At 33.6% G+C, this 68,058-nt stretch overlaps 2 protein-coding genes and 2 pseudogenes across 2 annotated transcripts; 2 read left to right on the top strand and 2 right to left on the bottom strand.

The window, feature by feature from the left end:
* The first annotated feature begins 13,316 nt into the window (after positions 1 to 13,316).
* Positions 13,317 to 14,237, top strand: LOC120193330 (annotated as a pseudogene).
* Positions 14,238 to 14,817: 580 nt separating this feature from the next.
* Positions 14,818 to 15,902, top strand: LOC120193548 (AP2/ERF and B3 domain-containing transcription factor At1g50680-like). The gene has a single exon (XM_039196035.1). The coding sequence runs from the start codon at positions 14,818 to 14,820 to the stop codon at positions 15,868 to 15,870; it is 1,053 nt and encodes a 350-aa protein (XP_039051966.1). The 3' UTR covers positions 15,871 to 15,902.
* A 180-nt stretch (positions 15,903 to 16,082) lies between these two features.
* On the bottom strand, positions 16,083 to 25,271 carry LOC120193834 (annotated as a pseudogene).
* Positions 25,272 to 27,904: 2,633 nt separating this feature from the next.
* Positions 27,905 to 32,104, bottom strand: LOC120193493 (sugar transporter ERD6-like 7). The gene is given in 18 exon segments (XM_039195979.1): positions 27,905 to 28,072; positions 28,155 to 28,269; positions 28,348 to 28,407; positions 28,497 to 28,550; positions 28,695 to 28,754; positions 28,847 to 28,953; positions 29,073 to 29,157; positions 29,247 to 29,327; positions 29,408 to 29,500; positions 29,698 to 29,762; positions 29,892 to 29,967; positions 30,072 to 30,137; positions 30,230 to 30,324; positions 30,384 to 30,441; positions 31,309 to 31,398; positions 31,508 to 31,570; positions 31,668 to 31,872; positions 32,019 to 32,104. Coding segments are annotated over 17 exon segments (1,458 nt in total). The 5' UTR covers positions 31,833 to 31,872; positions 32,019 to 32,104; the 3' UTR covers positions 27,905 to 27,947.
* Positions 32,105 to 68,058: the final 35,954 nt, after the last annotated feature.

Genomic DNA, 68,058 nt, shown 5'->3' on the forward strand with positions numbered 1-68,058 from the left:
TTGTGCTATTTTGTCCTTCAAATTTATGTTATTTTATTCTTGCAAATATTTGCATTTTAATGATTTCATTTAGGTTTGTAATGTTTACTTATTATGCTAGTATTTATGTATGAAAATATTTTATTATTACATGGTTATTTGTATTATGTAAATAATGTTTTAGTTTCATTAATGTAAATATTTTATTTTATATTTCCAATTACATTTATTTTCATTATATTTTTATGTATGAAATATTCGATTATATTTTCAAGAACACGTATGCGTAGAATGGGCGTGGAAAATACCACTTGATCGAAGTGATACAATCCGATACGACATTCGAACAAACGTGAACTTGAAATAAAATTGATTTGTTTTTTGCTAATTAATTCCTTTTATTTTAAGTTGAACAATGCGATGTATGTTACTAAATAGCGATGTACTTTACGCGAAGATCGATTTTCATTTTATGTTCGATTCACGTTTTAAATATTATTGAGGAGGGAATATTCTTTAACTGATAAGAAATATTCGAGTTAGCTTTCCCGACGGAGGATTGCTAATTTTGATAATTCTTTTCGAGTTAAAGAATTTTCTCTAATTATTTAATTCGAAGCAAATTAATCAATGTTCGATAAATATATCACATTTTAACTTTATATTCGATTTGTAATTTCCACCATTTACGACGATATGTAAGTGACACAGTACCAATTTTGGGCGCTGTGGGGTGTTTACCCTTCCTCACACGTAACCGACTCCCGAATCCGTTTAAATGAATCTTTGGTAACACAGACCGAATCTTGTCTTTTAAAAAAAAAGAATGATTTTTCTTAAAATTGTTTTAAAAGACGTTTTTAGGTATTCGACCTACCTAACCCAAATGTCGATGGTGACTCTTTTCAATTTTATTCAAATCAATCCAAATTTCCCAATTTTTCCAAATTAAAGTCATAATTGTTTTTTAAAAAAAATAATATTTAATTGTTAAAAAAATGGTTATGACAGCTATGATATGTTCAGTTGTTATCACTTATTAGGCATTCATTTGAAAATCGCAACGCGAATATGAATATCGCAACGCGGAAATGACTATCGCAATGCGAAATGAAAATCGCAACGAGATAATCGCAATGCGAAATGAAAATCGCAACGACAAAATCGCAACGCAAAATGAAAATCGCAACGCGAATTTAGTTTCGCGTTGCGATTTTGTCGTTGCGATTTTCATTTCGCATTGCGATTCTCTCGTTGCGATTTTCATTTCGCATTGCGATAGTCATTTTTGCCTTCAACATAATACAGATTGAAATCAACAAAATCAATCATTATATTTCAATCAATTAAACAAGCACAAATAAGAATTATGTTCACATCAATTAAACAAATCAAGTTTTACAAATCATCTTTTACAAATCAATTAAACAATCAAAAAATAAGCAATAATTCTTATTTCCTCATCTACTATTGAATCAATTTTTGCAGCCATACATCATTTTCACGTAGCTCACTTCTGAGATTAACCTGCAGAAACCAAACATTTGCTCAAACAACACTTTCTACACATCTAAAACCTACAAACAACAAATTATTGAATTCTAGGTACTTAACCAAACATTTTCAAACCAAAAGCCTATAAACTTACCAATTGTTTATGGACATTTTTATAACGCGAATGCAGGTAGGCAGCGTCTCGTATATATCGATCTAGCCATATAATGCCGAAACCACAAGCCTACTGCAGCTCTATCTCTATCGGTGGGAGGTAGATACTTTATACTTCCTGTGATCAAACGCTCCAACGCCAAGCATACGAGAGGACCACAATCCCCTCTGACTCCTTCCGTTTGTTGTGGTGCGGTCTCGTCTCTGCTAACTGTAATATTGAGCTTCTTTGGCTTCTTGTTTCCAGAACGAGTCCAATAATTTATCGCATCCAAGAATTTAGCCAAATGAGAGCTCCATCCCTTAAAAATATCTCTTAAATCAACCAATGATATGTAATTTATCATGCTGACATATACTATTGCCTTAAGGGATGGGAGCTGAAGCTCGACGAGAAGCCAATGTTTACGTTCCAAAACAGGGATAAACACCTGCAATCATAAGTAATAATTCATTCATTTGTGCACTTATTTATGAATACCTTTAAACTCAATCTAAAATAAATACTAACCTTATCGACCTCCCACCATGCAGGATAAAGTTTAGCTTGTCCATTGCCCAACGCAAATGATTCATCTCGTTGATTCTTCAAGTGAACGGCGTTAAAAGACGTCGGCATAATTGTATATCGTATATTTCTTTTATTTTTCTTAAGTTTCCTAATTATTAGAAGACGTGACACCCACGCATCGATATGCTGTTTTACAGAAAAAGACATCTATTAGTGACTTACATAAATTTTTTTTAAAAATAATCAAATTGAAATATAAGAAAAATATAAGACTTACCCCTCCATCGAAATAGCCATTGTCTTCGACCCCTAATAATACGCCCCACCAAGACCGATCAAGCAACAAATAGATATCATCCTTGAGCTTGCATATGTCAGTGAAACACCCCTGGCTCCGCTCATGTAGATAAAAATCAACTGCGGTCTTAGCCCAAAGGGTGTTATCCAGAATTGTGTCCGGTAATTGTCTCCTCTCCACTTCAGATGCCGGAATGGTACTGGCCGGTAACTCATACGAGAGCCAACTCTCATCCATCATGTTCGACACGTCAGAGGGTTTCTCAAGAATCTTACATATGACGCCATGTGAATCGGGCTCTTGAATGGTGGGAGGGACCTCTTCAACGATGACAGTGGCCTCTTGAACGGTGGGAGGGGACTCTTGAGGAATGATAGGGGCCTCTTCAACGATAGGAGTGGACTCTTGAGGGATGACAGGAGAGTCGGGCTTCTTCTTGCGGTGTCTTCGCATTATTGGAGTGTACGGAGACTTAATAGCACGTGCACGCCATCTGATGCGTGAACTCCGTCGTGCAAGAAAAACCCGACGTAAAGCATCCACCTTATCGGGCCGCTAAATAATTAAATACAAAAATCAGTAAATAAACAGACATGATATTTATCATCAAGTTAAATATGGAAAATCTTAAACTTACCTCGTTGCGTAGAGTATGAACCTCATTCTGCAACGATACTACCATCTTACGTAGAGCGGCAACCTCACCACGTAAAGTAGACACCTCCACACGCCATGCACCATCGTTATCGCGTAGAGTACCGATCTCCTCACGCAAGGTATTGACCTCATCACGTAACTCCCTTGACTCATCCCGTGGAGGTGGAGGTGAAGAACAGGGAGATAGAAGTCGTGGCATCTTTGTCGGTCGCCTATCATGAGGTGATGGTGGAGAAGAGGCTCGATGATGTGACGAGATAGGTGATGGCTCTCATTGTAGAGGTGTATAGTCGGGTCGATCAGGTGATGGCTCTGGGTGAGGTGATAGCTCTCGAAGTGGAGGAATTGGAGGTTGCTCATCATTCGTGCCATCAAAAAAATACTGACTAGCTTGCCACCAATCAGTGGCAAGCTCAGCCTCCATGGGTGTCAGTCTCTGTAATGGAGTGTTGGCCTCCTAAAAATATAAAAACTCAAACAAAGTTAAACGTGTACTATTAATAACATGTTTATATATGATAGTATTTGTGTTAACTTACATTATTTATTGTCGCATATGGTATTAAGTCTTCCCAATCCAACAGACGTTTCCTCTTCCAGGAAATAGCCCTAGGAATATCATTTGAAGTTTTTAATGCATATGTCCGCATGCAGGGGAAAGCCTCGAATATCCAAATCTACAAACAATATAATAACAAACATTAGTAATTGTTAAATAATTAATTATAATTTTGAAAACATTATATAGAAATTCTTACCTTAAAGGCCCAAACAAATCCTGACAAAGTATATTTCGACCCATCGCCACGTAAACTTTTGCAGTCATCAAAGGCAGACGACAACTTAGTCCAGGTAGCTTTCCATATATACGAACCCCACGGAAACAGATTCCATGCATTTAGGTCCTCTACCAATAATATTAGCTCCTGAGGAATAGGTTGTCTGGCCTCTCTGCCTAAAAAGCCGGCATACAAAAGTACTAGAAGGCATACTCGGACAACATCGACGTCATTCATCCGAGTAAAACCATCTTTCTTATTAAACAATTTCTTCAGGTCGTCGACGTGTAAGTTCGGCTTCTCTATTGACTCATCAGGAAAAACCCGGGATAACCATGATGGGCGGGTGATATGACGAGTGTACCGGCCTGCATCATCGTGTCCGAATCGTAGACCAGTGATTAAGCAGAACTCCTTCCGCCCAAAACAAGTATACGTCGGTGGAAAATGAAACCATATCTCTTCCTCACCACGTTGTATGCTGTCGGGTAGATCTCTAGTCATGGTCTGAAGCCACAAATGGGTCAAATTAGCATCTCCACCCGGATGCTGTACTCTCAGCCATGGCCCGAAGTAGGTTTCCTCAAACAATTTTCTTTGTGTAGGTGAAAGCTTCGAAGCAATTGTAGTGGCTAGGCTAACTTTATTCCTTAATGTCAATGAAGCAGAAAAAAGTTTCTACAAAAACAATAAACATACCAAGTTAGATATACCAAAAACTACACTGTGAAGATATACCAAAAATAATAAACATAAAGAGTAGTAGTTTATTCTTGAACTAAAATTTGCAACACTGTTTTGTCTTTTGGTTGAAATGAAAATCGCAACGAGAGAATGACTATCGCAACGCGGAAATGACTATCGCAACGAGAGAATCGCAACGCGAAATGAAAATCGCAACGAGAGAATTGCAACGCGAAATGTGATTTTCATTTCGCGTTGCGATTTTCATTTCGCGTTGCGATTCTCTCGTTGCGATTTTCATTTCTCTCGTTGCAATAGTCATTCTCGTGTTGCGATTTTAAGTTTAGAAACTATTCTTCTTCTGCAAATTGAAACTTTAATGGATTGCATTACTTCAACCAAAAGACAAAACAAAGACAAATACTAACTTCACAGGGTTAAAGACTAAACAGTTTAGCAGTATTGGCAGCAATCGAATGAATTTAATAAGAAATCTAAGTGAAATGGTTAATCTATTATTGAAATTACCAGTAAACTTATCATCAATTTCAATATGAAAAACCTAAAATAATGCAAACAAAATAAAAATAATTAAAAAAACTAACCCTCGGAGGTTGATTTTCCATTTCTGAATGATTGTGAGGGATTTCTGACCGTGAATGGTTGTGAGGGATTTCGCCGGAGATGGGGACGAAAATCTTCGGAGATGGGGACAGATTTTTGCCGTAGAGAGTGAGAGATAGAGATGAGACTAAGTTGTGATTTTAGGTTTTAGGTTATGAGTTGCGATTACGGGATATACTGTGGACGGTTCAGTGTTCCGATAATTAATATTCGTGTTTGGAATTTGAAAATAAAATACGCGTCGCGATTCTAATGGCGCTTTAAAAATCGCGTTGCGATTTACGGATATGCGTTGCGATTTTACGTATTGTCGTTGCGATTTACGGATACGCATTGCGATTTACGTATTCTCATTGCGATTTACAGATACGCGTTGTGATTTACGTATTCTCGTTGCGATTTACGGATACGCGTTGCGATTTTACGTATTGTCGTTGCGATTTACGGATACGCGTTGCGATTTTACGGATACTCGTTGCGATAGTCAGAATCGCGTTGCGATTTATATGTTCGCGTTGCGATTTTCATATTCGTGTTGCGATTCTGAAAAATCGCAATGGGAATTTGTACTATCGCATTGCGATTCTTCATAATCACGTTGCGATTCTGGGAACTGATTTGCAATTCTGGAGATCGCGTTGCAATTTTTATTTCGCATTGCAATTTTGTTGGTCATTTTGGCAAATCCAAAAAAAAGTTGGTTAAAATCATATATTATAAGGCATTTTTGGTCACTGAGACGATTTTCTCTTATAATTAAACCATGACTAAAATGAAAAAAATCAAAAATCAAATACAAGTGGAAAAATGATGATTGTTGGAGGAGCATGAGCCTAATTAATACAAAATATTTTGTTGGACACTATCATTGGTGCCAACTTCCCAAATTTTTTTATTCTCTCTAAATTTCTCAATTTCCCTCTAAATTCTCAATTTCTCTATATTATCAAAATTTCTCAATTTCCATCTAAATTCCCAAATAAAATCAAATTTGTTCACACAAAAAAATCTTTCTTTTAAAAAGGTTTCTCCCACCACTCACTTTGAATAATATATATATATATATATATATATATATATATATATATATATATATATATATATATATATATATATATATATATATATATATATATATAATATATATATATATATATATTATAATTTATAAACTATATACTTTTATAGTTTATACATATAGTTCACATAAACATAATTTATATATAGCTTATAATAATTATATAGTTTATAATATAAATATAGTTTATATATAAATTTATATTTTATATATATATTATTTTTTTAAATTTTTAAATGAATGCAATTTACTATATTTTTCATTATTTCTTCACATTTTGCATTTATTTCGATTTAATCTTTTTGTGTTTTTTAATTTATTTTAATTTTACGTCTTTTACTTTTATATATATTCAATTTAGTCCCTTACCTATGTGTGTTGTTTAATTTATATTTTAAGATTTTATTTGTAATTTTACATTTCTTCAATTTTGTCATTAATTTTATTTGTTTTTACAAAATTGATCCATGAATATTTATTTTTCTCTTATTTTACTCGAAATCATATACAATTACAACTTCCAATTCAACAATCACGAAATATGACAAAATAATTAATCTAAAAAAATAAAACGATCCGACCTGAACTCAATCCGTATCCGATAAACATCCGACCTGAATTTTATCTGTCAATGATGTGATCCGATCTGAACGAGATCCGATTGAAGTCAACCCGAACCTGAATTAACCTGGTCTTTATCTGCTTCGGACCTGAATTATTTTTACCTGAACTGACATTGATCCGAACTGAAAATGACCCGACCTGAAACCTATCTGGATTTGGTGTCAAATCAACCTGAAAATAACCCAAACTGATTTGACCTGACATGAACCCGATCTGGATCTGATGTCAAATCAACCTGAATTGACATGTACCCGATTTTACTCGACCTGCCAAAATTCGACTGAAACCTGACCGATTATCTGATTCTACTGCCCTAATTCTAATTGACTGCTTAGTGCATGCTATAGAGACAGGGTAGCCAAATATTCAAAAATTGGTTTCATACATGGTTTTCAGAACCGGACCGGTTAGCGAACCGGTCATACTACTGGTTCACTGGTTCAACCGGTCAAACCGGTCCGACCGGTCGGAAGAACCGGACGATGTCATAATTATTTAAAAAATTAAATAAAAATTCCAACAATATTTAATAAAAAATAATTTTTTATATCACAAGTCATATTCAAAGCAAGTCATAACATATATAAGTTAAAAACCATAAAATCAAGTGAAACAAAATGATTCAAATTAACTACAACATAATATTTAAGGTAAAACATATTAAATAATAAATATAATTATATAACTATAATTAAAAAATAAATTTGGGGTTAAAAAAATCATAACAAAATGATATTGTTTGGTTTAATTTAAAAAAAAAAACAATACCACATGACTAAGAAACATAGAAGAGCATCCCAAAAGTCTAAAGAGTAAAAATATGAGAACAAAACAATCTCACATTGCTAAGAAACATAGAAGCGCATCACAACTAACTTCTATAAATAATAGAGGTAATTTGACATTCAAAATCATGGAGCCTTTTGGTGAGCATTGAGTGAACTATTCTTTCACTTCAATCAAGCTCGAATTTTAGGCTTCAATCGAGCTTCTAAATTTTTTTTTGAGTTCAAGCCTTTTTGAGTTCAAGTTTCAATATTATATTTCGAGTTTGAGTTGAACTAGATAATTTTTAGCTTGTGAGTTTGAGTTGAGTTGAGCTTACTTTTAAAGTTTTCAAGTTCGAGTCGAGTTCAGCAATACTCGAGTTCGACTTGGCTCGTTTAACAAACGACATTGTTTGGTTTATTTTTTAAAAAAAAAACAAAAATCCCGATTTTTTCGGTTTTCAGCCGGTCTGATTTGAACGGTTCAGCGGTTCTGGCCGGTTCACTAATAGCGGTTCAACCGATTTATATTGAACTGGATTAAGCAACGGTTCCCTGATTAAACAGGTTGAACCGGCCGATCCGGTCCGATTTTCAAAACAGAGATTTCATAAAATATTAAATTTATCCAAAAATAAATTGTCAAAGTTAGGTCAATAATTTAAACCCTATACTATATACGTACGCAAAGTGGACCATGACCTAGATTCACGAACCCATTCAGTTGGATCAGTGAATCAGATATACGAACTGACTCGGAATTCTGAATTTATTAACCGATTTTATGAACAAGACTCGTGAGCTATGAATCCATAAATTGAACCTTATGTCGAATCAATGAACAGAATGCATTTCTAATAAAATATTCATTTATTAGAAGTAATAAACAATTAAATATAAATTATAAAATATTTTTATTTTTAAATTAAACAATTAAAGATTTATTTAAAACGAATTAGTTATTAATTAGATTAATTAATATTTATATAATTATTTTCTGAGAAGCATCTGTCACACTCTACAAGTATTGTTGAGCATTACTAAAGATAAACATAATTTAACATCATTAATTTAATTTGTAAAAAATAAAATACTAAAGAATTCAACGTATAATTATAAACAAATTAAAAATTTAAAATAAAATATTAATTACATTATCTTCCATAATTTTTTAATAATAAAAACTATAATTTACCTTTAAATTTTATTTTAAATAATTTACATTTAAATTTTTAATTAATTTATAATTATACTTTGAGTACTTTAGAATTTTAAATTTTATTAAATTAAATTAATGGTGTTGATCGTTAGCGGTGCTCGTCAAACGTTGTAGAGTTTTCTTTATTTTCTTTTTATATTTGAATAACTAAATATAAATTAGAAAAATTATACAAAACTTGACGAGTGCCGCTAATGATAAGCACCGTTAAGCACCATTAATTTAATTTATAAAAATTTAAAATTCTAAAAAACTCAACGTATAATTATAAATAAGTTAAAAAATTAAAGATAAATTATTTAAAGTAAAATATTAATTACATTGTCTTCCATAATTTTTTAATAAATAAAAAACTATAATTTAACTTTAAATTTTATTTTAAATAATTTACCTTTAAATTTTTAGTTAATTTATAATTATACTTGAGTACTTTAGAATTTTAAATTTTGTTAAATTAAATTAATGGTACTGATCGTTAGTGGTGCTCAGTGGTGCTCGTTAAACGTCGTAGAATTTTCATTATTTTATGTCTATATTTGTATAACTAAATATAAATTAGAAAAACTCTACAACGCTCGATGAGTACCGCTAACGATGAGCACCGCTAAGCACCATTAATTTAATTTATAAATATTTAAAATTCTAAAGTACTCAATATATAATTATAAATTATTTCAAAATTTAAAGTTAAACTATTTAAAATGAAATATTAATTACAATATTTTTCCATAATCTTTTTTAACAATTTTTTAAAGGTAGGTTATAATTTTTTATTGTTAGAAAATATTACAGAGAATAATATAATTAATATTTTATTTTAAATAATTTACCTTTAATTTTTAATTAATTTGTAATTATATGTCGAGTCATTTAGAATTTTATATTTTTATAAATTAAATTAAAGGTGCTTAATGATACTCATCTTTAATTATATTTAGCGATGCTCGTCCAACGTGACAAACTCATCCTATAAATTAATAATATTGTATAATTAAATAGTAACGAGGATTGAGTGGGATTCATAATGTTAGTTGAATTGATAGGTTGTTAAACGTGGTTAGTGGAAAGTAATAATACGTTGATTTAGTGGGATAAGACGTTAAATCTCTTAAACAACGTTAAATGTTTGAATTTTGGCTATTGTGAATATAGTAAATTGGGTTGGTAAGGTCACATTTGTCTCTGTAGTACTTGATCCGAATTAATCGATTGAATATAAATGAATTATAAAAAAAATGTGGTTAGTGAAATGGGTTTTAATTTAGTGGTGTTTTTAAGTGACTTTAATTTGAAGTTGACGATCTAATAAGATTATCACACATCTTTTTTTTTTTTTTATCCATGGGAAGGTTCTAGATCAAGTTATAAACAAAAATATTTTTATTGAATACGTATAATTATAAGCAATATATTAAATACTTATTACAAAAATAATCGCTGATAAAATATATTCAAGCTAATAATTAAAAAATATGTAGATTGGATTTTTTTTAAATATAAGATTATATATATATTTAATATTTTAATTTAATAATAAAACAATCAAAATAATGTATATAAATCAAATTCAAATATCGAAAACTTGATTCTAATAGGTCATGACTGCCTGCAGGATACCAAATTAAGCGCTTGATATCCAACAATAATTCGGCTGCCTCCATAGTAAGCAAATCAAACTGGCATACTTGGATCCATGTTCCAGCAGAGACAAAAGAAGCATTTCCACCTCTCAACACCTGCAAGTGTCCCATGTCCACCATTGTCACATTTTTCTAAATTAATCATTGATATGTGATTTATTAATTTAATAATCTCGATCGAGATTTATGAAAGTTTATTATAAGACGATCTTTCTAATTTCATTTATTTTATATGTTAATATCAAATTGAACCTTTTATTTTATTTAAAAAATTTAATGTCTTATTTTATTAGATCAATCTAGTTGTCTGTACCATTATCATATTTAATTTAATTTAAGATAGGCATGAGCCTGTTTAAGCCACCGAACCGACGAAGTCTGCTCCATGAAGCTTTTGGTCGGTGTTAAATGGTAAGAGGCTGCCACATGTTGCTTGTAATATTTACACCGCATCGGAACAAAATCCCACGTCTTTATCATCACCCCTTTGATAAAATCAATTTCGCAAATGCCATATATCAGGAATACCATGCAAATAATTCCACCATAATATATAACTATGAAAGTTACGGGTCATATGACTTTTGATACGTGTCATAACATTTTTTTATAAATACTTGCATTTAAAATAATTATAACTTTATATTAAAAATTTTAATTTTTTTATTTAATTTGAAATTTGAAAATGATTTAGAGTTGTCATTGATCTTTGGGTTAGGTAGGTCGAATACCTAAACAAATTGTTTTTCAAATAATTTAAAAAGTTATTTTAAAGAAAAAAATTTAATCTACGTTTTACCAGAAAATCATTTTTAAGGATTTCGGAGTCGAAATACCCCCACGTCGTCCAAAATTAGTACCTCTTTATTAGTTGTCTAAAATAGTGGAATTTTATATATTTGAGTTCTAAATTTAAATTACGATCCTTTAATTTTTATGAATTTTGAAAAGATTGAATCTTTTTCTAAAACTTTTGACTCGATAAAAAATGATTTAATTTACTCAGTTTTATTTAAAAAAAAAAGATGTTTTCTTACTACGTGAATTAACATAAATTGAAACCCATTTATGTTAGACATAATTTCGTTAGCACACAATGCAAGATAAGATTGCCTTTAAATTTTTCAGAAAACGAGAAAACAAATTCATGACATATGAACGCAACAGTAGTAAATAACATATAAAAGTTGAATAAAATATCAAAAAAATATAATAAAACTAAACAAAAATAAATAAATAAAATAATAAAGAAAGGTAAATAAATAAATACATGAAATAAACAAAAATGAGCATTTATTTATTCAACTATGTAAAAATATATCTAAATAAAAAATATATTTATTTTAAAAAATAATTTATTTAAAATAAATAATATATATCTAATTAACTTAATAAGCCACAAATAATAATATTAAAATATTTTATTGGAATAACCCTTAGAAGAGCACGTTAAAATTTTGGAGGTGTTCACTATGTTAATCGTATAATTGACAAAGATTGCCGGATAATTTATAATATTATTAATAGTACTGAAATTTCTATTAAGTATAGTGATTAATACAATTTTTTTATCTTTTTTTTATTAATATATAGATACATATAATTTTTTTTATAAAAAGTACATATATAACTATATTATATATTTAATATTGTATATTTATAAATATTTAAAATATTACTTAAAATAATAAATATATATTACATATTCCATTTATGTAAAAAGAAACAAAATAAATGCACATATAACAATATAGGGACCAAATCGAAACAACATAAAAATGCAAGGGGCAATCAAAGCATTTAACCTTAACATTTCATTAAATTACCAACATAAATGATGATTAAAATGAATATTAAACAAAGTTAAGACTTGAATCATAAATACAATAAATTTAAACATATAATGAAAGGACTAATATAGAACAAATCTTAACTTAGAAAACCCAAATCAAGCATTAAACCATAACCATTTAATAACACGTGGTGACCAAAATGTAAGAAGAATAATGAAGATTTATTAATTTATTCAACTATGTAAAAATATATCTAAATAAAAAATATATTTACTTTTTTTTTAAATAATTTACTTAAAATGAATAATATATATCTAATTAACTTAATAAGCAACAAATAACAATGTTAAAATATTTTATTCGAATAACCCTCGGAAGGGCACCCCAGATTTTTAGAGGTCTTTCGTAGATTAATCGAATAATTGACAAAGAATATCGAATAATTTGTAATATTAATAATAATGAAATTTCTATTAAAATATAAGTACTTAATACAATATTTTTATCCTTTTTTGTATTAATATATACATACATATAATTTTTATAAAAAATACATATATAACTATATTATATATTTAATACTATATATTTATAAATATTTAAAATATTACTTAAAATAATAAATATATATTACATATTCCATTTATGTAAAAAGAAACAAAATAAATGCACACATAACAATATAGGGACCAAATCAAAACAGCACAAAAATAAAGGGGGCAATCGAAGTGTTTAACCTTAATATTTCATTAAATTACTAACATAAATGATGATTAAAATGAATATTATACAAAGTTAAGAGGACTTGAAGCATAAATACAATAAATTTAAACATATACTTAACGGAAGGACTAATATAGAACAAATCTTAAATTAGTAATCCCAAATCAAGCACCATTACCCCATTCCAGTGGCTCCACCATTTTCCTGACAACCAAACATCAAACACCTATAATGAAGATTGGGTTTCTTCCTCCTCTTCTTCACGAACATCAATGGCGCCACCAATACCCCATTCCAGTGGTCCTTCGGCTTCGGTTCGTCCCCGGAGACATCTAACGGTAACTCGAAAAATCAAGGAATATATGGAGAATCAAAGAATGAACCACATTGCTGTTAAGCGCAATAGAAGAAAGCAAATGAATCAGTATCTCTCTGTTCTTCGATCTCTGATGCCTCAGTCTTATGTTCAAAGGGTATTGTGCAATCATTATATTCGCAATCACAATAAGTACGATGCATCCCAGAAAACCTATATAAATGCTAACAAAGGATTGCCTTTTTGTGTGTGTGTGATCAGGGTGATCAAGCATCGATTGTGGGAGGAGCTATCAATTTTGTGAAAGAGCTCGAGCAAGGGCTTCAATGGCCAAGTACGGAAAAAGAGGTAAAACAAGACAGACCAAATTTTGCAAGAGCTCTTCACATTCCCACAGTTCTCAACAAGTTCATCATAGACTCATGTAGTCGATAATTCGATCTCCGTGAAAGAATCGACAGTAGAGATTCAACCCGCCGTTGCTGACATTGAAGTTAACGTGATTGGGAAGAATGCAAACCTCAAAATAAGATGGAAGAGGCTACCCCTCAGCTCTTGAAACTGGTGTCAGTGTTGAATGCTATGAGTCTCACTATCCTTCATCTCAATCTCACATCGGATGACCGAACTGTCCTCTGTTCTCTCAGTCTCAGGGTAATTTAACGCGTCTCACAATACAAAATAATGTTACAAGTTAACTCGATATGAATCTCATTTGCGACTGTATTTTGATTTTTGATCTTCGAGACATGATTTTGTATGTTTTATTTTATTTTTTATAATGAAACTATAAATGCAGGTGGAAGATGATTGTAAGGTGACTACAGTGGATGGAATTGCTTCAGCAGTGAATCAGTTACTATGTAGGATTCAATGAACTGAAATCAATGGAGGATTTGAATTTAATTCCTTTGCTGTTTGTAGCAGAATCATTCTTAAGAAAATATATATGGCTTATTTTGCTTGCCAAAAAACAAATTACAGAGCTAAAAAGCTTCTAATGAAAAAGTTATATTTTCATTATATAACCAGATTTTTCTTGCCTTTACTGGACGTATTTCTTGCTTTCCAAGTTCCCTATTTAGTATAAGTATTCACTAGGGCTTAGTTTTCCCATAACACAAAACTTGTTTGGTTTTTGAGAGACAGCCGTCTTCTTTGTTCTGTTTCTTTTGTTTAATTACTAAGGTGCCAGCTCTCTTTAATTTTCTATTACACGTTTCTGTTATTGAATCATAAAATTTTCTGCAGTTATTGTTTCTGATTCCTTTTGACTGATAGACGGAAAAAGTTAGAGGTTTGAACCGCATAGCATTACGTGTGTATGCATTAGATTGGATGTAATGGTTATTTCTTGCCTTGCAAGGCACCGTTTTCATTATTTAAGGGTATTTAATTTCCGTTATTTCTTTTGTTTATATACTGTTTTTTTTCTTTCATTTATTTTCTTAGAGATTATGGAAGAAGAAATACTGAGTGTGATTTCAAGTGGCGAAGCGAAAGTGAATTCGGATATTTTGGATTCGATTAGCACCTCAAATCGAGCAAACAAACGCCAAAGGTGTGGTGGTGTCAAAGGCAATTCGTCACAATTCAAAGGCGTTATGAGACAGAAGAACGGACAATGGGGTGCTCAGTTATACGCCAATCATACCCGAATATGGCTTGGAACTTTCAGATCAGAAATAGATGCAGCCATGGCCTATGATAGCGCAGCAATCAAGTTCCGTACCGGAGACACTCACCGTAACTTTCCCTGGACCGGAATCAAGATCGAGGAACCGACGTTTCTGAGCCATTACAGTTCTGAAGCTGTCCTTAGCATGATAAGGGACGGTTCTTACCAACACAAGTTCATGGAATACATCAAGGCTCGCTCTAGAATTAATGCAAAACCAGGCGTTGGTATCAACTCAATGGGGACTTACAGCAATCAGGGGCTAATTTGCAAAAAATTGTTCGAAAAAGAGCTAACGCTGAGTGATGTCGGTAAGCTTAGTAGGCTCGTTGTCCCCAAAAAATACGCAGTCAAGTACTTTCCCCCGGTTGGCGGGAACAGCGATGTCGTTGGTGATCGAAAAACAAATGATGTAGAGCTGGTTTTCTACGACAAGTTCATGAGGCTATGGAAGTTTCGTTACTGCTACTGGGGCAGCAGCGGAAGCTTCGTTTTCACCTGGGGTTGGAGCCGGTTTCTGAAGGAGAAAGAGTTGAAATCCAAGGATGTGATCTCCTTCTACGTATGCAAGAGTCGAAAGGAGAATGAAGTCCGGAGATTCTGCATGATCGACGTGAACAAATCCGGGAACCGTAGAGCGGTTTTGGTCGAAGAGAACAATGTTGGTATTGGAAGAGAAGTCGATTTGCAGCTCCAGTTGGGACAGTTAGATGGTGAAAAACAAGAACAAGGATCAATGGCAGCAGACAAAGTTAAACAAGAAGTTAAAAGTGAGGGATTCAAACTATTTGGTTTCCATATTAACCGAAGCTCAAATCCATGGTTTTTTTAACTATCAGGACTGTAGCTGAAATCAACATTGCAGCTGAGCCAGCTGTGATGACTTTAACTTGATTTGTTCTCTTAGATTATTAGCAGTTTTCTATTTTTTTTTCTGGATAACAAAAAAATATCACTTAAAAAAACAGAATAACAAATCAGAATGTTACAACTTCCAAATACTAATTTTGTTCAGTGGCCTCAACATCCAATTTGAACCTCACATTCACTACAAATTGTCTCCCTTGCTATATGAAAAACAAATTCTACAGTTTCAAAATGCATTTTCTGAAATTGCAATTCTTTCAACAACGACAAAAAAAAAACAGATAGTGTACCAAACCAGTTTAGTTTCTGGACCTATTTGCTGCAGCAAGTTCAATGGTGATGATGAAAGTTGATCTGTCAGCTTCCCTTAGATACTGCACATCACCATTCATGAGTTTCACCAATTTTCGGCCAATGAGTAAACCAATACCTTCCTCTGATGCATCTCCATCGGTTCCAAACATTTGGCTCAGCAATGCTTCCGGTACTCCACCACCTGCATGTGTTATCCTGTCCCAACATACACATTAAAATCAATGCCTTATCTTTTTCAGACTCGATATGCGTCTAACAATGATATGCCCATTACCTGAGTTTCAAGTGTGCAAGATGAACGGATTGTCCTAGTTGATCTTTGGTTAAGCTAGCTGCAACGGTGACTTGGCCTTCATTTGGTGTAAAATTAACTGATATCAACAAGAAATCAGCCAAGACTTGTTGAAGTCTAAAACCATCTCCATACAATGTCTCATTCATGACTTCTGCTGCTGTATCGTTGAGCATTCAGATACTTTTCTCAGTGCTCTTCATCATCACTTGACTAATAGAAGCAACCAATACCACATTGAAGGTGAATTCAATCATTTCAAGATCCATATAGCTGTTAAAAAAATTCAGAAAACAGGAAAAATTAAGATGATTTTTCTATCTTAAATAAAGAAATGAAGCAATAAAGGTTTTAGTACCCTTCAATGAGGCTATCGAGGTCCGAATCATCAAGTATCTTGCTAAACTGGCGCTGGCACATGGTACTAGTTTGAAGAAGGCGTTTTTGTTCCGGTCCCAACTCCGTGTCTTCCATCATTTTCCTAGAAAATATAATACCAGAGAGAGGGTTACGAATCTGAGTTTTCAAATAAGCCAACGCTTTCAATCTTTTCATGGCGGTTTGCTCGGATAATTTCTGGACATGAAGTGCTTGTTGCAGTTCTTGGCTTGGGAGCTGTAAGAAACAGAACACACCGGTGACAGCACCACCTTTCATGTCCAATTTCTTGTTCACACATAACCAGCATTCGACATACTTTGTTAAAAGTTTCAAAGTTTGGCAATCAATTTTGGAAAATGTTTTTTTCAAAGTTTGGTAAATGTTTCTTTGAAAAATGTTTTTCAAAGTTTCGTAAAATTTTGGTAGATGTTTGTTGAAAATAGGAATGGGTAAATTCACTTTAGTCATTGCACTTTAGGGTATTTTCAAAGATTAGTCCCTAAGTTTCTACTATAAATACCCTTACCCATTTAGCTTCAAAATCATCCCAAAACATTTCTTTCTTCCTATACTAGAGAGCTTTCTTGTGAGTAGTGAGTGTTTTGTAAACACCTGTAAATTTTCTCTCTTAGTAAAAGATCTGCAGCAGCCCGGAGACGTAAGCACAATTGGCTGAACTCCGTTATCAATTTTCGGGTATTATTTTTCCGCTTTTATTTCGCATTCTCACTAATCTGGTTATAGGGAAATTACTTGTACTCGGTTTATTTTTCTAACAACTGGTATCAGAGCTTTTGGTTGTGAATTTTGTCAATTTTTCTGCGAGGTTACTATTCATACTATTCACGTGAATAGTGAATTCGTGAATAGTGAAATTTCGGTCGGCGATACGAGTTTGTCGACAGTGGTGTTCTAATACACGGTGGTTCGCAAGAATTGTCAGAAACGATCCAAAAGAAGCCAGATTCGAGGTGGAAGCGATGGCTGCAGATGAAGGGAAGGTGAAAATTGAAAAGTTCGATGGTGCGGACTTTGGCTTTTGGAAGATGCAGATTGAAGATTTTCTGTACCAGAAAAAACTCTCTCCAGTATGTATGAGGAAGAAGGCTCAAACAAAGTTCATTTGATGAGGCGATTATTCAATTTGCGGATGGCGGAAGGGGCATCGATGGCACAACACCTAAATGAACTCAACACAATCACAACCCAGTTGAGTTCAGTGGAAATTGAGTTCGATGATGAAGTTCGAGCTTTAATTCTCTTATCATCTCTACCAGACAGTTGGAATGCTACTGTTACAGCAGTCAGCAGTTCGTCGGGAAACAGCAAATTAAAATTCGACGATGTTCGGGATCTGGTATTGAGTGAAGAAATTCGACGAAGAGAATCGGGTGAAGCATCAACCCTCAGCCTTGCACACCGAGTCTAGAGGGAGAACTTCAGAAAGAAATTCAAATCGTGGCAGATCAAAATCCAGAAGGGACAAATCAAGAACAGGAAATAAAGATTTTACCTGTTATAATTGCGGCAAAAAGAAGGGTCACTTCAAAGAGATTCCGAGCACTGAAGAAAATCGGGTGAAGCATCAACCTCCTCAGCCTTGCACACCGAGTCTAGAGGGAGAACTTCAGAAAGAAATTCAAATCGTGGCAGATCAAAATCCAGAAGGGACAAATCAAGAACAGGAAATAAAGATTTTACCTGTTATAATTGCGGCAAGAAGGGTCACTTCAAAAGAGATTGCCGAGCACTGAAGAAAGATACCGGTGCACAGGAATCTGCCAACGTGACAGAGGAGACAGGTGATGCCATGATTCTAAGCGTCAAACAGTCCGATTGAATCATGGATCTGGATTCAGGGCATCTTTCCACTCCACCCCTACCAAAAATCATGGAGAACTATGTCAGTGGTGATTTGGAAGGTTCATCTTGCTGATGATGAAACCTTAAAGCTGGCCTCAAAAGAAATCTATTCCTGGCCTCAAAAGAAATCTGATTTCTGTTGGACAGCTTGATGGAGAAGGATATAGCACAACCTTTCAGGCTGTGAATGGAAGATTACCAAAGGAGCATCGTCATTGCTCGTGGTAAGAAGATTGGTACTCTATGTAACCTCAAATTTAGAGAATATCATTGCAGTAGCAGATGCTGATGGAAAATCAAACCTATGGCACCAAAGGCTTGGCCATATGAGCGAGAAAGGGATTAAGACACTTTTGTCAAAAGGGAAGCTGCCGGATCTAAAGAATGTAGATGTCGACTATGCGAGGATTGCATCTTTGGCAAACAAAAGAAAGTCAGTTTTGCAAAGATTGGCAAGACACCCAAGGCAGAAAGGTTAGAATTGATTCATACTGATGTATGGGGACCATCCCAGTTCCATCTCTTGCAGGCTCACTATATTATGTCACCTTCATCGATGATTCAACAAGGAAGGTGTGGGTTATTTTCTGAAGAAGAAATCAGAAGTTTGATACCTTCAGAAAATGGAAGGCCATGGTGGAAAATGAGACTGGTTTGAAAGTCAAGCGGTTGAGGTGACAATGGAGGAGAATACAGAGACAGTAGATTCAGAGATTTCTACGCAAACAATGGGATCAAGATGGAGACAACAGTTCTCATAACACCGCAGCAGAATGGCGTAGCAGAGCGCATGAACAGAACTCTGAATGAACGTGCCAGAAGCATGAGGATACATGCCGAATTGCCCAAATTTCTATGGGCTGAAGCTATCAACACTGCAGCTTACTTGATCAACCGTGGGCCCTCAGTTCCTTTGGATGGCGGAATACCAGAGGAAGCTTGGAGCAAGAAAGAAATAAACCTTTCATACTTAAGAGTGTTTGGTTGTATTTTTTATGTACACATAAACTCTGCTGAAAGAAGTAAACTTGATGCCAAGTCCAACAAATGCGTCTTTGTTGGTTACGGTGGTGATGAGTTCGGTTACCGGTTTTGGGACTACGAAAATCGAAAGATCATCAGAAGCAGAGACGTCATTTTCAATGAAAATGTGATGTACAAAGATAGGTCAACCGCAGAATCAAGTAATACCGAAGCTGAAACAAAGGAATTTGCTGAGTTCGAGGAGATTTCTGGAAATGATGTTCAGATCAATCCTGAAGCAGTTCAAGAAGAACCAGGCACACCAGAACTGAGACGCTCCTCCAGAATTCCTAAACCAACCCAACGGTATTCTCCTTCTTTACACTACTTGTTGCTGACTGACAATGGTGAACCAGAGTGCTATGATGAAGCAATGCAAGTGGAGGATTCAGTCAAGTGGGAGTTTTCCATGAAAGATGAGATGGACTCGCTTATGTCAAATCAGACATGGGAATTAGCTGAATTACCACCAGGCAAGAAAGCGCTCCACAACAAGTGGATTTACAGGATCAAAGAAGAGCACGATGGAGCAAACGCTACAAAGCAAGATTGGTTGTCAAAGGCTTTCAGCAAAAAGAAGGTATTGACTACAATGAAATTTTCTCTCCAGTCGTAAAATTGTCTACAATCAGACTGGTGTTGAAAATTGTAGCTGTAGAGAATTTACATCTTGAGCAGTTAGATGTAAAGACAGCTTTCCTTCATGGTGATTTGGAGGAAGAAATCTATATGAGGCAGCCAGAAGGCTTCATAGAGGCAGACAAGAAAAACCTGGTATGCAGGTTGAAGAAGAGCTTGTATGGTTTAAAACAAGCTCCTAGACAGTGGTACAAGAAGTTCGATAGTTTCATGAGTAGCAGTGGTTTTATCAGATGCCAAGCAGATCATTGTTGCTACATCAAGAGGTTCGACAACAGCTTCATTATTTTATTATTGTACGTTGATGACATGCTCGTTGCAGGCTCAGACATGCAAGAGATTATACACTTGAAGCAAAAATTGTCGAAGCAGTTTGCTATGAAGGATCTGGGCGCTGCAAAGCAGATTCTTGGGATGAGGATCAAGAGAGACACAAAGTCGGGGACTTTGATGTTATCACAGGCTGAGTACATCAACAAAGTACTCTCCAGATTCAACATGCAAGATGCTAAACCAGTAAGTACACCTTTAGGTGTTCATTTCAGACTCTCCAAAGACCAATCACCAAAGACGGAGGAAGAACGTGCACACATGGTGAAGGTTCCGTATGCCTCAGCAATTGGAAGTCTGATGTATGCCATGGTTTGTACCAGACCAGATATTGCTCATGCAGTGGGAGCTGTTAGCATGTACATGAATAATCCGGGCAAGGTACACTGGGAAGCAGTCAAATGGATCCTCAGATATCTTCGGGGTACCACAAACAAAGCACTTTGTTTCAAAGGTGGAGATATGATACTGACAGGCTATGTAGATGCTGACTTAGCCGGAAATGTCGACATCAGAAGGAGCACTACAGGGTATGTCTATACTCTAGGAGGAACTGCAGTGAGTTGGGTTTCTCAACTACAGAAGATAGTTGCTCTCTCCACAACTGAAGCAGAATATGTCGCTGTTACGGAAGCCAGCAAGGAGATGGTTTGGCTCCAAAGTTTCTTGGAAGAGTTAGGCAAGAAACAAGAAAACAATATCTTGTATTGCGACAGTCACAGTGCTATCCATCTAGCAAAGAATCCGTCTTTTCATTCCAGGACAAAGCACATACAATTGAGATATCATTTTATCCGGTCTCTTCTGGAAGATGGGATTTTGAAACTTGAAAAGATTAGTGGAGCTCAAAATCCGACAGACATGTTGACAAAGACGGTGACTACGGATAAACTGAAGTTGTGTTCAACTTCAGTTGGCATGCTAGAATAACAAGACCAGACATGCTGCTGCATTGATCGAGGTGTGAAGACATATTAAAATCAGTCTTCAAGTGGGAGATTGTTAAAAGTTTCAAAGTTTGGCAACCAACTTTGGAAAATGTTTTTTTCAAGTTTGGTAAATGTTTCTTTGAAAAATGTTTTTCAAAGTTTGGTAAAATTTTGGTAGATGTTTGTTGAAAATAGGAATGGGTAAATTCACTTTAGTCATTGCACTTTAGGGTATTTTCAAAGATTAGTCCCTAAGTTTCTACTATAAATACCCTTACCCATTTAGCTTCAAAATCATCCCAAAACATTTCTTTCTTCCTATACTAGAGAGCTTTCTTGTGAGTAGTGAGTGTTTTGTAAACACCTGTAAATTTTCTCTCTTAGTAAAAGATCTGCAGCAGCCCGGAGACGTAAGCACAATTGGCTGAACTCCGTTATCAATTTTCGGGTATTATTTTTCCGCTTTTATTTCACATTCTCACTAATCTAGTTATAGGAAAATTACTTGTACTCGGTTTATTTTCCTAACATACTTCCCGCTGCGAGCGAAGAAACCTAAAGGAACCTTCTCGGGTTCATTACCAGTCACCGCATTGTTAAGTACAACACCGAGGTTGACAAAAGATTCTTGGTTCTTGAGATGACAGCAAGCAGTGTTGGTTCCAAAAACCTCCCCCAATAGCATCTTATCCACCACTTCATCTCGGTTCCAACCGGTTAGCTTTGTCATTGCCGGATTCCACTCCGAACACCATCCGAATTCATCCATGCCGAATATGGGAGGGATCAATGGTTTGGATTGTGTACTATTGCCTTGTAATCGCCTTCGATCTTGGTGAATTTGTCCATTACGATCTTCTGAACTGTTACATCTTGTGCCACAAAGCATACCCCCACAACATTTTCATGAAGATCCCTGTTTACGCAAGCATTGACAACTAAACTAATGGGATCTGCCCCAGTCCTTGCTCCATGAGTTTTGATCTCAAACTGTATGTTCTTTTCTTCTTCGCCTGATCATAAAGGAGCAACTATTATTAGTACGATAGCATTCTTTAACACTGATGTTTGTGAAATCTTATATAGAATGAGTGTCGTATACTGACTGATATGTGTTAATTATAAGTTAGAGCTTTATAGAGTACATATACTAAATAAGGTAACCAAGTAGTGGAATATTACATACCCTGCAGAGCCAAGAGCAACATTTTCTGGACTGTTTCAGATGAAGAATCTTCAACAAGTGCGAGTAAATGCTTTTCAATTGCATTATCAACAGAAAGGCCAGTCAACTCTGCGATTTTCATATTCCAACCATTGATCAGCCCATCAACATCAACTGCCAAAATCGGGACTGTTGCTGTTTCGATCAAACGCACCATCTCACTCGTCACTGCTTCCAGCTCTTGCATCCCTTCTAGTTTGAGGTCATTCAACTTGGAATGTATGGCATTGGCGTTTGTATCCGTGGTCTCGACATCTCTGAACGCATTCCTTAGAATAAGCTGCAAAGAATGGATGGCATCCATTTCATAGTCCTTCCATGGCAGACTCCTTTTCTTGACAACTTCAAGGAAAGCCTTGAATGATGACCTCGGGTGCATCTTTCGGTCGTCGTCTTTCAATCCAGGTTCATGCTTTGCACCACCCCATCGAATTTCGGCTGCCGTATGGGACCGGAACCAGAAAAGCATGTCTTTGGGGGTTATCCTCACAGCAGCCATTCCGCATACTACACCAAGAGCCAAAGCCCCTGGAAACCCGGCATCGTACAAGCTATCGGTACTCAGACCTGTGGAATCCATATGATATTCAGAAAGCCATGACGCTATCTCATTCAGTTGGGAATCACTTGGGGTTACTCCTAGTTTCCATATCTTTCCCTTGTATAATAAGGCAGCCCCATCACATTTCACCAAATCCATTATATTTGGACTCTGTGATACAATCCCCAGGGGTGCATCCCTCATAAGCATGTCACATAAAAGGGTCTGTGTGCGCAGTATGTTCTTCTCGACGATTTGGCTTTCGAGCTCTAATTCCTTATTGACATGGACGGCGAAAACTTGAGCTAGAAACTCACAGGCATACCTGAGTGGAAATGGAACAAACCTTGGAGTGGTGTTATGGCATACTACTAAACCCCATAATCTCTTTCTCTTTTGTTGTGGCTGCTGCTCGGAACCGGTGTCATTACCTTCTTCTCCATCATTGACAATGACAGCCATGACCAAAGAAGCGATGGAATTCATGTTTTCCATGTACTGTAAATGGCAGCTGTGGGGTGCCCTTAGGGTTGAACCACACAAGGTCAGGTCAATAGGAAGCTTATCATCTTGAAATACTTTCACATGTTTGGCTCTACAATCAACGATCATACGGACTTTATTCTTCATGAATAAGAATCGAGCGGCCTGGGGGATATCCGCGGCCGGATAATGCAAGCCTAAATAAGGCTCCAAGCCTGGTTTTGTTACCTCAGATATCACTTCACCATGGTCGTCATCATGGAATTTATAAGTCATCACCCTGTCATAACTGGTGAGTTCGAAAACCTCCTGCACCATCGTATCACAAAGCCTTTCCATGCTCCCACTAGGCAGCGACTGCAACCGTGTGATTGCCTTTGCTGCGAGCTTGTATGACTGCAAGGCTCCGGCTGCGGTCATGGGGACTTCAGAGGGCTTGACCGGCTCGAAATCAATGATCAAACCCCCTGTTACCCGATGGATAATAGCATAAAAGGGCTTCCCGGAAGTCTTGCAGTGGACTAAGATCGGATTCAAAAGAGAAACCTCCCCGATTCCTAGGGCCTTTAGCAATGCAGATGAACTAGGGGCAGTGAAAATGGTTCTTATGTCAGTTCCAATGCCGAGAACCGGATGGTCCCCAACACTTGGGACTGCATGGCTAACCATGGTCAACATCTCAGGGGCATTCTCACTGTATGCTATGACCTTGTAAGTGTTCTCATCTAAAGCTAGCAAGCACCCAAAGGGCTGGGTAAACTTGCCTTTCTGAATGTTATGGAGATAAGCCGTGGTAACGATACTGGACCTCGGTTGCTGATCTCCATTTACACGCACCGAATTCGAATAATCGAATGATACGCCAGACTCCTCGAAATCTGCATGGAGTTTTGCATCTACGGTCGTTTGAGCAATGATGCGAGCACTGTGCCTGGATCTCCCTGTGTTGCTTGATGAATGGCTTTGCCTTGATGAAGACATTCTCACCTGCCCGTCAATAGAAAAAGAAAACATTACGAATCATGGAAAGTGAAAACAAGTATTGGCACGGTTGCAAAGAACATCGAGCAAGAACTCGATGATTTCTCTTCATTTTTGTAAGAACATTATTAAATTTCAGAGACATAGAAATGATATTCTTTATCATCGATAACAAAACATATGATCAATATCCAGAGTTGGAGATTTGCAGTTACTAAAACAACAATCTACATAGCACATCATTTAACACAGACCTAAATATCGATAACTTAACAAAGAGACTAACCTTTCTCTAATTGATAAGAGCAGAGGAAAAGAAAAGTAAAACTGCTATCTGTGATCAAAGTGATGAAGTGAAGAAGAGCAGGTTTTCAGAAGAGCTGAGAAAGTAAATCCAGAAAAAGAAGTGGACAACCGCCTTGAAAAGCTTGCAGGAATTTACCATAACCGGAATAGCAGGGACCACCATGATAACATAAATTAAAGCAATTGGGGTTTCCCAAAACAAGATCACAGTTAAAAGTTATGCCATCATTGGCTTTCTATATTTGTTTATATGATCATTATTGAATCGATTCGATTCCTTCTTTGGGTGTGGACTTTTGTCATCATTCAATGAACAAACCTGCTTTTTATATTGGATCTCGTTGCTTCCCAGTAAAATAATTGTGTAAAAGAATCCATTAGTAGACTCTAGAGACTTGGAATTATTGTTCATGGATAATGTTGGTTATTCTAGTTGGTAAAAGATGACTTTTTTAAGTAGCTGGCTTCCCTCTTGAAACTCATTTATCAATTGTGTAGTAATATACCACCACTTCATTGTTTTAATCTAACTACTTAAAATTAAAATAATATTTGATGAAAGAATCTTGTGATTATTTATTATAAACCATTGAAAAAAAATAAAAATTCAATTATTCTATAATAAAACTTATGACTTCTTTTTTCCGATTTACGTCGCACACAAGATTTTAATGGGTGAGCTTCCCAACGAGAGTTTTCTACATATACAATGACATAAACACAAGGCATGCTTAAATGATATCAAACTACTTACCACTTAAACTAATTTCGTTGTTAAAACATATAACTTTTAATTTATATAAATTAATTTATTTAATATTAAAACATATCACTTTTAATTTATATAAATTAATTTATTTAATATTATATGTTTTAAATTTAGGGTTGAGGTTTTGTGTGAGTGAATGGTAAAAAGATAGAGGGAGCCCATAACCTGCCATTTGTTTTGTCTTTAGGTACCCATTCCCAATATGGTAGTCACGTGTACGTGTAATAGATCGATTTTGGCCCATTCCATTCTTAATGACTCTCTATTTAGGGTGTTCATTTTTTGGTTTTAATCGGATTAACCGATCGAATCGAATTAGTTCGGTTAATTCGGTTGGCCACCAAATTAGTTCGGTCAGAAAATAGTTAATATTTTTTTAATATTCGATTAACGGTTAATTCGGTTCGAAATCAATTAATTAACTGAATTAACCAAATTAACTGAAATTATTAAATATGAAATATATTATATATATTAAATCCATATTTTAAGCTCATACTCATTAAGAATTAAGACTCGTTTATTTTTTAACCACACTAAACTCATTAAATTATCAATACCTAATTAAAATTTTAACCCAAATAAAAAATATTGTTATTATATTCAAATTAATCTAATTACATAAATTATAAAAAAATTTGGTTAATTCGGTTAACCGGCTAAAATAACCGAACTTTTTTCGATTCGATTAATGGTTAAAGAAAAAAATTCGATTAATAGAAATTCAGTTTGGTCGATGGCCGAATTAACCGTTTGAACACCCCTATCTATATTCGTATATTTTGTCCATCTCTTCAATATTTTAAGGTTTCTACATTTATTGAAATTTTCATGTTATATAACTTTTAATATAATTATATATTTGTTTTGTAATATTATTAATCTTTGAAATCTTTAGTACGATCGAATTGATCACTTTAAAAATTTAATTAGTAGAAGTCTCATTTTATGTTTAACGTGCTAAAAATAAAATGAATATTAATTTACAAGCATAAACTAATAAGTGTTTTTAAATAATTTTATATAAAATAAATAAGGGTAAACTATGTAGATAGTCCCTTATGTTTTCGGTCTGGCCTACTTTGGTCACCAATTTAAAAATTAAGAAAGAAGGGTCTCTAACATTATCGATCCACATGATTTTAGTCCCTTACATTTTCGATTCATTCGATTTTAATCCCTCAACCGTTAACTCTCGTTCAATTTCAACCATGTTAGGGACTTAAACAAAAGGGTGTTAACAAAAATTAATGGCTAAGGGACTAAAATCGAACGAATCGATAACGTTAAGGACTATTTCCCCTTAATTTTTAAATTAGTGACCAAAGTAGGCCAGACTCTAAACATAGGAGACTATCCACATAGTTTACCCAATAAATAAATCTAAAATTCTTTAATAATACTTGTGTTATCTTAAGATCGTTTGTAAAATTGTTTTTCTTCGATGAAGATATATTAAATAATAGTACTTTTATTATATATACGCCAAATTTCAATCTATTATTTTTAACATTAAAATAATTAGTTTGTGTTAAAAAATTCATATTAAAAAGTATGGAATATTAGTTTTTTTTAATGATTAGATTTAACGTTGTCTATTCGTATTCACTAAGTGTTTATTTATTTATTCTATTGACGTGTCTCTGTTTTAAAAGTTATTACGATCATCGGAAAAAATTACAATTGAATTATGATAATGATGATTTTTCAATAAATCACCATTGTTATGTCCCCCGTTTGTAAGAGCAGACCATATCCTGGCACCTAATTTCTCGTTCAAGGGATGATTTTACCGTTTTTATGTAAAGAAAATGTCTTAAAACCTAATTAATTATAAATAAAATTGAGATAGACAAATATATATCATAAATACGTGGACATGATAAAAAGAAGCATATAGTTCTTCTAAATTCGTTGGAATAGACAAAGTAATCTAGACAAGTGGATTTGATTCGATCTTAGTTTTTATTCAATGGAATAACCCATAGAAGCCTGAATTTCTTCCAAGGTACGGCCTTTTGTCTCCGGTACCAGGTTGAAGATGAACACAATAGCTGCAGCACAGAAGGTGGCGAACACCAAAAATGTGCCTAAAATGGTATCAAGACTGGTTAATAATATTTGCCGGATATAAAAAAGTTCAGTAGGAAATAATATCCAATATTCAATTACCGTGGGAGGTCCAGGTCATGAGAGAGCTGAAAGTGTAGGAAACAACCCAAGTACCACCCCAGCTGACCAATGTGACCAGGCTGCCAGCCATTCCTTTGATGTGGAGAGGGAATATCTGCAACAAAATCTCTAACTTAATTATAATTTATATCTGAATTTAAATTCATCGATTAATAAGTTACATATTTTTTACCTCAGACATTACGATCCATGGAATTCCACCCAATCCAAGACAATAAGAACCCATATATATCTGCAAAATTGACACCATTAACTGATATGAAAGCAAATTCAAGTTAGGAGTGTGAAATAAGATTAAGGGTTTAGTTATAGTTAGTTTACCATGATGCCAATTATTGTGAACATTGGACCCCAATCAGAAGCCAGTTGATGTTCCTGGTGAAGAAAATACATTAAATAATATTATAATTTATTTCCAACTTTATAAAAATCGAGTATGTATATATCAAAGACACGTATTTGTATCAAACGCTCTACGAGTCCAAATAACTATGGCTTTAGTTTTTTTTTTAAAAATACCTTCAAATAGAAGGCGGCTCCAGTAAGTAGACTGCCAAGGAGCATTCCGCTTGCAGAAATCTGAAAAAGAAATGAACATTTCAATATGATATATATAAAGATTATTTTAAAATTTTGGAAATGGATACTGTAACAATTAGTGCTTTGGGTACCATCAAAAGAGGTCTTCTTCCAACTCTATCGATTATGACAGCACCAAGTGAAAGAACAATTATCTGTAAACATGCATAGAGAATGCTTCCAACATTTGGAGGAACTCCTGAAATGAGACACACAAAGAACATGTTATGCAAACAGAAAAGTAAATGTGATAATCGCAAGTATTCGAATTTGACCCACGAACTCTTTGTATATTGAAATTTAAATGAATAAGATTACCTGCGGATGTAAAAATTTGGTTTGCATAGTAAACTACTCCATTGTAGCCAGAGAACTGTTGGAACACCATCAGTCCAACTCCGATCTGTATGCCATTCGATGAAAGGAAAATGCATAAATGGATCGAATTTCGTAAAATAACGATCGTAACTTCACGCTGAAATCGATACTTACAATCACTAAACGTAAGTTTATCTTTCGAAACAAATCCAACACACTGGCTTTTGGAAGACGATGAAGAGTTGTCAAAGAATCCTATGGGATAAAAGTAACTCAAAATGGGTCCCAAAGTAAGGATTAAAAAGAGAAAATACGATGAATTGTGAATTAAGTACTTGAATTTCAACAGCTTCTATTGAAACATCAGCACTGTGTCCACGAAGCTTGTGAAGTTGAGCAATGAAATCATCTTGGCAGCCAACCATTGCCTGTATATCACAGAACGTGCAAAATTTAAAAGTTATAGTCTATGTTGTTCGGACCCTTTATTCTGACAGCCATGTCGAATTCTCAATTCAAACATTTGTATACCGGTACCGGTATGTCAAATATATAATTGTATCCGGTACTTACACTGGAACGAGTAATAAAGGGTCTAGCTTTTACGGCAAGCAACAGATCTTACCAGCCATCTAGGGGACTCTGGGATGAAATAAAGCCCCAAAATCATAACTGCACATGGAATCATCCCTGCAACCAAGAATCAACTTAAAGTAAACCATACGGAATAATCGATTTTTTCGTCAACTTAAGGACTAAAGTATCGTTTCTGATTTGAAAATTTTCTTTCCATGAACACAATGTACAAAACTAACTTACCAGTTAAAGCCACTGTTCTCCAAGAAACAAATGCTCCTACTGTATAGGCCACCAGCAGACCAGAGGCGATGGCAACCTGGCAATATATAGATTTCGTAAAGCTGTGTTGTGGACGTGCCAGATACGAGTAACGGACTCGAATACTTCGAGAAAAAAGAAGAATTCGAGCAACTCCGATACCTGATGTACTGTTAATAAAGCCCCTCGAAGGTTTGTTGGGGATATCTCAGCAATGAAAACCGGCACCTATGAAACCAGGGAGTTCAAGAGGTATATATATACACATACACACAATAACATAATCTCAATTAGCTTATCAAAAGTTAAATGGTAAATACGACATAGGAATTAACACCAATGCCATATCCTGTTAAAAATCTTCCCAAATCTAGAGCCACAGGTCCCTAGAAAAAGGAATTCATTCATTCAGCTACTTATTTAGGTGAGATTTGCGAAAGAAATTGAATGAGAATTTCGAACATAAAAACAGACCAGAGAGATAAATTATAAGCCATCCTGCAATGGAGATGATTGATGACATCTTCATAGTCTGCAATCACATGAAGATAGCAAGTTTAACCAAAGAATTCAAAGCATGTCTCAAACACGGAACATTCGTATTTTTCAAAGTTTTTAATATATTTGAAGGATCTTTAGGGTGCGTTTGGTTCACGAACGGGGAATAAGATTACCGGAATGTAACATTACCTCACACATTACTAGGATAATATTGTTGTGTTTGGTTTGTTTGACATGAATGTAAGATTACAATGTTTGGTTAAAAGAATAAAAGATTACTGGAATGTATATTTTACCAAATTATCCTTGTTATATATTTGTTTTTTAAACAAGTTGAATTCTAATATTCAAATAAAATATTTGTATAAAAGATAATAGAAAATATATAATTTTATTATTTTTAATTTGTATATTTTCTTTAAAAAATTTAAAATTCATAAAATTTATATATTTTTTCCAAAATTTAAAAGATAAATTAGTTTAATGAAAGGGTTTAATTTTATTTTAACCCCTGAACTTCATATAAAATTTTAATTGTGAACTTTTTTTTGTAAATCTAAAATAGTTTAAGAATAAATTTACAATTTATCCGTCGTATAATATTTTTTATTCAACGGTTAGGAGAAGGATATTTTTGAAAAAAAAATATTGTTTTAAGGACATTTTAATCCAAAGTCATGAGAAAAGATTAATACCTAAGGTATTGAGGGAATGACATTCCCGATAATAAACCCCAAAATACCATTGTTAAGAATGACTTATTACCCCAATTTTTGCAATCCAAACATAGGTATCAGATTCTAGAAAAAAAACTTTCCCCGGTAATCTCATAATCCCGTCCAAACGCATCCTAAAGTTCATATCTTCGTGTGAAAATAAGAAAAGCAAAGTTTGATACCCCTTTTCGGCCAAGCAGATCAGCAGCACGCCCGCAAGAGATTGAACCAACCATTGCACCGATAGTTAGTATGGATCCAAATACTGAAAACTGCTAAAGGAGAACATTTTTTTCGAAATTTCAGTGCATATATATCTATATCTGAAACTCATTCTCCAATTCGAGTAACATTCGAAAGTGATGGAGTAACTTTAAGTACCTGCTGAGAGGACATTCCAAGTTCCTCCATTATAGCTTGCTGTGTAGGTGAAGAGTATCCAATCTGAAAAACCCGAAAAAAAAGTTCAATTCAATGACAAACAATAACCGAGAAGCCTGTTGGTTCATGACGCCAAGGCTAGGATAACAGATAAACCTACACTTGAGCCAAACTCAAAAGAGCCCATGACTGCAACAAATGTGCTGACAAGAACCATGAACAAACTGCCATTATCGTCCGAGTTTCGCCGTCTTTCATCTTTTCGAATAAATGGCTGAAACAAGCTGTCACTTGATCCTTTCTCGATGTCCTGAGAGTCGGCCATGTTCACTTTCCTAGTGAAACTTCACCCTCAAGCCCTTAACCTGCAAAACAATAGAAACCATGTAACCGAATACGGCTATATTCAGTTTTTTCTAGTCCAAAAACATGTCGGACATAGATATCAACACCGGCAGTTCGAAAAAAAAATGAAAGAGTCGAAACAACAAAGAATTGAAACTGCTCTCACTTGCAATTTTCTTCTCTGCAGCTCCCAGATGAAGCAAAAAGGAGATTTTATGATCTTTTTTCTGCAAAGAAATTTTTACAGAAATTACACGTGCAGGGTGAGCCCATCTGCTTTAGCGTTTACATGCTTTACTATCCATGTTATGCATTTATATAGTTTTCAAAAAATGGAAACATAGGATTGGCAAAGCCTTAAGATGATAAAACCAGAAGATTCTGAGTAGATACTGAAAAAATCCAGCTTAAAATATCTCTAGTCTGCTTAAAATATCAATAAGAATTATATTTATATCATATTCGTATCATATTGTATAAAATTTTGATTACGTGAAATTGGTCATAGATTTGTCCTTAAATGGCTGCCAGCAATGATTATGTTCATTACTATTTGGTTCAATGATCTTGGACCCACAATGACCCTAGAAGTGTCGAGGGCAACTTTATGATTTCTGTCCACTGATTTGATGCCACCATCACTTGTTATCTCTTATCAAAATCAAAATCAAAGCCAAATCATCTCATCTCATCTAACATAACAAAAACAAGAGAAAAAATAATCATTCACATTAAAGAAAACATAATATGTTTCTTAATCACTTGTTTTATGTGTGATTAACGAACTAAAGTAAAGAAAGAACTAACCTATAGATCTGTTAATTTTGGAAAATTTTTTGCTATATTTCATTAATAGCTTAGCTTACACTTCATCTATATATATATATATATATATATAGAAAGTAACAAGCTAACAACTAACAAAAGATTAACAAACACTAAACTAAATAACTGCTTTACAAAGAACTCAACTAACACAATAATTACAACTCAACACTCCCCCTCAAGTTTGACGTTGAAAAATGTCTTTAAACCCCAACTTAGAAACCAAATGTTGATGTTATTGTATTCCAAGTGCTTTTGCCATCACATCAACAGGTTGCTCCTCAGATTTGATATGAACAGTTTGTATCAACCCTTCATGTATTTTTTTCTAGGACAAAATGACAATCTATCTCGATGTGTTTCGTTCTCTCATGTAACACATGATTAGTAATGATTTGTAGAGCTGATTTACTATCACAACAATTTTGTTGGTTGTAATTCATCAACTCTAAGTTCCATTAGTAGTCCCTCAACCAAATAATTTCAGCAGCAGTCACTACCATACTCCTATATTCTGCCTCTGCTGACGATCTGGCGATGGTGTTATGTTTTTTGGATTTTTCATGAAATCAAAGAATCTCCCAGCAATTTGCAATAGCATGTCACAGACCTCCTCATCATAGGGCAAGAAGCCCAATCCGAATCACAATATGCTAACAGTTGAGGCTTGCTAGTAGCACTCAATAAAATTCGTTGCCTCGGATTATTCTTGATATATCTTATTACTCTAAGAGCTGCACCCATATGTGATTTCTTAGGTTGCTGCATAAATTGGCTTAACTGATGCACAACGTAGGTGATATCCGGTCTAGTATGTGTTACATAAATTAACCTTCCAATGATTCTTTGATAAACAACCTTGTCAGATAGCAACACATCATTGCTTCTATCACTTCCCTCTGTTGTTTCATAAAAAACTACAGTAGTAAGATTTTGGTTCTACTCTAAAGGATTCAAAGCTAGCTTCGCTGCACCTAAACTAGACTCCTCTATTAACTCTAAGGCGTGTTTTTGTTGATTCACCACAATACCCTCTTTTGATCTCAATACTTCTAAACCCAGAAAAAACTTTAATTCTCCAAGATCTTTCATTCTAAAATTATTGTTTAGGATTTCTTTCAACTCATCAATCAAGCAACCATCGATTCCAGTAATTAGCAAATCATCAACATAAATGAGCATTATGACTATATGTTAGTTCTTCCTTTTTGTAAATATAGAATAGTTATACTTACTTTGACTATAACCAACACGAACCAGTGCTTCAGTAAGCTTTATGCTCTACTACCGTGAAGTTTGTTTAAGTCTATACAAGGCAACCTACAAACCTTTGACTCCCATTGACTGCAAAAACCCTCAGGTAAGCGCATGTAGACTTTCTGATACATGCACCACATGCCCTAAAGCTAATGATGATGAATTTACTATACCACTTGGCCCTATCACACGAGGACGTACCAAACTTCTTAAAGACAAGCTTCAAATCGCAGTTAAAGCATTCATCGGTAAGGGTCTAATAGCAGCAGATTTGCAACAACCTTTTGAAGGGGATCCAGTTGTTATCCGGTCAACATGTCTTCTAGAGATACAACCGTCTGTCTCTTATCTTTCCTTCTTGAATTGCATCAATCTGATATCGAGAACTCAATATACATTCATTTTACTGAAGACAACGCATGCAGAAATTCCTATACGAGATTAATACGTGATTATTATAAATATTACGAATTTTCAATATTTATATTGATTATTTGTAATATAATTTAATATAGGATGATGCATTATCTTTAGCATTAGAGTTATTATTTTATTAGAAATTAAGGTTGAGTTAAAACATTATTTTTAGTTATTATTTTATTAGGAATTAGAGTTTAGATAGGTTTAGTTTATTATTATTTTATTCATTAGTTATTTAGGACCTTTAGAACTCACCCCCTATATAAAGGAGGCTTCACTCAACTTTGTAAATCAGATTTCTTTGATTAATAATACAACAAGAGTTCGTTTTTGCAAGTGTTTCTTGCCTTGTGCCTTCGAAGCTTCTTCTCCGAGAGTTCTTTCAAGTTCTTGTGAGGGAGATTAATCTTCACACTCTAATTTTCCTTTTCATCACGACTAGGAGGGTTGGTTAGAGCCATATTATCTTGTTTGCCTTTTCATTGCGACTAGGAGGGCTCGATAGGACATTATCTATCGATTTTCCACATATCCATCCACACCATCAATCATCTTTACTGTTCACCTTCATAAGGGAGATCTTTTGATTTCTTGGTTATCTTAATTTATTTTCAATTTCTTTATCTTTTGTTTATCTTGTTTTAATCTTGTTTCTTACCTTGTTTCTAGTATCTAAAAGAAACCCTAAAGAATCCTACTTACTATCACCATATTCCCTTATTCATCCCCCTTTTTCTTCATCGAGTCTACAACTTTTTTCTAGGTTTGATTCTTCAACAAGAGCAACGTTCATTATTCCACCACCGCTTCCCTATCAATTGGTATCAGATTTGGGCCGATTCTTGGAAAGAAGCAAGCAATCTTGCTTGTTCTTGCACACAAAACTATTAAGGTACCCCAACGGAGCTAGTTCAGAGAAGATTCATCATTTCAGGTTCTTTTTATTTAATTTTAATTTAGATTTAAATCCTTCTTGTAAGTTTGCTATTTTTTTCAAAAATAAAAAAAAGGCAAAAAAAATCCAAAATTTGAAAAAAATAGCAAACAAAGGAATTTATGGATGATTTTCTCCATATCTCATATTCATCCTAAGAGTAATCTCCACTCCAAAATTAACCCCAATCAGAGTTCATTAAAGTCTTCAAATACATCATTCATGTTTCATCGGCAGATTCAGTCTAGAATCTTGTAGAATTTCTTGAAAATTATACAGGAGGAATTTTCGTGGTGAAAATTTCCAGATTGAAAATTCATATATTGAATATCATTCACACAAAAAATCAGAATTTTTGGAGATCAAGAACACCTTCGAACAAAGCGATCAAGAAAAATAGATTGTTTGAGGACTCACCGTTCACCAGTCTACTGGATACTACTGAAGATATTTGGTTCTGAAATTTTACAGGTGGTTTCTTGATGTATTGAAATACATTCAAGAATTTTTCCAAAATTATTGAACACCGGTAAGCACCTCAAAAACGTTGCTCAAGTTGATCCAACGTTTTCTAGGTTTTCTAGTTTGGTTCCTTTTTTCTTTGACTCTTAGTGCTTTAGGTTCTTTTTGTTTTTCCTTGTTATTGTTCTTTTGCTTTTCCTTGTTATTGTTCTTTTTGCATTATCTAACACATTATATTCCTTGAGTTAGTAGGACTAAAGAGTTTACATACTTCTTCCTTTTTTGCATTCTCGTTTTCTTGGAGTCTAACCCTTGTTTGACCTCTTAAGAGCTTTTAGGTTTTTCTTATTGCCTTTTCTAGTAATCAAACTCCGATACGAACTGTGGAAGACTACTTGGTAAAGTGAGTTTTAAAGAGTACAAGATCGGCTTACTTTCCTCTCATTGTGTTACTTTCTTGGAGTTACTTGTGAGGTTTCTTGCTTTGTTGATTTTTTTTCTTTTATTTTTATTATACTTTAAAATCTTCTTTTGAGTGTTATAATTGCAGGATGGGTGACAATAACAATGAGACACTTACGGCTATCTTAGCCACACTTGAATGACTCACAACTCAATTTGATCAACTTAACAATGCCTTGAGAGAACGAAAAAAACTACAACTAGATCTACCAAATCAGAATCCAAGGCCAAACAATGCTGAACTTTTGGCCCCCAGGCGAGCACAACCATATTTTCAAGCACCTGAACTCTTCGCAAAACCAAAGTTCATGATCCCGTCTTTTAAAGGAGACTACGATCCGAACAAGTACATAGATTGAGAAGGAAAAGTTGATCTCATGTTCGCATACCATGACTGCCCCCAAACTGAACAAGTTTCCCTCATCACCTTAGAATTCGAAAGATATGCTCACACTTGGTGGATGAAAACAAGGAAAAAGATTGAAAACTTCCAAATTCAACCAATCACTTCTTGGACCAAACTCAAACATGCTATGAGGAACCGATTCCTACCGACACATTATACATGAGAAGTTAAACAACGACTACACCGATTTCGACAAGGTCGAAGTTCAGTTGAAGATTACTACAAGGAGATGCAGTCCTTACTCAATAGGGCTAACATAACCGAAGAGGAAGAGGACACCATGTCAAGATTCGTCGTCGGCTTAAACTCAAACATCATTGATATTCTTGATCTCCATGGATATAAAAACCTTGAAGATACACTAAAGAAAGCAATGACAATCGAAGCACAAATCCAAAGGAAATCCCGATTCAGAGAACATTACCAAGGTAATTCTTCAAATCCTTCCTCATCTTCTCAAAAAAAGTCGAGAGATGACAAACCCGACAAGGAGAAACAACGACCAGCAAAGAATGAGACACTTCCAGACCCTAAATACGACATCCGAGCAAGAGACATCAAGTGTTTTAAATGCTTAGAAGAGGCCATATCAGCCGTAATTATCCAAATACGAGGACCCTAACCATACTAGGTGATGGATCTTACAATTCTGACTCCGATGACGACATCCGCGACATTCCAACACATGCCGAAGCCAAAGAAGATAGTGATGACTATGGAAGCGATGAGTACAATGGCACAATCTTGGTGATATGTCATACCTTAAACATCCAAGCATCCGACGAGTCTGACATAAAACGTTCCAACATCTTCCAAACACGCTGCCTAATCAAGGAACAACCATTCTCCATTATTATTGAAAATGGTAGTTGCGTCAACATCATTAGCTCCAACGTTGTTGAATCAGTAAAACTTTATTGCCAACGACATCCGAAACCTTATTGCTTACAATGGCTTAATGAGAGTGCTGAGATGAATGTGGTTAAACAATGTCTCGCTAATATCAAGATGGGAAAGTATTGTGACGACGTATGGTGTGATGTAATTCTGATGCAAGCATCTCACATCCTTCTAGGACGTCCTTGGCAATATGACAATGACGTCACATATTATGGCTGAAAGAACACTTACACAATTCCAATAAAAGGTAAACCATTCTGACTTAAGCCTCTACTCCCCAAAGAGATTCTCATAGATCAACAACGAATTCTCAAGGAAACATGGAACTTGAAACAAAAGGCAAAAGAGGTCACAACTGATAAAAGCCAAACAAATGACCCATGGGTGGTGAGTGACCCTCAATGTGAAAATAAAAGAGTGTCTCAAAACATTTATGAGAGTAAAAAAGACATGAGAGAGTCATTTTTTCAAAATAGGTCGTGCATTCTAGTCCGTTTCAAGGACTCTGTTTTATCAACTACCACTAACATCACAGATTTGCCTAGTGTATTTTCTTCTATTGCAGGATTTTCAAGATGTCTTAAGCAACCCACCGGATGGTTTACTACCTATAAGAGGAATCGAACATCAAATCGACTTCATCCCTGGATTAGCCATACCAAATCGCCCCGCTTACCGATGCAATCTTGATGAAACAAAGGAATTATAATGCCAAATAGATTCATTGTTACAAAAAGGGCACATCCATGAGAGTCTTAGTCCTTATACGGTTCCCGTCATCCTAGTTCTAAAGAAAGATTACACATTCCGAATGTATGTAGATTATTGACCTATCAATCGGATAACAATCAAGTATATGCAACCTATTCCAAACCTAGATGATATGTTGGATAAACTACATGGTGCAAGTATCTTCACCAAAATTGACTTAAAGAGTGGTTACCATCAAATTCGAATGAAAGAAGGTGACGAATGGAAAACAACATTCAAGATAAAAGTCAGCTTGTATTAATGGCTTGTTATGCCCTTTGGGACTCACAAACGCTCCAAGAACCTTCATGAGATTAATGAATCATGTTCTTAAGGAGTTTATAGGTAAATTTTTTGTCGTTTACTTTGATGACATTCTTATATACTCATCCTCTCTTGACTCTAATATCATTCACGTTCGAATGGTTCTCGAAGTTCTTCGACGAGAACATTTATATGCTAACATGGATAAGTGTGTGTTTTGCAGTGATAAGCTTATGTTTTTAGGCTTTATAGTTAGTGTACAGGGTATCCATGTTGATAAAGAGAAGGTCAAGGCAATTCAAGAATGGCTCACGCCTGCTTCTATCACTGAGGTAAGATCTTTTTATTGTTTGGCAAGTTTCTACCGTCGCTTTGTCAAAGATTTCTCAACCATTGCTGCACCATTAACCGAGATCATCAAAAAGTTAGTTGAATTCAAATGGGGACCACTACAACGAAAAGCTTTTGAGCTTCTTAAAGATAAGTTATGTTCTGTCCCTATTCTTCGTCTTCCCAATTTTTCTAACACCTTTGAGCTAGAATGTGAAGCTTCAGGCATAGACATTGGTGTCGTCCTCATGCGAGAAAGATAACCTATCGCTTACTTTAGTGAAAAGTTAAAAGGTGCACAATTGAACTACTCTACCTACGACAAGGAACTTCTTGCACTCGTCCGAGCACTCGAAGTGTGGCAACACTATCTTCTCCCTAAAGAGTTTATCATTCATACGGACAATGAATCACTCAAATGGTTAAATGGACAAGGTAAGTCAAACAAACGACATGCTTGATAGATTGAGTTCACTGAATATTTTCCTTACATCATTAAATACAAACAAGGGAAAGATAACATCTTAGCTGATGCATTATCTCGACGATACACACTTATCACTCAAATGCATGCTACTGTTCTTGGTTTTGCACATATAAAAGAACTTTATCCTAACGATCCAGATTTTTCTGAGATTTATAAACAATATGTAAAAGGTTCTTTTAACAAGTTTTATCTTGTAGATGGCTTTCTTTTTCGCATGAACAAGTTGTGTATACCACAAGGCTCTTTACGAGAGTTCTTGGTTCACGAGTCACATACCGGAGGACTCATGAGACACTTCTATGTTCACAAAACACTCGATATGGTCATGGAACACTTCTTTTGGCCGCACATGTGTAAAACAGTGGAAAATATTTGTACATCATGCATCACGTGCAAACAAGCAAAGTCAAAGGTAAATACTAATGGTTTGTACACACCTTTACCGATTTCTTCTTCTCCTATGATCGATTTATCGATGGATTTTATACTTGGCTTACCCCACACTAAGAAAGGACGAGATAGTATTTTTATAGTTGTGGACAGATTCTTAAAGATGGCACACTTCATTCCTTGCCATAAAATGGACGATGCCAAACACATTGCTGATTTATTCTTTCGAGAAATAGTCCGTCTTCATGGCATTCCTCGCACCATTGTGTCCGATCGTGACACTAAGTTCATAAGCCACTTTTGGAAGGTATTATGGGATCAGGTTTCCAGTTTAGATGGTGAAAAGAAGGCTGCCCTTGTCAAAGACATTTACCCCAAAGCCAAACTCAAGATGGAGAAAACCTACGAGGCAATTGCAAATTGAGTTAACAAGGGACGACGACATGTCACCTTTGAACCAGGAGATTGGGTATGGGTTCACATGACAAAAGATAGGTTCCCGACACAAAAGAAATCCAAGCTAGACCCACGAGGCGAAGGCCCAGTCCAAGTCCTTGAACGAATCAATGGCAATGCTACTGCATTGATCTTCCCGGTGAGTATAACGTGAGTGCATCCTTTAATGTTTTTGACTTATCTCCTTTTGATATTTCAGATTCGTGGATGAATCCTTTTAAGGAATGGGGAGATGATACATGCACCACATGCCCTAAATCTAACGATGATGAATTTACTAAACCACTTGGCTCTATCACACGAGGCCGAACCAAACTTCTTAAAGACAAGCTTCAAATCGCAGTTCAAGCATTCATCCGTAAGGGTCTAATAGCAGCAGATTTGCAACAACCTTTTGAAGAGGATCCAATTGTTATTCGGTCAACATGTCTATTTAGATTCAACCCAGTTGTCTCTTATCTTTCCAACGGTTCTTTAATCGCATCAATACGATATCGGGAACTCAAGATACATTCATTTTACGGAAGACAGCGTATGCAGAAATTCCTATACGAGATTAATACGTGATTATTGTAAATATTACGAATTTTCAATATTTATATTGATTATTTTTAATATAATTTAATATAGGATGATGCATTATCTTTAGGATTAGAGTTATTATTTTATTAGGAATTAACGTTGAGTTAAAACATTATTTTTAGTTATTATTATTTTATTAGGAATTAGAGTTTAGATAGGTTTAGTTTATTATTATTTTATTCATTAGTTATTTAGGACCTTTAGAACTCACCCCCTATATAAAAGAGGCTTCACTCAACTTTGTAAATCAGATTTCTTTGATTAATAATACAACGAGAGTTCGTTTTTGCAAGTGTTGGTTGCCTTGTGTTGATTGCCTTGTGCCTTCGAAACTTGTTTTCCGAGAGTTCTTTCAAGTTCTTGTGAGGGAGATTAATCTTCACACTCCAATTTGTCTTTTCATCATGACTAGGAGGGTTGGTTAGAGCCATATTATCTTGTTTGCCTTTTCATTGCGACTAGGAGGGCTCGATAGGACATTATCCATCGATTTTCCACATATCCATCCACACCATCAATCATCTTTACCGTTCACCTTAATAAGGGAGATCTTTTGATTTCTTGGTTATCTTACTTTATTTTCAATTTCTTTATCTTTTGTTTATCTTGTTTTAATCTTGTTTCTTACCTTGTTTCCAGCATCTAAAATAAACCCTAAAGAATCATAGTTGTCACCGCCACCTTCCGTTATTCATCCATTTTTTTCTTCATCGAGTTTAGAGCTTTTTCTAGGGTTGATTCTTCAACAAGAGCAATGTTCATTATTCCGCCACCGCTTCCCTATCACTTTCTCGGTCCACCTTGTAAGATCGTATTATAAACATCCATCTAAAAAATTAGCCAATTTGAAGCAGAAGCATCGGCTAGAACCGTTTGAACAGTCATCAATTTAGCCACATGTGAGAACGTTTCAGAGTAATCAACTCATTCCTTCTATGTAAAACCCTTGGAAATAAGCCTGTATTTATAGTGTTTAACTTCACTATCAACCTTAAACTAGATTTTAAACACCCACTTGCAACCTATGGGAATTTTACTAGAAGATAGATCAACCACAGACCACGTGTTATTCATTTTTAAAGGTAAATTTTTTTCTTTCATGGCTTGAACCCAAAGGGGATTTTGAAGAGCTTGAGAATAAGATTTAGGCTTAACTAATGTGAGAGTAAAGAAAAAAAAAGATTGTGTACATATGGATAAACAAGAATAAGAAACACTAGCAGAAATAGGATACAAACCTAACTTTAAATCTGGAAAAACTGAAGATTGGTAAGATTGTACATAATCATTCAACCAAGAAGGTGGTTTAGGCACCCGAACTGATTTTTTAGACTGAACAATAGGAGCAGAATCAAGTGAAACAATAGGACAGTTTGGAAGAATCTCACTCGAAGCTGTAGGACAAACAAGAGCATACTCATTGAGAATAGAATGAGTGGATCCACTTATTGAGCTAGAAGGTGAAGAAAAACCTACCGATAGAGAATAGTCAACAGAAGTAAGAGGAACATCAAGGACCGAAAAATCAGATAAATTGTCAAACACAGTAGGGAAAAATAAAAGATTGCGATACATAGCCTTAAAAGAAAAATATCTTCATGAAAGTACACATCCCTATGAATAAAGAAAGTTTTAGATTCTAAATTGAAGAGAATATAGCCTTTTTTGATAGAGGAATAACCCATGAAAACTGAGAGAATGGCACGAGGAGCAAATTTATCCTTGAAAGGAACCTGTGTAGTAAAATATAAACAACCAAACACAGGCAAATGAGATAAATCAGGGGTTTTATGATGAAGAACCTCAAAAGGACTCTTTCAACCAAGAAAAGAAGTTGGAAGCCTATTTATAACAAAACAAGTATCAGACACACATTTTCCCTAGAACTTGATTGGAACATTGGAATGAAACCTAAGGGCTATAAAAAATGGATGTCCCTTGTTTCCATATGTAATGGGGTAAGGGGGAGGTAAGATAGTAGGCTGCCCCCAACACTAGGTTGAGAGCAGCTTCCGTAGGAGGCCTCCAAATTATAAAATGTCCTCCATGGGACTCGATTCCACGACCTCAAGGTTAAGAACCTTGTGCTCTACCAACTGAGCTGGAAGGTCATTTCAAACCTAAGGACTATAGCGACCTCAATTAAATGTTTTTGTTTTCTTTCAGCAATTCCATTTTGCTGAAGAGTTTGAGTACATGAGCTTTGGTGTATTATACCAAGAGAGGAAACAATATCAGAATAGTTGGAATTAAAAAAAACTTTGTCCCATTGTCGCTCCTAACAACCTTAACAGATGTTGAAAATTGATTTTGAACAAGAACAAGAAACTTTCGAAGAAATAAAACAATATCAATTTTTAATCTCAACAAGTAGATCCAAGTTATCCTGGTATGATATTCTGCGATAGTAAAAAAACCAATTACCACTATGTGTGGAAACATGATAAAGACCCCAGAGTTCAAGATGAATTAACTCAAAATGATCACTAGCATGAGAAACATCGATAGGAAAGGGTATTCGAGATTGTTTAGCAAGAGGACAAATAGGACAAGTATGTACATCATCATCATTCAACTTAACAGACTGTATAAAAGAAGTCTTGTGCAAGTTAGTAATAGCATCATGAGCCAACCGAGCATGCCAAATTTTAGTATTATTGGAAGAAGAATCGGAACTACAAACAGAAGATGCAGTAATTAAAAAAACAGAACCAACAGGATTAATCAAAATAGAACTATAGTGTGAAGGAGAAGACACACCAGAACAGAAACTAGAGGAATTAAAAAAACATACAATCCATAAGATTCTTTACCAATCCTCATCATCCTTCTAATGGACATCTCCTGTAAAAAAGGAAACCGGGATAAAAATGAACACTACAATGTAATTCTTTGGTTAACTTGGAAACATAAAGAAGATTGTGAGTGAAATGAGGAGTATACAGAACATTGGTGAGAGTATGAGAGGAGTCAAAATTGAAAGAACCGATATGAGATATAGAAGTGGTTTTACCATTTGGCAAATGGATAGACCTGGATTGGGAAGCACAATAATAAGGCGAACTTAAATCATTAAAATCAGGTCCATGGCACATGTGTCTAGTATCCATTGAATAGTGTCTCAAACAATAGAAAAATAACTAGGAACAATATTAGTAGTAATACCTGCCAAATTGGCAGTTGAATCCAATGAGGGAGATGCATTCAGAAGCCTAAATCTGATAATACTGCTTGGGTGTGAAGACCAGGGCAACCGGTTGCATCAAAGAGGTAGTAAACTGCATCGAAAGAACAACAGACTGCACTGATGTAACAACAAGTTGCACCAGAGAAGTAGCTCGTAAATCAGAAGCAACATCAGTCCCTTTTGAATTTATCATCATAGCCGTCGAGGATCATTTCTTTTCGATAAATTTGAAATCAAAAGGGAATTTAATCAACTGATAACAATTCTCATAGTTGTGCCCTTTGAATTTACAATAACCACACACTTCATTGAATCGAAGACAGTTAGAGGATCCAAAAGAAGAGGCATACTAGTAGTAACCTCAGATACAGGTGAAACCCCAGAGAGATAAAGGCGATGCGATTCTTCTTGAACAACCATTGAGTACGCTTGACTTGCTGATGGAAAAGGTTTCATTAATAAAATTTGGCTACGAATCATCGAATACATATCATTGGTTGAGAGGAATCCAATGATCCCTTGTTCAGTGTTAATTGCATTTGTTTGAAGCCAATTTGGATACCAAGTAAAATACGACAACGTTTAGAATACGAAAATGAATGCAATGAAGTTGACATATGGAGATTGGGATACATCGTATAATGAATTACCACATTTGTTACAAGTAATGAAGCGATTCATCCCATGAACCACAGTGAAGTCTCAAACCATGCTTGCATATGACGAAGAATATCAACTTGTTGCAAGGAAGAATATATTTCATAGAATCTTTTGGGCATTCAAGTCATCCATAGAAAGATTTTAATTTTGCAAACGTATGGGCCAAGTATATGGTACGTGGTTGTATGGTCAATATAAGCATGTATTGTTGATGAAAGTTGTGCAAGATGGTGAACGAAATATCTTCCCAATTGCATTCGCCATTGTTGAAGGAGAGACAACATCGGCTTGGGATTTCTTTTGACCAATCTATGTCAATATGTCGTTCGATATGATGGAGTTTGTTTGATATCCGATCGAGGAACATGCATTTTGGCAGCAATTGAACGACCAGGAAGTCGTTGGATACCTCTGTATGCATATCCCATATTTTGTTTCCGTCATATTGGTAAGAATAGTATCGATCAGTTTCATAACGCCCGTATTCGTAGAGAGATAATAAGCATTGGTAAGTTTTATTTTCAACATGTGTGTATTGATTTATGTTGTTTTTTTAATTTAGGTTTAACACAATATATATATATATATATATATATATATATATATATATATTATGAAACAGAATACAAACTATGCCGACCAATTTTTGACAAGAGGTTGGAGAATTTGAAGGTATTTTATGATGATCAGGGTGTTTGGAAGTAGGCTTCAAAAATTCGAAAATACTATGGGAAAAATGGTCGCAAGCATATGACGAGGGTCAACGATATAGACACACGACCATAAACCTTGTTGAGGCTATTAATTCGGTACTAAAAGGTACACGTCATCTCCTAATAGCAAGTATGGTGAAGTAGATATACTTTAGGTTGGCTAAGGTTTGGTCCGATAAAGGCAAGGAGATTGAGTGTCTCATAAATAGAGGTCAAACTTGGGCTCCTATAGAGGTTGAAGCAAACGAGCGATTGTCAACCTCAATGCTTGTTCATAATTTCAATCGAGTTGGTCATACTTTTGTTGTGTCATGCATACGCCACAACGAATGAGGAAAAGGCCAATCATTTAGAGTTGATTTACGACACAAATGGTGTGATTGTGGTCTCTTTCAGGCATAGAGATATCCATGTTCTCATGCAGTCGCTGCATGTATGTATGTTAGTGTAAGCACATACAATTATGTTGATGAGTGCTTTCACGTGCATAGAATATTAAATGTCTACATCTATGTGTTTAGACAGATCCCAAATGAAAAATATTGGACGAAAAAAAGATCACGACGAATGACTACCAAATCCAATGTTTCGTACAAGTCCAAAGGGTCGATTTGAGTCCAGTCATATTCATACCAGTATGAATTTCCATGCTATAGAGAAAGGTCAACAAAAGAGATGCAGATTATGTAGGGGCGAAGGTCATTCAAAAAAGAAATGTCTAAATCTACCAAGATATAGGCCTTATCAGTAATCATATATGTATTTGTATGTATATATTTAAATTTTTTTATAATAATTAACTTGATTTTATAATAATTTATGTATATATTTGATTTTATAATAACAAACTTAATTAATTTAATTTTATAATAATTTATGTATAATAACTAACTTTATTTTGTAATAATTTATGTATAATAACAGTTGAGCTAATCGATCGATGGAATCGGCCAAGAGGGTGTGAATTGGTAATAAAAATTTTGGTGGAAGCTTTTGTAGAAAATTGAAAATATTTGCACAATGATTTAGAGTGGTTCGAATTTCTCAAACAAAGTCTACGTCCACTACCTTAGCTATCCACACTAAAGATTTTTCACAAATTCACTAATTTGTCTTTCTTTTGAGGACAAAGAGTAACCTTACAAATCCCTCAAGAATTATACCCCAAATTCTTGAGAATACTCTCTCCTAAAGAGAACAATACAAATTTTGCAAACTTACAAGAAAATCACAAGACAATATGTTTGCACAATTCTAGAACAAACAAAGAACACTCAAGAATAATACAATTGAGCACGATAATTGTTCTTGAAAGCATAAATGAATATTGAATGAAATAGGCTTGAAAATGCTCAAACTTGAGGTTTGATGCTTTCTCTTTGATTCTCTCTTTATTCTTGATAATTGTTGCTGATCAATGGCTTCTAAGCTTGTTTAAATACTCCTTGGATCACTTCTGAATGTTGGAGATCATTAGTGGAGTTAATAGAGCCGTTAGTGTGCAAAAATAATTAATAAAACAGTTGCAAGCGTATGGTGCATCGATGAATAGGCTTTGTGTATCGGTACACTATGTGTAAAATTCAAATATTTCAACCGTTGGAAGACTTAGTGCATTGGTACACTAGGGTGTGCATCAGTGCACAAATTTGCTTCGATGTTTCAAAAATAGTCAAGGTGCAACGATGCATGACTTGTGCATCGGTACAATAAATCAATTCGATGTTTTAATAAAATCCTGAGTGCATCGATGCATGGTTGTGCATCGGTGCATAAAATGCATTCGAAATGGGTGTGTATCGATGCATCAAATTAGTGCATCGGTACATCCCTTCATAAAATGATTTTTGGCTTGTTTTTGGTTCGAAATACTTTGTGAAAATTGTTTCAAAAATATTTTAAGTATAAAACACAATTTTACACTTTAGTAAGGATTGAAATTTAACTTTGAAAGACTTGGAGTAATATTTTGATATTCGAATAATTATATCGAATATACTTAGAAAATCATTTGTAAAATCTTAAAATTCTTATATCTTAATTTGTTATATCGAAACCTCAAAATGTTTTCAACAATCTCCTCCTTTTTGATATAACATAACATTTGAGTAATTTTAAGTTTTTCTATGAAAATAATTTTTGAAATCAATTTTGAAAATACTCCCCCTTACTATAATATATCTTCTCCCCCTTTTTGTTAGATCAAAAAGACTCTAAAACGATTTTAAATAAGTTTGTAAAAGATAGCCAATTGATTTTTATAGATATAGCTTAAGCTGCTAAGATCACAATCAAAAGAAAGATTAGTCATTAGTTTCATAATTCAATATTCATAATGTGAAATGGTAAAGATTGGCCATCTAATATGTAAATGAAGCAAAAATAAACATTAGGCTTAAAGAGAAAATTCAAACAAACCAAATATATAAAATAAGTTTAAACATCCAATCATCCAACAAATTTAAACATCCAAAATAAAAACAACAAAATGTTTCATAATTTAAAGTTTTGAGTTTGGGGTTTAATTTTAAGCAAACTAAGGCAAGATAGGTCTAGTCGTCCATAGGAGGATCGAGACGAGGAGGATAATGTGCTCGCACTTCGAGTGTGAGAGCATCCATACGTTCACGTATCTCCCATAGAAACTCAGTCAGTTGAGACTCCATGGAAGCAAACATTAGATTAAATGACTCCATAAATGTTCAAAAATATGGAGGCATTTGTTCCTCTTGATGTGACGGTTCTGGTGCCAGAGAATCATCGTCGGGTACGACCTCATCAATATCTTGCATAAGCTATTGAAGCTTTGGATCGTCATCAGCTGCCGGTGCCGGAGGAGGTGGAGCTCGTGAAGAGCTAGCTCCCGGAGTTTGCTCAGTGGGACGATAAACCCATTTGCTAGTTTCCTTATCATGTTTCCATCAGGAATATCAAAATTGACCCTAAGACCGAGTTTGATAAACAAGTTACTGAGAAGACAGCCGTAAACTAAGGTTTCTATATTTTTAAAAGGGACATTGTTTACGGTATCTACTAACTCACTAAAAATGATCTGTGGCATATGTTGGATACAATGTATCCACCATATATCTATTTTCCTAAGGGAGGAGTACCTACCTCCGGATAGTCGAAACCACCAAGAGATTAACAAATGTAGGAATCAATCAGGATGAGATGGTAAGGTACTAACGCTATCCTTAGACTTATAGGGAGATGCCACAGTTTCTTTTTCATTATATAAACCTAAGTTATCTAGTCCAAAATGAGTAGCGAATTTGTCGGAGTCAATAAAAATGAATTGTCCTAAAAGAAATGATCGAATTCCTATGGTTTCGGATCAACGCTCGTTTTGGACACATACCGCATTGGAATAGAAGATGCAGACTAATTGTTGATAAACAATAGGTTTGAGTTTAAAGAGGTTATCAAGCTTTCAGGATTTAAGAGTAGGAAGATATTGGAAATCCATATCTTCCATAGCTTGGATCGAAGGGATACGCTCTTCTCGAATTTTGTATGACTCAAAACAAGTGTGGTACATATGGTAGAAATCCTGTCTACGACCAGGTACGTTGAAACATGAGTTCAGAATGATCATATTTGGGTCATTTGGATTTGGATTTGGATTAGGAGGAGGAATAGGAGGTCAGTTTTGGTTTGAGCGACTAGACGATGTCCTAGGTCGTTTGGGATTAGACATGGTTTAAGATCGGAATGGAATATGTAACCTGCAAATTTAAGAACATGTATGTAATATAATCAATCCCAAAACTCAGTTGAGTCCGCAATATTTCAAGGTTCTCTAAATCGAATCCTAATAGGCAAAGTTTTGAAAACTATTTGGAAAATAATGTTTGATGATTATAATATGTATAAAAAACAACACAATTGGATCAAAAACATTAATGAAAACATAAATTTTCAAAGATAATATTTATTTTTTTATTTCAAAAAAAATTAAGAAAATGTTTGAAAGATTATGTGTTTTAGATAAAAGTGATCGTAAAAATCAGTTTCTAAACACTAAACAATCAATGCCCGCTAATTTGTTCAACCTAGAACTAATCAAAACTTATTCTAAGTTCATAAATCAATGAAACCGAGGTTTTTGAAAAATTACCTTGACATTTTTGGATTGAGTGAGAATGTAGTGATTTTTGCACGAGTTTGATGATTCCAACAGTTTTTAATGATGAAGAACTATTGAATTTTGACTAAGAATCGAAGGATTTGAGCAAATGGAGAGTATAGGGTGAGAGAGGGACGAACGGCGACAATGAGGGCTTTGAAATATTTTGAGAGAATGAAGAAGAAATAGGGTTTTAATACCCAAAAAACAATGGGTGTATCGATGCATAGCAAAATGCATCAATGCACATTCAAGGCGTGCATCGGTGCACCTTCATGGTGAATCAATGCACATCAAGGGATGCATCGATGCACTAGATAGTGTATCGATGCATTAAGAACAACAATATCACAAATCCATTTTAAACACTTATAAATGCTAAATTAATTAGCTCTAGTGGTATTGACAACTCATATATTGAAAATTAATTGTGTTCAATCAAACAAATCAAATCCTTAAACTACATTTGAACATATAATTAATTCTCACTAAAAATCATAAACTCCCCCTAACTAATACCAAAGAATGCAATCAAAAAGTGTTATATATATATATATATATATATATAAGCATTTTCTAAAACTAATTAAAAGTGCTAAACTTATTTTAAACACTAAGCCAAGGTAGGTTGGTCAAACCTAATTCTCTCCTAAGTGTCCAAAATCTTTCTTTATCTAAAGGTTTTGTAAAGATATCAGCTAATTGGTGCAAAGTATCAACATATTCTAGAACTATATCTTCTTTAGTGACGTGATCTTTACTGAAATAATGTCTAATTTCAATGTGCTTAGTTCTAGAGTGTTAGATGGAATTTTTAGTGAGACAAATAGCACTAGTATTGTCACACTTGATAGGTATGGTACCTACTTTAATTCCATAATCAAAAAGTTGTTGTTTCATCTATAAAATTTGTGCACAACAACTACCGGCTGAAATGTATTCCGCTTCAGTGGTAGATAATGCAACACAATTTTGTTTCTTTGAAAACCAAGAAATCAACATATTTTCTAGGAATTGGTAAGTATCGAAGGTGCTTTTCCTATCTATTTTGCATCCTCCATAATCCGCATCAGAGAAAGCATGCAAGCTAAAGCTAGAGTCTCTAGGATACCAAAGTCCTAAACTAGGAGTGTCCTTAAGGTATCTAAAGATCCTCTTAACAGTTAGTAAATGAGATTCCTTAGGGCATGATTGAAATCTAGCACATAAGCAAACACTAAACATAATGTCTGGTTTACTTGCGGTTAGATAAAGCAAAGAGCCAATCATTGACCTATACAATTTAATATCCACACATTTACCTCATTCATCTTTGTCAAGCTTTGTAGAAGAGCTCATTGGAGTGGCATGAGGTTTCCCATTTTCCAGTCCAAACTTCTTGAGCATATCCTTGAAGTACTTAGCTTGATTGATGAAGATGCCATCTTTTCTTTGCTTGATTTGGAGTCCCAAAAAAATGAGAGCTCTCCCATCATACTCATCTCGAATTCACTTTGCATTAGCCTAGAAAATTATTGGCAAAGAACATCATTAGTAGAACCAAATATTATATCATCAACATAAATTTAAAATACTAATAAATCTTTACCTTTATGCTTTAAAAACAATGTAGTGTCAATATTCCCTTTTAAAAAACCTTTTTCAATTAAAAAGTTTGACAATCTTTCATACCAAGATCTAGGAGCTTGTTTTAAACCATAAAGCCTTTTGTCAATTTAAAAACATGATTTGGAAATTTTGAATCTTCAAAACCAGGAGGTTGTTCCACATACACTTCTTCTTTTATAAAACCATTTAGAATGAACTTTTAACATCCATTTGATATAATTTAAATTCATTGAAACATGCAAATGCTAATAACATTATAATTGATTCCATCCTAGCTACGGGAGCGTATGTTTCATCATAGTCTATGCCTTCTTCTTGAGTATACCCTTGAGTAACAAGTCTAGCATTTTCTCACTATATTACCACTTTCATCAAGCTTATTCCAAAATACGCATCTAGTACCTACAGTAGATTTATTACTAGGCCTTTCAACTAATGTTCATACTCTACTTCTCTTAAATTGATTTAGCTCTTCTTGCATAGCCATAATCCAATGTTCATCATTTAATGCTTCTTTAATATTCTTAGGCTCTATGCATGAGATAAATGCAACATAATTACAAATATTTCTAAGAGAAGATCGAGTTGTTACCCCTTTTGATGGATCACCTATTATCTCACAATCCTTGAGATAGTTGTACTCTCTTGGGTAAGAGACTTCTCTTTCTTCAATGGTTGTATTCCCGATAGAATCTTGAGTTTCCTCATCTTTTGTTTCTTCCTTAGATAATGTTTCTCCCATGTTATATCTAACGTCGTTTGTGTTTACAATACCTACATCATCATTTACACAAGAATCCTTCCTCGGAAGGAGATTATCATCGAAAACAACATGTATAGGCTCCTCTACAACTAAATTTCTTTTATTAAATACTCGATAAGCTTTAGAACTTAAGGAATAACCCAGAAAAATTCCTTCATCACTTTTAGCATAAAATTTACCAAGATTTTCTTTACCGTTGTTTAAAACAAAACATTTACATCTAAAATGATGAAAATAGTTAATGTTAGGCTTTTTATTTTTGAAAAGTTCATATGGAATTTTCTTCAAAATAGACCTAATCATTACTCGATTAATAACATAACAAGCGGTATTTGTAGCTTCTGCCCAAAAATATTTTGGCAAATTGTTTTCACAAAGCATGGTTCTAGCCATTTCTTCTAAAGTTTGATTTTTCCTTTCAACAACTCCATTTTGTTGAGGGGTTCTAGGTGATGAAAATTATGGCTAATACCATTAGAATTACAAAATTCAGTAAATCCAAGATTTTCAAATTCAGTTCAATGATCACTCCTAATACTAGTTATAGAGTATCTTTTTCATTTTGGATTACTTTTGAAAACGTGATGAATTTTTCTAATTCTTCATCTTTAGTACTTAAGAATAGAACCCCAAGTATATCTAGAATATTCATCTACCAAGATAAATGCATATTGTTTTCCACCCAAGCTAGTAGTCCTAGATGGCCCAAAAAGATCTATATGGATCAATTGTAATACTCTACTAGTTGATAAAACATTAATGGAATTAAAGGAAGCTTTCCTATTTTTTCCTTTAGCACAATCATCACATATTTTATCATTATCAAATTTTAGTTTAGGCAACCCTCAAACTAAATCTCCTTAAATTAGTCGTTGTAAAATACTCATGCTAGCATGCCCTAGTCTCCTATGCCATAACCAACTATCATGCTCATCCTTAGCAACTAGGCATAAATTAGTCATATCTATAGAATCTAAATGCACCATGTATATTTTTCATATTCTATGACCAATAATCATAATCCGATTAGATGCAATGTCAATGACTTTACAACCATTAGTTTCAAACATGACATTGAATTCCTTATCGCATAATTGACTAATACTCAATTGATTATGCTTTAATCCATTCACATATAAGACATTCTTAATTTGTATGGAAAAGGTATTACCTATAGTGCCAATACCTTCAATGTGACATTTTGAATTATCACCAAAAGTCACATCTCCTCCATTTTTGGCGTTAATCTCTATGAACCGGCTTTTGTCTCCGGTCATGTGTCTTGAGCATCCACTATCAAGGTATCATGAGTTTGAATTTTTTTCTCGTTCCTTGTAGCAATGGTCCTTACCCTACAAACATATATTAATTTTTTATTTTTGGTACCCAAATTCTTTTGGGTCTATATTCATTAGTCTCCAAAACTCTAGTCCCCTTAGGTATCCATTTGTGTAGGATATCCTTATCTTTAGTAGTAATGAGTTCCTTAGGAACCCATATACTTCTAACGATTTTTCCATTAGAGGTTCTTTGGGGACCTCTATGATTGTAGATTTTAAAACTTTTTCTAACAAAGTTGGTTTTTGAACTTTCTCCATTTTCAAAACGTTTTGTTCCAACTTTATCAAAAGAAGCTTTAAGATCATCAATTTTCTTTTGATGATCATCATTGAACTTTGAAAGTAAATTTTGCAAATCATAATTTTTCTTTTCAAATTCTTCTAGTTTGATTTACAAATCTTTAATTTTACTTTCAAGATCATTGTTGGTCTTGGATATGAGATTATTTTCATTTTTCAATTTTGAAATATCATTTTTATATTTTAGAAATAATTTCTCATAATCTGAAGCCAACCCAGTATATTCCTCTAATATCTCATCAAACGAATAATCTTCAAAATTAAATGATTTAGAGGTTACCTGAGAATCCTCCCCAAATGTCATCAAGCATAAGTTTGCTTCTTGTTCCTCTTCATTGGAACCTTCTTCATCACTCCATGTAGCCACGTGAGCCTTGTGCTTATTTTTTTATTGACCATTTTTCTTTAATTATGGGCAATCATATTTGACATGCCCCGGCTTTTTGCATTCATAGAAAATGATCGGGTCCTTTTCTTTTGGTTCATTCTTGAAGCCTTCATTTTGTTTGAATTTTCTTCCTCAATTTGGTCTCATTAATTTTTTGAACCATTTGGCAAACAACGCCATTTCCTCGTCATCGTCAACTTCATCCGAATCACTCTCATCTTTTGTTGATTTGAGAGAAACTCCAATGTTTTTCTTCTTTTCCGTCTCTTTCTTTAGCTCGTCTCTTTTCTCGAGATCTTCCTCTTCTTTAAGCATCATTTCATGCGTGAGGAGAGAGCCAATAAGCTTATCAAGGGTCAAGGATTTTAAGTTCTTAGCCTCGATGATCGCCGTCTTCTTTGATTGCCAAGCTTTTGGAAGAGAGTAAACTAACTTCCTTACAAGCTTGTCATTTGGAATAATTTCTCCATATGATTTTAGACTATTGAAAATCGTGGAGAATCTATCCGTCATAGCTTTGACATCTTCATCCAGTTTCATCCTGAAATTTTCATAGCTATGAGTTAGAAGACTAATTTTAGATTTTGTTACCTCGTTTGTGCCTTAATGAGTGACTTGTAGTTTTTCCCATATCTCCTTGGTGGTTGTACAATATAAAAATCTTCCGTATTCATCCGGTCCAAGAGCACAAAAAATAATATGGATAGCTTTGGAGTTGAGCTGGAACATTCTTGTCTCTCATTCACTCCACAATCTTGGATGAGTGAAAGGTTTGATGTATCTGTCTTCTATAATATTCCATTCTCCCATGTCACTTGCTTGAATGAAGTACATCATCATATTCTTCTAATAAGCATAATTAGCTCCATTGAAGAAAGGAGGCTTATTGACGTGCAATGAATCAAGACCGAAGTCAGAGTTTGAAGTGGAGGCCATTAATGACTTGATTATCGATGTAACTCTTCCCGAATCTACTCAAGAGACGATTAAACCTTCAAATGAGTCAATCTCTGATACCAATTGTTGAGTTAATCTATTGATGGAATAATCCAAGAGGGGGAGAATTGGCAATAAACATTTTGGTGGAAGCTTTTGCAGAAAATTGAAAATATTTGCACAGCGATTTAAAGTGGTTCGAATTTCTCAACCAAAGTCTACGTCTACTACCTTAGCTATCCACACTAAGGATTTTCCACAAATTCACTAATGTGTCTTTCTTTTGAGGACAAAGAGTAACCTTAAAAATCCCTCAAGAAGTATACCTCAATTTCTTGAGAACACTCTCTCCCAAAGAGAACAATACAAATTTTGCAAACTTACAAGAAAATCCTCACAAGACAAGATGTTTGCACAATTCTAGAACAAAGAAAGAACACTCAAGAATAATACAATTGAGCAAGATAAGTGTTCTTGAAAGCAAAATTGAATATTGAATGAAATAGGCTTGAAAATGCTCAAACTTGAGGTTTGATGATTTCTATTTGATTCTCTTTTGATTCTTGATAATTGTTGTTGATCAATGGCTTCTAAGCTTGTTTAAATACTCCTTGGATCACTTCTGAACGTTGGGGATCATTAGTGGAGTTAATAGAGTTGTTAGTGTGTGAAAACAATTAATAAAACAGTTGGGAGCGATGGTGCATCGATGCATAGGCTTTGTGCATCGGTACACTATGTGTAAAATTCAAATATTTCGACCGTTGGAAGACTTAGTGCATCGGTACACTAGGGTATGCATCAGTGCACAAATTTGCTTCGATGTTTCAAAAATAGTCAGGGTGCATCGATGCATGACTTGTGCATCGATACACAAAATCAATTCGATGTTTTAATAAGATCCTGAGTGCATCGATGCATGGTTGTGCATCGGTGCATAAAATGCATTCGAAATGGGTGTGCATCGATGCATCAAATTAGTGCATCAATACATCCCTTCATAAAATTGATTTTTGGCTTGTTTTTGGTTCGAAATACTTTGTGAAAATTGTTTCAAAAATATTTTAAGTATAAAACACAATTTTACACTTTAGTAAGGATTGAAATTTAACTTTGAAAGACTTGGAGTAATATTTTGATATTCGAATAATTATATTGAATATACTTAGAAAATCATTTGTAAAATCCTAAAATTCTTATATCTTAATTTGTTATATCGAAACATCAAAATGTTTTCAACAATAACTAACTTTATTTTATAATAATTTATGTATTTTTTTATTATAATAATTTATGTTTTTAAGTTTGAAAAATATATTTTATTTTTATCTTGACTTATTAAATATATTTTATTATCAAATTAAATTAAAATATATATTTTATTGTTATTTATTAAAAATATTTTTTATTCTTATCTAACATAAAAATATATATTTTATCTCATCTTAACTTTTAAAATTTAATAAAATTGGTATAATTACACATTTTATCACTTATATTCTATCAATTTAGTCGTAATTTTAAACAATTAAAATTAATTTATATATTTTTCATTTTATCTCATTTTAACTTTTAAAATTTAATAAAATTGATATAATTACACATTTGTTCTCTTATACTTTTATATTATACCAATTTAGTCGTAATTTTAAAATTAATTTATGTATATTTTTTAATATAACATTCCTCACATATATTTTATCTCATTTTAACTTTTAAAATTTAATCAAATTGATATAGTTACATATTTGGTCACTTTTACTTATAGATTCTATCAATTTAGTTCTCGTTTTAATAAATTAAAATTAATTTAATCTTTGAATAAATCATCAAATTTATTCAATTTGGTCACTTTTTTATATTACTTTTAAAATATAGTAAGAATAAAATTTAAATATTTAATTTAAGGTAAAAATTTCTAAAATTTAAATATTTAATTTAAGGTAAAAATTTCTAAAAAATATTTACTTATGTTTATAAAATACTAATATAAATTAAATATTTAATTTTAACATATAATAACATTTTATTCATTATTAATTTTTATACAAATAACAATTGAGTTTATAATTCTTGTTGATGTTGGGGTGTTGTGGAATGATAATGTCGAGGCGGACGTCTAATGCGTTGTGGCCATTGCGGTTGCTCGGGAGTATAGTACTCATCATCCTCATTCATTGGGGGCATATAAGTTGGTGTTGTAAATATATGCCTATCACTATGCTCTCTCATTCCACCACTTTGCTCTTTCATCCCTCTTGGAAATGTAGACTGAAAAATAGTCGTATTTGACATATAGATGGCATTTGCTTAAATTCATACGTCGATTCAACTATGAGAGAGTAGATGGGTGCATGAGGATACATCAACTCCGATATGTATGTCGGAACAGAAGAATCATCAAACGGTTGTGTTGTTTCCGCTTAATGTTGTTGAGATGAGCTCCAACTTACACTCGATATAAATTTATCTGTTGTACCAAATTTTTTCTTATATTTTTTAAATTCTTGCCTTTCTCCCAACATCGTCAGGTACGACTTTCCATGATCCCAAAAATACTAAAGGTAACCCAAAGTTTCAAAATTAAATTCATCATCTTCCATTAGAACAAGAAGTGGCACATATGAAGCTCTATTGTTCCAAGCATTAATATAGTTTGCGTGCTTCACAACCCAATTCACGTTATGCTTACCCCGTCCATCTAATCTGTGCAAGGGGAAATGATCCCATGGAATGGAAGAATAGGTTGGTGGCACTCGAACTACCTCATCACTTGATCTGAAAATTGTATCTCAACAAAAGCAAAATAAATCAATAGTGTAACAGCACCCCAATTTTCATAACCCTCCAAAAGCTCGGCGGCACACACGCTAACACTTCTTGCTCTGTGTACGGCCTCCAATTAAACTATAAAATTAACATTTATAAAAATTAATTAGACGCGAAATTATAAAATTATAAATAAATATTACTTTATATTCATATTATAAAATTAGGCATCCAAAAATCAATTCATTAGGCAAACTTATAAAATTATAAATTAAGAAATAAATTAAATTAAATAGTATTATAATTTAATTATATTATATTATAAAATATACATTCTTTTTGCTATAAATGTTGATATTCAACCGAAACTCTTTAATATTATTATGCACAAGTCCCGTCCTTTCTATTTTATGTCTCAATTTGTATATCAAAAAAACATTTGTTACTTATTTTTAATCACAATAAATAAATTCTAATTAAGAAATTAAATTAAAATAGAGAAAATAAATATTACCTTCATGCAAGAGGAAAGTCAATCGTTGTTCGACTAATCGGTATTAAAAATAGAAAACTGTGCCAAACCCAAGATTGTAGCAACATCAAACATCCATTGATTTTTGATGTATTTATATTATTGACGATTACTGACGCCTTGCACATCTCACGGTACAAGAACGCCAATATCATAGATCCCTAGCTACACTGACACATATTCTAAATATTTCTCAAAAAACGGGAGATATTGTGTGTGAACCAGATTACCTGATTTATCTGGCATCAAAACTCCCCCAATCAACTGTAAGATATATGCTTGAGTTGTATATACAATTTCTTCTCGAGTATTGTTTTCTTGGAGTTTAAATTGATTCTCCAACCATGACAGCCTCAAACACTACCCTTTTAAATATGGGTTTACTGTTGTTTGCCCAAGAAACTCATTGCAAATTTCTCATCACCACCGACATCCCATTTATTAGAACCCTGAGTTGGAAGGCCACATCTTCTAGGGTTATCATGCATTATTCGCACGAAAAATTAAATGAATGTTTCTGGCATCCAACATTCAATCAATACACTTATCAAACCCTTGACCAACTTATATTCCCGAACAAATGTAACATAATAAAATTAAGCCTCTTTCAAGTGATCTTCAATCAAAGGGTGTGGCTTAGCGGGAATATTGATTCGATGACGGAGGACTCGGTACTCGTCTGCCTACAATTATAATATTCATGAAATTAATCAATTAATAATAATAAAAACTTCTACCATTTAATAATAATATTTTTTCTCAAATAATAATATTTTATTAAATAATAATAGCACAATCGCTCCCAAATGGCTCGAAATATGTTGAGCGTCAAAATGAAGTAGTTGATTTTCTCTGCCATTTGAACGAATTTGTACACAAAAAAATTAATAACATTAAAAATTAGATATAAACATTATTATAAACAAAACTAATTTGATCAAAACTAAGTAAGAGATTAAAACATCAAAAGAAAAAATATTACCAGGCCTAATTATTTCTTTATTCTTCTTTCTTTCTTCTCGTCTTCTTCTTCCTTTCTTTCTTCTTCTTTTTCTTTACTCTTGGTGCCACCCTCCCTCCCATACACCCAATATAAAATAAACATACCTCTATTATTGCTGGCACAACTGACCCCCAACTTACCTCTATTATTGCTGCAAAAATGCAGCCTATTGCTGCCCTATTATTGCAGCATTATTGCTGCATTTTGCAGTTGTTATTGCTGCCCCATGCAGGCGGCAGACTGCCATAAAGAGGCAATGTCATGGGCGTGAATCGCGTGGGGAGAGGAGCGCATGAATGGCAGGGGAGACACGTATAGCTTCCAAAGCGTCTTTGGGTATAGGGGAGAGACGCCAATGCGTCTTTGGGCGGTAGGGAGACTTCCATGCATGGGTCATGCAACGTTGAGGAAAACGTATGGAAGATCATGATTCTTCGGCTGGGACGCAAGGACGACCATGCGACTTCGTCTGGGAGGCGGGGAGGGCCATGCGACTTCGAGGCATACTGTAGCATTCACCTTATTCCACGAAATAATTTTTACACAACATTATTTGAGCAATTATTTTTTTCGAGTGCATTAACTGAAAAATTCAGCCTGAGCAAGTTATTGTTCTTTTTTTTTTTTTCTCTTTTCGGCTTAATTATAAGTTGATAAGAAAATAACGAAACAGAGAGAGTAAATGATAAAATCGCAGCGCGATAAAATTCGCACGGAGGTTATTATACGAAGTGTGCGGTGTGGGTGAACGGAGAAATTCTAAAATATAACTAATATGGACGAGGACATGAGATATGATATGACAAACTGAGCGGTCGAAAGATCACTGTTTTATTGGAAGTTGAAAACTATTCTTTTATTTTAATATTAATAATTTATATACCCTAATCTAATATTGTTAAGTCCATAACAATTTAATATATATTAGAAAATAATTAGCAGTTGATATATTCATAAAATATATTTTAATCTAAAATTACTCGAATCTCATTTAAAAAATATCACCAATTAATTAATATTTTAATCGTAAAAAATAATTTATCTAAAATACATCATTTTACCATCTTATTATTCGTACACAATTTTAATAAATATATATATCTCTAACTATTAGACTATAAACTATTATAAAAAAAAATAAAAGATGAAAATTTTAATTAACCGATATAAAAAGAGCATAGCTTAAATTTCAAACTCAATTGAATATATATATTTTAAACAAAATCAATTATTGAATTCTTACATTTTAAATAAAAAATATTATTAGTATTACATTGTTGCATGGTAAAACCATTCTATAAAAATTGAGATGGTGGAAAATATGAGAAGGCTACTCATTTTTTACTATCTCAGATTCGCCGACACCAAGTATGTTGATAAATCGGGCAAAGTAAACGAAAGAACACAAGAATTTTAACGAGATTCGGCAATGTGCTTACGTCCTCGGTGCCTAGGCGGCGCTAGAAAATTTTTATTCAATGATAATAGGTTTAGGTTACATCTCTATTTATAATAGAAAACCCTGGTACATAATTACAAAATTAACCCTGTACCGTACCGCGGGGGCGCAACCCCGTACCCCCAACCCACATAATCGTAACCCCCTCTGCAAGACTTTCTTTGTAAGGACAGTTGATGTTCGCTTCGCTCACTCCGCTCCATCCCCTGTCCTCTTTACCGGTATATTTATGAGCCATACCTTACAAAGTATTATATTTAAGGATCAATTTGAAAATTTAGATATAATATAGCAACCATTTTACTAATAAAACCTATCATATTGGTGTATAATATTGTTTAAAGTTGTCGTCTCAAACAAAAAGGGCCTCCTTCTAATAGATAGGAGGAAATTAATGATAAGTTTCTTTAAAATAACTTTCTAAATTTCATTTTATTTGGAGAAAGAAACAAAAATGATAACGGAGAGGACAAAAGCTACCGGACGTGCCCATACTAATTTTTTTATTAATTTAGAGTAATTATAATATAATATTTATTTAAAAGATATTTTATTATTTAATGATAAATATTTTAATGTTTATATAATATTGTGTTAAATCCAGAATATCTAATAATAATATTCATCATTTAATCATTAAAATCATTTGATTCGTATATCTATCTCAATTTCATTATACTTTGTAAGAATATTTAAAAACATCACTATTATCTTACTTAATGAATATAATAAAATGTCTATGCTCCTAAGTTATTCGTTTTATATAATTCATATTAATATTCTTTAAAAATAATATATTAATAAATTAATAAATTAAATTAAATTAAATTAAATCTAGAGTTAACTCACTACTCTTATTTTATTATTGATAGTGTATTATTGGAGACATGACGCAAAACCTAAGCAGCCATTATGTGTGCATGTATAGGCTGTCATTGTCTATGAAGTTGGCTGTCAAGGAGGACCTTTTTAGGATTCACGACTATAAAGTCAATTATTGTTATTACAAGGCACATCTCAGTCGTTTTTAGGTTTCCGTCATCGTATTTGAATTTAAAATACAGTTAATTTATATGCTTTTTAATATGAACAGTTTTATTTTATTTAATTAAATTTATATTATGTTTGAATTTATATGATTAATACAAAAAATATAAGAAAGTATTATATGTATAAATTATTTGACCTTTTCTATGGTGAGTGCAAATTATTATTGTTTAGAATTTTTTTAAATTATTAACAACGTGTACACATCTTGTTAATTTAATTGTTTGATTTTTAGTCTTTTAAGAATAACAACATTTTTTTACGATTAAAATCACTCATTAAATTCATAATTGGTTATAGTTTAAACATCTCTCTATACCCATATACAATTTACATATAATTTTTTTTGAGATACTTATATATTTATTGTATTCCTTTCTCTATAGGTAAGTAATACTTGTAATATTATTTAATAAATTAAATATTATATAAAATTTTATCATATATATGTATAATGTTATATATTTAAATAAGAGATCTGGTAGATGAAGTAGCCAATAGTATAAAAGAGTAAAAAAATTGTTGTCGAGAATAAAAAAAAGTAGATAAATTTTACAATATCACTAAATTATGTAAAAATTATATTTTTGAACACTGAATTTTCTATCGTTATCAGTGATATATTTTTTTTTTCTTCACTAGAAAATGAGTTGTCACACTTTGAGTAGCAAAAAACTATTCTATTTCCCATGTAGAATTGCGTTTTTTAATTAGAAATGTTAAAAATATTAAAATTGAATTCTGATTATAATTAAATAGTTAAATAATAAAAAATCATTAATTTTATATTTTATATTGTTATGGAATATTGTAGTTACCAAGTGCACTGAGGTTGTTGTGATACACTGGTATAAAGTCTAAAGAGTTGGTGACTTGTTGAGGTGGTTAGGGTTTGTTAGAAACCTCCTTAGCACCTAATCTCTTCTCTCTCTCTTGCATAAAATGTTTGGTCCTCTCTTGAGGATATTACGGGTTTATTAATGAAATAACAGAGTGTTACCTCTCTTTCACCCTTATTTCATCATGGTATCAGCCGCTTAGGTTGTGTTGTGTTTCTTCATGTAGTGTATCATTATGATGACCGATGACTCCTAGCTTACTAGTGATGGTGTTGATTCCACTGTTTGATTGTCCACCTCCACGGTGGTGCAACATCTACCAAAACTCGACACTGTCAAGCTCTCGGGGAACAATAACATTCTCTGAAAATATCAAAATTTTCTTATTATTAACTGTTATGGTTTACATCCTTCCATCTCTGATGATCTGATTGTTCCAGATTCCCTTATTTTCGTCGAATATGGTGTGGTGGTTGACAATATAACATCCCAAAAGTTGGGTCAATGACCAAAATAGAAGTTTTAAAAACTTAGTGACCAATCTCAAAAAAGAGTAAAAGTTCAGGGATTTAATTGAATATTTTTATATTGGATTTAATAATAAAGTTTGAAAGTAATAAGGGTATTATGGTCATTTTACAAGGAATATTTTTATTTCCCATTATAAAGGGTATTAAGCACGTGGGAAATAAGAAATTCTCCAGAGTCTTCTTCCATTTTTCTTCTACTCTTCCCGTGGCTCCATTGATAAGGTAAGTTGGTTTCAAGTTGGTTAATTCTCTCGTTTTTAAAGTTGATTTTGTTTCTTGGAGTGACAGAAAAACTTAAGGAAGCCTTAAGTTAGCTTTAAAACAAAGAATGCAAGAGTTATGAGAGATTAAAGATTTGGATTTTTTGAATGAAAACTTCGATTAGGGTTGATAAGTAGAATTGGAAGTTAAATTTGACTTGTCAATGGTTAAATTAAAAGATATGAAGTGTTAGAAATGGATTTAGAATATGTTGAAATTTGAGTATGATTCTTGAATTTTATTTAGAGGATTGAATTTTGAAGTTAAAGAGGTATTGAATGAATATTAATTGGTTTAAGTAGGTGTATGTAAGTTAAGGATATGAAAAGGGTTTAATATGGCACAATTAAGCTTGAATGAAGTAATTTTCATGCTCAAAATATAATTATGGGCTAGGGTGTATCGGGACCCACTCAACAGGTACCAATACATCAGAAAAAATGTAGAAATATTCAAAGGGTACCGATACATTAGGGAGTGTATCGATACCCCCTTGAACAGGAAAACATCGAATGTAATTTGTGTATCGATACATAGGTAGTGTACCAATACACACGTTAAGGAATGTACCGACACACTATAGTGCGTACCGATACACTTCAAAAGGAAATTGAAAATAGACTTTTTGTTTAGTCTAAGATATTAAAGGCATAATTATAATAGTTGGAATACTGATATGTATCAACACTTGATTGCGTAGACATCAATCGAAAGCAAAGTTCAGATAGGTCAGAAGAGTAAGATTCGTAAGGAAAGAACAAGAGCTTGATAGTGTTCATCGAGACCCGGTGAGTACATGATATTAAGAGTACGTGATGTCTAAGGAATTAAGACTTGCGATGAGTCTAATTCCGATAATAGATGATATGAGTATAAGAATACAAGCATGGGTTGATATGATATTTATGAATACCGGAGCATAACCATGTAGTGATATAGTGCTAGATGTATATATGAGTAAATGCATGTGTCTAATTGTTGAGTGCATTGTTATATGTGAATGTATGTATGTGTGATAATGGGTTAGGTGATTGTAAGAGATAAAATAAATGATAAAAGATATATGAAAGTGATATAACCTATATGTGTTTTTATTATAATGTTTCATGATATGTTATGTATGTTAAATGAGTTATGTGAATATATGATAGTATAATAAGCTATGTTAAAGGTTATAATGGAATTATGTGATGGTATAAGAAATGATATGAATTATATATGAAAACATATATATGTTATGATATAAGACATATGACTATGAGATATGTGAAAGAGAATATAAGTGAATGTGAAAAGCTATGTGATACGTGAATGTGATTTACATGGGAATATGTTACGTGAAAGTAAACTATGTGCCTATGTGAATATGTGAAATGGTATAAGAGATAATGCCCATGTCATGAGTTATAAGAGCTATAGGTATAGTTGGCACGGCAAGAGTCTAGGGTTCTACGTGGTCCTTCGTGACATATGTGTTCTACGTGGTCCTTCGGAACATATGTTTTATATGTGGTCCTTTGGGACATATGTGTTATATGTGGTCCTCCGGGATATAGTGGTCCTCCGGGACAAATTTCTACGCGCCCCTAGTGGGATTTATACGAGCTGTGGTGACATCATTGTGCACAACCTCTATGTACTCACATACCTGAAGTTCTTAGAAGTGTGCATGTGCTTTAAAGATAATAAATAACTTGCTATGATAATATGTGTGTTCCTCTTAAAATAATATATGTAATATATGACATGTATAAGTGATAAGTTTAGACTCATAAGATAACAATGATAATAAGTGCATATGTGTAATTGTGATATGATATGCTATGAGTTTGTGTATGATATGATCATAGTAATGGTTCATGCATTGGGGTGATGTAAAGATTATATAATATGCTTATGCCAAATATATGCTCATATGGAAGAAATGAATTAATGATAATAAATTAAGTAATGAGAAGCATGTTGTAATGGTTTAATATGTATGTAAGTCAGATGTGTATTATATGATATGTACATGCATTATTAGTTGCATATGTATTTACATGTCTCACTAAGTCTATGACTTAGCGTGTAAGTTTCTTACACGTAGGTTCCAGAAAGCGAGAAGAGAAGAGAAGAGAAGAGAAGAGAAGAGGAGCAAGACAAATCAGATTCTCCTTACCGAAGGTCAGATAAGAAAATAAATGAATAATATGTATTTTGTCATATAGAGTCTAGTTGACATGTAGTTAAAGGATTGGAATTGTATTCACTCTGATAAGTTTTGTAAATTCCTTGAGTTAAATTGTATAACTTATGCGTTTTGATTTAATAAAAGTTAGAAATGTCTTTCTTTTGAAAAAAGTAATTGTTTTGAAAAGCCAATGCGACACATTGGACTCGTATTTGGGTCGGGTACGGGTTGGAGTGTTACATTTAATGGTATCAAAGCTAAGGTTTAGCCGATTCTAGGTTTAAACCGAAAGTAAAAGAATTTTAAAATGTATACATGCCAACACTGAGTGAATAATTTTTGATCTGATAAGTGTAAGGAGTGTATTGTCTTGCTAATGAATAAGAATATGATGATATAGTAGAAATCTGATTATGACCGTTTTGAAGTGAAGTGAGAGGCGATATCCCTGATTGTGGTAGCAATTCACCTGCCCTGGCCTGTAACACCACAACCCGTATCCGAGTCCGAGGTGTCACATTGACTTTTCAAAACTCTTTTCTTTACAAATCCACCAAAATATTAAATTCATCATTTGAGAAAATGACTACTTTTTAGAAATAAATATAATCAAATTATTTTACAAACCAATCAGAGCATATTCAATTCAATCAATTAGTACATGCCAACTATATTCAAAATAACCAAATACATCAAAATCATCTCTTTTCTGATCTGAAACGTTGTAAGGAAGATGTTGACCTGTCTTGCTTCTCTTAGCTTCTCTTCTCGCTTCTATAATCTACGTGTTAAACAATCACACGTTAAGTCTATGACTTAGTGAGGCATTAAACTTATAAAATAACTCTAACTATTTACACATGCATAAACATATCATCTCCTGATGCCACATCAAAGCAATATAACATTATATATAACTTAATATACACATATACATATCACACATTATTTCTATCTCTAACATTATTCTACTATCAATATTCTTATCATTTATATCTTATAATTATATCCTCTTATATCTATTCTTTTAATCAACATATGATTCAATTAACCAAGCAATACAAATATCATCATATAAATCATATCAGATTACCTACTAAGAAATACATACATACACATAAATCATCATTAGTAACTTATTATTTAATCACATAACACATATAGTTAACCTTCTTAATCAAATACTATACTCATATATCATCATATCCTTTCTGTAACATTTATCATATCACAACACATATTTGTTATTATCTCTTGATTATCCCATATACATATTTGATATCTTTTATAATCTCATGTACAATACTGAGAACTTAAGGTATGTGAGTACATTGAGGTTGTACACCACTATGTTGTCACCACAGCTCGTATAAATGTCCCGAATGACCTATCCAGAGGTCATAAAGAACCTCGACAACTGTCTATAGGTCCCAAAGAACCTAGATAAACTGTCAATATGTTCCTTAGAACATAGGTATACTGTCCATATGTCCCGAAAGATATAGGTAAATCTGTCCATATATTCCGTAGAACATAGGTAAACCCTCGACTCTTGGCATGCCAACTATAACACTAGCTCTCATATCACATAACATGGGTATTATCATTTATATCATTTCACATATTCACATATTCACATGCACATTTCACTTTTCATATGATTTCATAATCATATGTCACTTAGCTTATAACACTTCTATTGTGTTCATATGACATGTAAATCATTGTTATCTCTTGTTCTCATATGCTTCACATACATCACATATATCACATTTATATCATATATTCATATAGGCTCACGGTCTATCATGTCATTCACATATACACTTTTATATCACATAAACCCTTATCTTCTTATCACATAACTTCTTATTATATCATTCACCTTATATAACTTATTGTCACATAATCTCCTTTTACCTTATCAGTAAATACTACTTATTTTATCTCACCTTTCTATTTATTTACATAAGCCACATAGCACTTACAAGAACATATCCACTCGTATCATCAAGCATACATACATTTCATTCCCTATATCCTTATCACATAGCTTATTTTATTTCTCATGTTCTCATGTAAGCACATATATCATGTCTTGTTTACTTATGTTTATATATATATATCACACAACACATAGAACAACATGTCAAACATATCACATATACATGTAATCATGTAAATCATGTTACATACAATAACATTTTAAGAGTTACTTCTTACCATAGTAACTGTCACTGGCTCATCGCAAACCAATGTTCTTCTATAACATAAGCACAAATTAGATTCACTCACCTGGCCTCACTAGTCAAAATCGATCTCTTATCTTTTCCCTTGATCGATCTTACTTGTCATTGGTTCCAGAACTCTTTTAGGCTCTATATCTGTATAATTACACATTTTAAAGCAATTATTAGATACCTTTACCTTGTAATTCGATACTAAAAACTTAAACGAACTTAATAAACCAATATTCACTTTTTCCTTTAGGGGGTATTGATACCCTTACTGGGGTATCGGTACCCTCATTACGTTATGTGTTTCTATTTGTTTGAGAGGGTATCGGTACATGTTGAATAGGTATTGATACCCCTAGCCCAGAAATCATATTTTCAGCATGAAAATTACTTCATTTCAACTTAAA

The sequence above is a fragment of the Hibiscus syriacus genome, unplaced genomic scaffold (assembly GCF_006381635.1).
Source record: "Hibiscus syriacus cultivar Baekdansim isolate YM2019G1 unplaced genomic scaffold, ASM638163v2 tig00004355_pilon, whole genome shotgun sequence".
NCBI lineage: Eukaryota > Viridiplantae > Streptophyta > Magnoliopsida > Malvales > Malvaceae > Hibiscus > Hibiscus syriacus.

Excerpts from the sequence above, each read along its gene's own strand:
- LOC120193548 (XM_039196035.1), top strand. The coding sequence starts at position 14,818 with ATGGAAGAAGAAATACTGAGTGTGATTTCAAGTGGCGAAGCGAAAGTG.